Source organism: Hibiscus syriacus, unplaced genomic scaffold, assembly GCF_006381635.1.
Source record: "Hibiscus syriacus cultivar Baekdansim isolate YM2019G1 unplaced genomic scaffold, ASM638163v2 tig00110462_pilon, whole genome shotgun sequence".
Lineage (NCBI taxonomy): Eukaryota > Viridiplantae > Streptophyta > Magnoliopsida > Malvales > Malvaceae > Hibiscus > Hibiscus syriacus.
Window position 1 is genome coordinate 153,083 of NW_024062747.1, and position 72,089 is coordinate 225,171.

Below are 72,089 nucleotides of genomic sequence, written 5' to 3' on the forward strand. Positions count from 1 at the left end.
CGATCCATATAAAAAGTGTCGATCCCAAAATCATCGAACCCAAAAGTATAATGTAATATGTAATTTTTCAATGTAACCGGTACAATTATACCGGTTTATGAGAGAATATGTCTAAATAATGTGTCGACACTAATATAGTTTGTGTCGATATTTTTTTCCAGAATGAATTAAAACAAGGTGCACCCATAAAGTGTCGATCCATATATAAAAAGTGTCGATCCCAAAATCATCGAACCCAAAAGTATAATGTAATATGTAATTTTTCAATCTAACCGGTACAATTATACCGGTTTTATGAGAGAATATGTCTAAATAATGTGTCGACACTAATATAGTTTGTGTCGATATTTTTTCCCCAGAATGAATGGAAAACAAGGTGCACCCATAAAGTGTCGATCCATATATAAAAAGTGTCGATCCCAAAATCATCGAACCCAAAAGTATAATGTAATATGTAATTTTTCAATGTAACCGGTACAATTATACCGGTTTTATGAGAGGATATGTCTAAATAATGTGTCGACACTAATATTGTTTGTGTCGATATTTTTTTCCAGAATGAATGGAAAACAGGTGCACCCATAAAGTGTCGATCCATATATAAAAGTGTCGATCCCAAAATCATCGAACCCAAAAGTATAATGTAATATGTAATTTTTCAATGTAACCGGTACAATTATACCGGTTTTATGAGAGAATATGTCTAAATAATGTGTCGACACTAATATAGTTTGTGTCGATATTTTTTCCAGAATGAATTAAAACAAGGTGCACCCATAAAGTGTCGATCCATATAAAAAAGTGTCGATCCCAAAATCATCGAACCCAAAGTATAATGTAATATGTAATTTTTCAATCTAACCGGTACAATTATACCGGTTTTATGAGAGAATATGTCTAAATAATGTGTTGACACTAATATAGTTTGTGTCGATATTTTTTCCCCAGAATGAATGGAAAACAAGGTGCACCCATAAAGTGTCGATCCATATATAAAAGTGTCGATCCCAAATCATCGAACCCAAAAGTATAATGTAATATGTAATTTTTCAATCTAACCGGTACAATTATACCGGTTTTATGAGAGGATATGTCTAAATAATGTGTCGACACTAATATAGTTTGTGTCGATATTTTTTTCCAGAATGAATGGAAAACAGGGTGCACCCATAAAGTGTCGATCCATATATAAAAGTGTCGATCCCAAAATCATCGAACCCAAAAGTATAATGTAATATGTAATTTTTCAATCTAACCGTACAATTATACCGGTTTTATGAGAGAATATGTCTAAATAATGTGTCGACACTAATATAGTTTGTGTCGATACTAATTTAAATATCAAGTGTTTTCCACCGTTTATATAGTACTCTTAATCGAGAAACCCTAAACATAAATGCAAGCAGGCAGATCTTCCTCTTTCTTCCTTCTACCGTTATCATAAGTGACGATCAGATATTCAGGTAAATTTATCGATATTTTATGGGTTTGATTGATTTCTATATTGGAGTTTTTATCCTGAATGTGTTTGTGTTCCATTGTAATAGGGGTAGCATCCAACCAAAATGGCTCCAAAACGTCAGCGTCAGAAGCGAGGTCTTTCTCAAAGCTCTTCTCAACCCAGTTCTTCTCAACCACCTCCTTCTGTAACAAACGATTCTTCTGAGGAAATCAGGTCCTTCGAAACTCTGAACTTTAGATCCGACATGGAGAAACAAAGATGGCAGACGAGTTTTAAAGTAAGGAAGATTCGTCCCAAACGTGTCATTGACCTGGGTTTCTTGTTTGATGATAAATATGCATTTAGTTTTAAATCCACATTTACATCTTGGGGTTGGCTTGAATTCCTTGGTGTAGAACCAAGATATTATCCCAACCTAGTTAGAGTCTTCTACAACAATGCTTCCTTACAGCACGAGCCTAATAAGACTAATATAATAGGAATTAATACACATGTCATGGGGAAGGATATATATATCTCCAGAAACTATTGCGGAGGGTTTAGGTGTAGCGAATACAGGGGATTCAGATGAAAATGGTGTAGATTGGTCTACAATTAACGGGTTACTAGAAATAGCCCAATTCACCTCGATGTAGAGTCGAGAGTGTTTCACAAAATGCTCACATGGTATATCCGGCCTAGTGGGGGAAAACATTCAACGCTTCGAGACAGCGATTATTGGTGGATAGCAAAGTATAAATCCAAAACGGCTCCAAACATTGCAAAACTCATATTTAATACAATTGTATATATGGTCACAAAGGGAGCAACAATTTCAACTACACTACCATATGGATGTGTCATCACCCATCTGTTGAAGAAGAAGGAAGTTGATTTTTCGCATGACGCCCCTGTTCGATTAACCCGCAAGATTGACATGGTATTTATTAAAAAAGCGGGATATGATTTTGTTGAAAAACTCGGTTGGAAGCGTGTCAAGGAGGTCGGATTAGATCAAGAGAGGGAGGAAATGGACCCCGTTGGCCATGAAGAAGAGCAACCAAGTGGAGACGCAATGATGGAAGAAGCAACAGTTGCAGAGGATGTCACAATTAAGACCGTGATGGAATACATGGTCAATTTTCGGGAGCATATTGATTCCCTTGTGAGTGGAATGCGATCCGATATTTCATCATTGCAACGTGAAGTCTCCATGTTGCGTAACGAATTACGTCAACGACATCAAACGAGTTAGGTAATTCATTATCTATGTTTCTTAACATTTACACGTTCTGAACTTTATTTTATTTTCTTTTAACAGATGTGGACAACCAAGCGGTCGCAGAAGATGAAGCTGACGATGAAGATGACGATGATGATGATGATGACGATGAAGCTGGCGATGAAGATGATGACGATGATGATGATGATGATGAAGATGATGATCCAAACAAGTATATCGTGTCTGCAACGCCGCCTTCAAGAAAACTTTAATTTTTGATCTCAATGGTGTCCTTGCCTACATCCCAAGACTGCCGGCAGGTTTTAATTATTTTTGTATCCATTATTTTAACATATAAGCGTAGAACTTTAATCTCATTTTCTTCATGTTGTAGATGTTGTCCTCAGAAGAGGATTATTTGAATTTATGCAATTTTGTGTCGACAATTTTGTTGTTGCCCTTTGGTCTTCAAAGATGAGGTTAGAACATGTTTGAGGCAATTGAATTACTGTAGTCAAAATCGTTAATATACATTTGAATGTTAACATTCAAACTTGATTACAATCTCAGGCATAACGTCGACCGTGTACTTGAGAAACTGTATTTTCCGAGCATTTTCTATTCGTGTGGGTAAGATGAATGTCATTACAGTTTGCTGACTTTTCGTTGTCTATGATTCCTACATATTTATGTTCGACTGTTTGTGAACAGGATCAAAAAAAATGCAAAACATACGATTCTGTTACCTACTGTAAAGATCTCAATGATGTTTGGAACGCGTGTCCAGATTTTAACGAGCTAAATACACTTTTGGTCATTGATTCAGCGGAAAAAATGATTTATAATCCGGTAAGTTGCATTTATGCAATATGTTTCTGATCAGTTGAACAGGTGTTCAGACATTGATTATTTTAACAACTTATGTGTTTATATAGAAATACAATTACATATGTCCACATACCTTTGACGCTGCTTCCCATTCGAACGACAAAGCTCTAGGTATGACACAAATTTATTCATGCTTACGCGAATTTAATTTATTGTTAGTAAATTGCACCTCATTAGTTTGATAATTGAAATTTTTATGTATGTCCTCAGAAAAAGGCGGAAACATACGAGAGTATTTGGAAAATTTGTTGAAGGCCTCTAATGTTCCGGACTTCGTTAGAAACAACCCTTTTTCATCAGATTAATTTTGTTTGTCGGTACATTATTTGAACATTCTTGTGTATTTATATTTTGGTGTGATTATATTGTATGTATATTTTCATTAATTATTCCATATTTGCTTCTATGTGTACATATACATTTGAGTGTCTATACTTTTTTAATATATTGTAAAGTTTCTATCCTTTTTATAAAAGTGTCTATACTTTTTTCACTGTGGAAAACATTAATTTAAGGTTATCTTTTGAGTGAGTTTTAAGATATTAATTTAGTAATTATAGGCGTCTAATGATTAATTTTTTACGTTACGGTATATATTATTGTTAAATTAAAAATTCTTAATATTATTTTATAAAATATCAAAACAATCAACTAATTTTTTGTGCAAATGAAATTATTAATTAATATTGTAGGTGGAAAACATGAAACATACTTAAAAAATATTGAAACATAATTACATATCTTTAAAAAAAGTATCGATCCTTTTATAAAAAGTATGGACACTTTCAACATATTATAAAAATAGGTAAATTTGCAATATAACCGGTATAAATATACCGGTCTTATGCGCGAATAGGTCTACAACCTATATCGACACTTTTTAATATTGTGTCGGTACTTTATGTCCATATTGGAAGAAAAATGTGTCGATACGATTTAAAAAAGTGTCGACATTTTACACATCGGAACCCATAATTATAATGTAATAGATAATTTTGTAATATAACCGGTATAATATACCGGTTTATGAGCGAATAGGTCTACAACCTATAGCGACACTTTATAATATTGTGTCGGTACTTTATGTCCATATTGGAAGAAAAATATGTCGATACGATTTAAAAAAGTGTCGACATTTTACACATCGGAACCCATAATTATAATGTAATAGATAATTTTGTAATATAACCGGTATAAATATACCGGTTTTATGAGCGAATAGGTCTACAACCTATATCGACACTTTTTAATATTGTGTCGGAACTTTATGTCCATATTGGAAGAAAAATGTGTCGATACGATTTAAAAAAGTGTCGACATTTTTCACATCGGAACCCATAATTATAATGTAATAGATAATTTTGTAATATAACCGGTATAAATATACCGGTTTTATGAGCGAATAGGTCTACAACCTATATCGACACTTTATAATATTGTGTCGGTACTTTATGTCCATATTGGAATAAAAATGTGTCGATACCATTTAAAAAAGTGTCGGTAATTTGAAGTAACGCGGTTTTTCTTCCTTCATTCAAAATATTTATATGTACATACAATAGGAGTGATGTTGATACTTACGATATATTATATGGAGATCGTTGTCATTCCATTCCGTCTTCGAAAAAATCAGTTGATGTAGGCTGTGTGCTTGTACTCAAACTAAGCTTGACTTGAGGACATGTTAGTTTGTTATGCCCCTCACCGTTGCAGTACCCACATCGCCTAATTTTCTTCTCGACCTTGTTCTTCGGCACTTCTTTTCGCTTGCATTGTTTTCGTTGAGGGTCATGAACATTGTTTACTACAATGCTCTGGTTGACTGAATGATTCAAACCAAACGAGTTTTCTAATTCTTCTATTAGTTTTTTCATCTCATCTCTTGCGGTTTTGAAAGACTCGTCTGTCTTTGATGCAATGTAGCATAACCTACTTGACGTTGAAAGTAGAGCAGCGAACCTTGCCATTTGCATCACTTCTGGAGACACATTCAAATCAACATAGCTGGGTGCAGAAGCCTTCGCATCATTAGTCCACCTACTTTGAATCAAAGTCCCGGGCAAATATGTGTAGTCCAATTGCTTCAAAATGTGAAGTTGATGGCGACACGGAAGTCCAACGGTCTCGAATTTTTTGCAGGAGCAAATTAGAGTTTTCGTACGAGAATCAAAACTAATTTCAAATTTCCTATTTTTTTCTGCGTACTTTGACAAAATATAATGTTGACATTCATCTGATAAGGACTTAATCTCTGCCTCAATCCGGTACAATGTCTCCCGTATAAGTTCATCTTGGAACACACGAAAAGATTCGCGGGTAAAAATCGCAGCGGTATGGCTTTCAAGGTCGACCAGTTTTGTGATCTGGAAGGGCTTCGTATGGGAACTTAAGTAATCCGCTTTCAACTCGTTCATACGCATTCTACTAATTCCATCTTCAATTGCACGAACAACATCTAAATATGTCTTCTTGTGTTTCAGTGCAATAGCTAGTGAAGCATTCATAGACTCGCACCTTTGTGTTGAGCGAATATTGGCAAAGAAATGACCGGTTAGATATGCTTGTGCCCATAAGTGTCGTGTATTTCCCTTCTCAATCACCCATGGATGCTTTTGGACGTTGACTTCTGAAACAATCGAACGCCATTGAATATCAAATTCCTTGGTTGTCCACCAGGAAGCCATGCATTTTGAGAATGCTGCTGTAAACTTTGGGTCACCAATGTTAGCTTGTGCATTGCGAGAAAGATGCCAAGAACATAATCTGTGCTTAGCATAAGGGATAACAGATTTGATAGCCCTCTGCATTGCCCTATCCCCATCGGTTACAACAGAAATAGGTGATTTATTCATCATGGCTTCTAAAAAATTCTGTAGCACCCACTCGAAAGATTGAGACGTTTCGTCAGCGATTATGGCAGTGGCAAACACAATTGTGTTATGGTGATGATTGACACCAACAATAGGCATAATTGGTCGACCATACAAATTATCTTTGTACGTTGTGTCGAACGCAATTACATCACCGAAGCATGTGTAATCCGATCTCGATGTAGAATCCGACCAAATAAGATTATACAATGCCCCCGATTCGTCTACCGAGTATGTCATAAAAAATCCGGGATCATCATGTTTCTTATAATCAAAGTAGGCAATAAGCGCATTCACATCCCCATCGACGATTTCCTTTGCTTTACCTCTTTGAAGTGCATTGTAGAGGTCTTTATGTGTAAATCCAACATTATGATAGCCCCCTGCCTGCTGCGTTAAATAGTTCATTACTTGTGACGTGCCAACACCGACCTCTTTCAATGTTGTTGCCTCATCGATATCAGCCTTACTTACAGCTCGATTAGAACGCATAAATGGTGTCATAGCAGATGTGCACAATGCATGATTATGTTTCTGATCAGACTTACTTATAACCCACTGATCGTTTGTATTGTTGCTGTAACTACGACTCTAGCCTTACATCCTGTTCTTGTGACTGGCGTATGAGCACGTTGACGATCAACAGTATTGACTTTTGATACTCGAAACCCTTCTTTGGAACAACAAAATTCTTGTGTCTTCACATTCCCTTCCACGTCAAGCCGTGTTGTTCCCTTACGTGCACTAAACCCATGTTCCCGTGCGAATCCCTTGTAAAAGTGCCAAGCTTGATCACGTGAACAGAAGAGCTGACCAACCAATCTGTCAGATTCATCAACATTATGTACTTCATGGCATTCCTCGGTTGGCTTAACATTGTCTACATCAGTATTATCCATGGCAAAAATTTTGTTGTGCAAGTTCAGTGCTCCAGGAGTTGATGGATATGTAAACGAAGGTTCATTTTGAACATGTTTCTGTCGTGCTGCTTTCAATAGGATGTGGCATTGGTAGTGGTAGTTAAAGGGTGGGTACAATATTAAATTCGCAGTACATATTTAGGTATGTACAATAACTACAAGTATATTATCATTTTAAATTCGTAGTACACTGTTAAAAAAATTGAAACATAAATTACATAAGTTTTAAAAAAAGTATCGATCCTTTTTATAAAAAGTATGGACACTTTCAATATAATAGGTAAACAAATGATGTAATAGGTAGCCCTTATATAATGTAATAGGTATCGTTTATATGTAATAGGTAGTGGTTATATTGTAAAGTGTCTATCCTTTTTATAAAGTGTACATACTTTTTTCACTGTGGAAAACATTAATTTAAGGTTATCTTTTTGAGTGAGTTTTAAGATATTAATTTAGTAATTATAGGCGTCTAATGATTTATTTTTTACGTTACGGTATATATTATTATTAAATTAAAAATTCTAATAATATTTTATAAATAAAAAACAATCAAATAATTTTTGTGCAAATGAAATTATTAAATCAATATTGTAGGTGGAAAACATGAAACACTGTTAAAAAAATTGAAACATAAATTACATAAGTTTTAAAAAAAGTATCGATCTTTTTTATAAAAAGTATGGACACTTTCAATATATAGGTAAACAAATGATGTAATAGGTAGCCCTTATATATGTAATAGGTATCGTTTATATAATGTAATAGGTAGTGGTTATATTGTAAAGTGTCTATCCTTTTTATAAAAGTGTCCATACTTTTTTCACTGTGGAAAACATTAATTTAAGGTTATCTTTTGAGTGAGTTTTAAGATATTAATTTAGTAATTATAGGCGTCTAATGATTTAATTTTTACGTTACGGTATATATTATTATTAAATTAAAAATTCTAAATATATTTTATAAAATATAAAAACAATCAAATAATTTTTGTGCAAATGAAATTATTAAATCAATATTGTAGGTGGAAAACATGAAACACTGTTAAAAAAATTGAAACATAAATTACAAGTTTTAAAAAAAGTATCGATCCTTTTTATAAAAGTATGGACCTTTCAATATAATAGGTAAACATATGATGTAATAGGTAGCCCTTATATAATGTAAGGTATCGTTTATATAATGTAATAGGTAGTGGTTATATTGTAAAGTGTCTATCCTTTTTATAAAAGTGTCCATACTTTTTTCACTGTGGAAAACATTAATTTAAGGTTATCTTTTGAGTGAGTTTTAAGATATTAATTTAGTAATTATAGGCGTCTAATGATTTATTTTTACGTATATATTATTATTAAATTAAAAATTCTAAATAATATTTTATAAAATATAAAAACAATCAAATAATTTTTTGTGCAAATGAAATTATTAAATCAATATTGTAGGTGGAAAACATGAAACACTGTTAAAAAAATTGAAACATAAATTACATAAGTTTTAAAAAAGTATCGATCCTTTTTATAAAAGTATGGACACTTTCAATATAGGTAAACATATGATGTAATAGGTAGCCCTTATATAATGTAATAGGTATCGTTTATATAATGTAATAGGTAGTGGTTATATTGTAAAGTGTCTATCCTTTTTATAAAAGTGTCCATAATTTTTTCAATGTGGAAAACATTAATTTAAGGTTATCTTTTGAGTGAGTTTTAAGATATTAATTTAGTAATTATAGGCGTCTAATGATTTATTTTTTACGTTACGGTATATATTATTATTAAATTAAAAATTCTAAATAATATTTTATAAAATATAAAAACAATCAAATAATTTTTTGTGCAAATGAAATTATTAAATCAAATAATTCAAATTGAAAATTAAACAACAAATCAATTAAACATTGTTGTGGGTACATTAATTGAACATTGTTATGGGTACATTATTTGGATTAATTTCGTTGAGATGGGTTATGTATAACAAAACAATCTATCTCGCATGTGAGTACTTTATTCCAACCATGTGACAAGTGTGACAACTCCATCAACTCACAACTCAGCTTTGAACTCAATCAATATTGTCTTTTAGCTTAATGGTTCATAAAGCATGTTACTTGAACAGTATGAATCAATTATGCAATTTTCATGTTCAATTTAACACTGCATTTCAAATTCATTTCATATGTAATTGGAGTTTGAATTTAAATTTCAATTTGAGTTTGAATTTCAATATATTTCGGCTCCACTATAAATATTAGCCCAAGCCAATATGCATGTTATCATTGATTATTCCTAATTTCCATTGTTTTTTTTCAACGTATAAAACGCGAGGGAAATCCCGACCATTTTATTTTTTGGTCAACTTTAAAGCGTCAGAAACGTTTCGGGCGTATGATCTGGGTGGTATACAAGAAATGTAACAAATAGCAACTAAAATCATAAGTTGAGTACCACCCAAATCATAAGTCTGAAATACTTCCGATGCTCATCAAAATCCAAAGCTCATATGATGCCAAGCAAAAGGAAATCAAAATCCAAATATCATATGATGCCAAGCAAAAGGAAATCAAAATCTACAACTTGAGTTTGAACATTGATATGATATGTTCGGTTGTTATCATGTTGGGATTTTCTCTTTTTTGATTGCTTGGATAGTTGTTCTCTTGCTTCTTCAAGTGTTCTTAAGGTTATCCTTTGAGTGAGTTTTAAGATATTAATTTAGTAATTATAGGCGTCTAATGATTTATTTCTTACGTTACGATATATATTATTATTAAATTAAAAATTCTAAATATTATTTTATAAAATATCAAAACAATCAAATAATTTTTTGTGCAAATGAAATTATTAAATTAATATTGTAGGTGGAAAACATGAAACACTGTTAAAGTATCGATCCTTTTTATAAAAAGTATGGACACTTTCAATATAATATAATGTAATAGGTAAATTTACAATGCTATCGGTATAAATATACCGGTTTACTTATAAAATAGATAAATATAAGCGCTACCTATTACATTATATAAGCGCTACCTAGTATATTATTGTACTTTATAATATTTCCGGTTAAATAATATAACATAACCGGTCTAAATTTTAACCGGTCACTTGTTTAACCGGTCACGCCGTATATTAGCCGTTTTTTAGGCGCCGCACCGCAGAACCACCCGTTAACAGCTCTATCTTAGATGCACCATCAATACTGCCAACCATACCGATAACCTACAAGTACCATTACCGAAACCAAATTCAATAATTACCCACCCAAAAGCTTCTAATTCAAGTTTGCATGAGCTTGCACACGATCTAGTTTGTTTACAAAAGGTACAACAAAGAAAGAAATTCAAAAGGAACTACCGTAACGTTAATAAAGTAGTTTAACCAAATTACACACCACGATTTCATAGTTATATAGCTAATCCACACATTAAGACAAGAAGAAGAAGAAAAGCACACAAAAAAGGCAAAATCCAAAAAAGTTTGGTCCTTAATGATTAGCCTCATCTCCTGCAACGGGTGATCCTTGAACACCCTCTAGAGTAAGGGTGAACCGGTCCATGAGCCTGGAAACAGTTGTGCGTATAATAAGACCTGCCCGATCTCGGTGGACATGGGATTCTATTAGCCGAGAGCGCGCCGTACGAAATGTAATACTTCATCCTCTTCCAAAACAAAGATCTACGACCATATCCGTTTCCATCTTCACCCTCCATCTCCTCGTCGTCTTCGTCGTCGTTTAAGTCACTGTAAAGCAACATTGAAAGCGGCCATTCCAAAGCATCATCCATCAGCTTCAAGCTTCTCTCTTCAACTTGGGCTTCGACTTTCGATCTTGACAAGACAATGTAAGCGATGAAAAGGGGCAAAAGAAGCTTGCTGAGAAGTGAACATCGAGAAGCCATTGTCAGTAACGAGTTGCAGAGCTTTGTTGAAGAAGAGGAAGGGGATGGAGTAGTGTAGTGATAGTAGGTTTGTGGGGAGTTTGGTTTAAGGGGACAAATGGGGTCACGATGAGCAGAGAGGTGATTGGTTTACAGCTGTGATTTTCATCAATGCCATCCATTAAAGCGTGCTTTGGTTCCAGGACCAACACAAGGAGCTTGTCGTCTTCTGTATGTTAGGGTTAATGGTTTTAGATTGGTTTTAAGGCGTTAAATTTTTTATGTTTGGTGGGTCCATCATACTTGGCTCAATCAATGTCGTTGAAGTAGTGTTTAGTTGGAATGTGGCATATGATAGGGAGACATGGTGCACATGCGACGGATGGGATGATGGAGAAAGACTCTGCGGGACGCTTCAGAGGTGGTGGGATTAGATTGGACCGCTTGATTCCTTCGTTAATTTTTGGTATAAATCATATTTTAGTCCCTGAATTTTGAAACATTTCCATGTTAGTCCACAAAGTATTATTTTTATGTATCAAAGCAAAGCAAAGCATTTCAGTACTCAAATGGGGATTGTCCATGGAAAAAGAAAGAGGTTCACGCGCCTTAATTGAACAACTTCCTTTAATCCAATCCGTCCAATTTGTGGGCCTAAACGTGTAACCCATCTGTTGCTATGATGACTGAATACAGTTAGACCCACATTAAGGGCTAACATAAAATATTCCAAAATCATAAATGGGGCCCACTTTCTTATTAGCTTTTTAACTTTTGTGTCGAAACAAAATTTGTCGTAAGTCGCTGAATAAGGCTTTCTTCCTAAATAATTTGTATTTTTTTCGATATAGAAATATTTTTTTATTAATATAATATCATATATTTAACTATAATATATATTTATTCATGATTAACTAGAATATATTTATTAGCTCGTGAATCAAGTGATGTTTTGAATGAGATATAGAGCATGCTTTAACTCTAAATATTTTATCCTATAAACAAGTGTTGATGTTGGCTGTAGTATTAAATTATACTATATTATTTAATTCGAGTGAGAGTTAAGATTTTTTAAATATGAATCTACTTTAAACTTAAAACAAAAATTAAAATTCATCAATCGTATATAGTACATAATATACTTAAAACAAGTATATGAAAGTTATTAAACTCGTTAAACCACCTCTAAAATTCCTTTGAAGATAATTATTTTACTGTTATTCTTTCGCCTATTAAACATTGAAATGCATGGAATATATGATATCTTTTGAAATTTTTAGAAGCCTCCAAAATATTATATCTTGAGATGATTATTATGACCTTAGATCTGATATCAACATTAAGGATTATTATAAAATCCCTCAACTGAGGTTAAGAGAGGAATTTTATATTTTTTTCCCCTCTTCTTACATAAAGATAACGAACATTATTTATCATCTTCAACTTGCCATCACTAGTAAATTTATCGACCGTAACTTTTTATTCAAATAGAATAGGATGAACCGTCAATGACGGTTACAATTCAAATGTTACAATCAACGTAAATATATCAAAAATAAATTTTTTGGTTCATAAAATTTTAAATATTATAAATTAATCACTAAATTCTTCAACAATTATTGAACATTCATTAAATTTATATATTACTATAAGATACTTATTAAAGTTATCAAAATTTATCATTGTTTACAATGTATTGTTTAGAATAATTTAATATATTTAATAATTATTTTATAATATTTAAAAATTTGATAATAAAAATATCTTTTTAACATAGCCTAATAGTTTATGATATACTTTATCTGTATATTTATTTAGAATGGTATAGCCAGTTGCTGTAGGATATTGCAGCACTTTTAAATACACTTTTTCCCCTCTCCTTCTCTCTTTGCTCTTACATAGATCTGATAAAAACCCTAATTATTTTTAGCTCCTCTCTGCTCCCCCATCCCTCTGCCATTCATTATCTTCGTAAATCTATCATTTCAATCTTCCGCATCCTTCTCTCAACCAACGCACGCACGCTTAGAAAGAGTAATTCTTTTGAAAAACTGGGAATATTTAAAAGCTCGTGCGAGATTCAGTGGATGCTGATATAATGAAATCTTCAACAGAAGATCACATGGATATGATGAGAATGATGATGCAAATGGAAAAGGTTCCCTTTCAATTCTCCGAGCCTTCTTTCCAGAGCTTTTCCACGACGTTTCCAGCTGAAAATCACTTCTTTAATACGACATTGATGACCTCGCCCTCCACGTTATCATTTATTGGCAACGCCCCATCTCAAGAACCCGATCATATGGCCTCAAGCAACGAGTTCAACGATTCAGTCGATAAGGTAAACTCCATGGAAGAAACTAGGGAGATGATCTTTCGTATAGCAGCGATGCAGCCGATTCGTATAGACCCGGAATCCGTCAAGCCTCCGAAGAGAAGGAACGTTAAGATCTCTAAAGATCCTCAGAGTGTGGTCACTAGGCATAGAAGAGAAAGGATCAGGGAGCGGATAAGGATACTGCAAAGACTTGTTCCAGGAGGCACTAAGATGGACTCTGCATCGATGTTAGACGAAGCTATTCATTATGTCAAATTCTTGCAAAGACAGGTGCAATCTTCGGGACAAGCTGGCGTTAACAGACCAATGGACATTGTTGGATTTCAAAGTGCAGCAATGGCTAATGTGGGCTTAGATAAGAGATGCATGTTTTAGGTTTTGTTACTGAGAATTTCATTGTATGCGTTCTTTGTCGGATTATAAATTCTGAATATTGATTCTCCATATAATCTAGCTTGCCGCCCATATAAATGTTTAAGTTATATATTCATTAATTTAACCAAAAAAATAAGGTGCCATTGAAGCATTTATGTCAGCAAAACATGCACAAAATATCTTATAAATGGACGTAAAGTGAATATATTTGTCTAAATATCTTGTAAAAAACAGTAACGTAACCAGTATTTCTATTGTTTATGCACGGTACAGGGATAATATATAGAGAAAATAACCTCCGTGACCAAAAATCCCATATAATATATGATTTTAATCAAATTTTTTCGGATTTGCCAAAATGACCAACAAAATCGCAATGCGATCGCTAATTCGCAACGCAACGCGATCTCCATTATCGCAAATCAGTTTCCAGATTCGCAACGCGATTATGACTATCGCAATGCGATTTTCCAATTTCGCGTTGCGATTTTCCCAATTCGCAATGCGAATAAGTAAATCGCAATGCGAAGCTTACTATCGCAATGCGATTTACATAGCGCCATTCGTATTAACGCGTATTTTTTTTTCAAAATCCAAACACGAATTTTTTCTTAATAAATCAGAAACTGAACCGTCCACAGTAATCGCAACTCATAACCTCAAACCTAAAATCACAACACTCAGTCCCATCTCCATCTCTCACTCTCTACGGTGAAATCCGTCCCCATCTCCGAAGATTTCCGTCCCCATCGCCGGCGAAATCCCTCACAACCATTCACAGTCAAAAATCCTCACAATCATTCAGAAATGGAAAATCACCTCCGAGGGTTAGTTTTTTATTTTATTTTGAAATTTTTGCATTATTTTAGATTTTTCATATTGAGATTGATGATAAGTTTACTGGTAATTTCAATAATAGATTAACCATTTCACTTAGATTTCTTATTAAATTCATTCGATTGCTGCCAATACTGCTAAACTGTTTAGCCTGTGAAGTTAGTATTTGTCTTTGTTTTGTCTTTTGGTTGAAGTAATGCAGAAGAAGAATAGTTTCGAGAATGAAAATCGCAACGCGGAAATAACTATCGCAACGAGAGAATCGCAACGCGAAATAAAAATCACAACGCGAAACCAAAATCGCATTGCGATTTTCATTTCGCGTTGCGATTCTCTCGTTGCGATAGTCATTTCCGCGTTGCGATTCTCATTATCTCGTTGTGATTTTCATTTCAACCAAAAGACAAAACAGTGTTGCAAATTTTAGTTTCAAGAATAAACTACTATTTATGTTTATTGTTTTTTGTATATCTTGACAGTGTAGTTTTTGGTATATCTAACTTGGTATGTTTATTGTTTTTGTAGAAATTTTTACGGCTTCATTGACATTAAGGAATAAAGTTAGCCTAGCCACTACAATTGCTTCGAAGCTTTCACCTGCACAAAGAAAATTGTTTGAAGAAACCTGCTTCGGGCCATGGCTGAGAGTACAGCATCCGGGTGGAGATGCTAATTTGACCCATTTGTGGCTTCAGACCATGACTAGCGATCTACCCGACAGTATACAATGTGGTGAGGAAGAGATATGGTTTCATTTTCCACCGGCGTATACTTGTTTTGGGCGGAAGGAGTTCTGCTTAATCACTGGTCTACGATTCGGACACGATGATGTAGGCCGGTACACTCGTCATCACCCGCCCATCATAGTTATCCAGGGTTTTTCCTGATGAGTCAATAGAGAAGCCGAACTTACACGTCGATGACATGAAGAAATTGTTTAATAAGAAATATGATTTTACTCGGATGAATGACGTCGATGTTGTCCGAGTATGCCTTCTACTACTTTTATATGCCGGCTTTTTAGGCAGAGAGGCCAGACAACCTATTCCTCAGGAGCTAATATTATTGGTAGAGGACCTAAATGCATGGAATCTGTTTCCGTGGGGTTCGTATATGGAAAGCTACCTGGACTAAGTTGTCGTCTGCCTTTGATGACCGCAAAAGTTTGCGGGGCGATGGGTCGAAATACACTTTGTCAGGCTTTGTTTGGGCCTTTAAGGTAAGAATTTCTATATAATGTTTTCAAAATTATAATTAATTATTTAACAATTACTAATGTTTGTTATTATTGTTTGTAGATTTGGATATTCGAGGCCTTTCCCGCCATGAAGACATATGCAATAAAAACTTCAAATGATATTCCCAGGGCTATTTCCTGGAAGAGGAAACGTCTGTTGGATTGGGAAGACTTAATACCATATGCGACAATAAATAATGTAAGTTAACACAAATACTATCATATATAAACAAGTTATTAATAGTAGACGTTTAACTTTGTTTGAGTTTTTATATTTTTAGGAGGCCAACATTCCATTAATGAGACTGACACCCACGGAGGCTGAGCTTGCCACTGATTGGTGGTAAGCTAGTCAGCGTTTTCTTGATGGCACGAATGATGAGCAACCTCCACTTCCTCCACTTCGAGAGCCATCACCTCACCCAGAGCCATCACCTGATCGACCCGACTATACACCTCTACAACGAGAGCCATCACCTATCCCGTCACATCATCGAGCCTCTTCTCCACCATCACCTCATGATAGGCGACCGACAAAGATGCCACGACTTCTATCTCCCTGTTCTCCACCTCCACGGGATGAGTCAAGGGAGTTACGTGATGAGGTCAATGCCTTGCATGAGGAGATCGGTACTCTACGCGATAACGATGGTGCATGGCGTGTGGAGGTGTCTACTTTACGTGGTGAGGTTGCCGCTCTACGTGAGATGTTAGTATCGTTGCAGAATGAGGTTCATACTCTACGCAACGAGGTAAGTTTAAGATTTTCCATATTTAACTTGATGATAAATTTACTCGTAATTTCACTTAAATTAACCATTTCACTTAGATTGCTTAGTAAATTTATTCGGTTGCTGCCAATACTGCTAAACTGTTTATTAACATTGTGAAGTTAGTATTTGTCTTTTTGTTTTGTCTTTTGGTTGAAGTAAATTTATTCGGTTGCTGCCAATTCTGCTAAACTGTGTATTCTTTAACACTGTGAAGTTAATATTTGTCTTTATTTTGTCTTTTGGTTGAAAGTTTGAAATATATTTGTCTTTGTTTTCACTGTTTAAATATCATGTATGTTTATTTACTGATATTTGTATTTAATTATTTAGCGGACCGATAAGGTGGATGCTTTACGTCGGGTTTTTCTTGCACGACAGAGTTCACGCATCAGACGGCGTGCACGTGCTATTAAGTCTCCGTATACCCCAATAGTACGAAGACACCGCAAGAAGAAGCCCGACTCGCCTGTCATCCCTCAAGAGTCCACTCCTATCGTTGAAGAGGCCCCTATCATTCCTCGAGAGTCCCCTCCTACCGTTCAAGAGGCCACTATCATCGTTGAAGAGGTCCCTCCCACCATTCAAGAGCCCGATTCACATGGCGTCATATGTAGGATTCTTGAGAAACCCTCTGACGTGCCGGACATGATGGATTCAAGTTAGCTCTCGTATGAGTTACCGGCCAGTGCCATACCGGTATCTGAAGTGGAGAGGAAACAACTACCGGACACAATTCTGGATAACACCCTTTGGGCTAAGACCGCAGTTGATTTTTATCTACATGAGCGAAGCCATGGGTGTTTCACTGACATATGCAAGCTCAACGATGATATCTATTTGTTGCTTGATCGGTCTTGGTGGGGCGTATTATTAGGGGTCGAAGACAATGGCTATTTCGATAGAGGGGTAAGTCTTATATTTTTCTTATATTTTAATTTGATTATTTTTTTGTAAATTTATGTAAGTTACTAATATATGTCTTTTTTGTAAAACAACATATCGATACGTGGGTGTCACGTCTTCTAATAATTAGGAAACTTAAGGAAAATAAAAGAAATACACGATATACAATTATGCCGACGTCTTTTAACGCCGTTCACTTGAAGAATCAACGAGATAAATCATTTGCGTTGGGCATTGGACAAGCTAAACTTTATCCTGCATGGTGGGAGGTCGATAAGGTTAGTGTTTATTTTAGATTGAGTTTAAAGGTATTCATAAATAAGTGCGCAAATGAATGAATTATTACTTATGATTGCAGGTGTTTATCCCTGTTTTGGAACGTAACCATTGGCTTCTCGTCGAGCTTCAGATCCCATCCCTTAAGGCAATAGTATATGACAGCATGATAAATTACATATCATTGGCTGATTTAAGATATATTATTAAGGGATGGAGCTCTTATTTGGCTAAATTCTTGGATGCGATAAATTATTGGACTCGTTCTGGAAACAAGAAGCCAAAGAAGCTCAATATTACAGTTAGCAGAGACGAGACCGCACCACAACAAACGAAAGGACCCAGAGGGGATTGTGGTCCTCTCGTATGCTTGGCGTTGGACCGTTTGATCACAGGAAGTATAAAGTATCTACCTCCCACCGATATAGATAGAGCTGAAGTAGGCTTGTGGTTTCGACATTATATGGCTAGATCGATATATACGAGACGTTGCCTACCTGCATCTGCGTTATAAAAATGTCCATAAACAATGGTATGTTTATAGGCTTGTGGTTTGAAAATGTTTGGTTAAGTACCTAGAATTCAATAATTTGATGTTTGTAGGTTTTAGATGTGTAGAAAGTGTTGTTTGAGCAAATGTTTTTATGCAGGTTAATCTCAGAAGTGAGCTGCGTGAAAATGATGTATGGCTGCAAAAGTTGATTCAATAGTAGAAGTGTTATTTTCTCTAAGAATTATTGCTTATTTTTTGATTGTTTAATTGATTTGTAAAAGGTGATTTGTAAAAGTTGATTTGTTTAATTGATGTTAACATAATCCTTATTTGTGCTTGTTTAATTGATTGAAATGTAATGGTTGATTTTGTTGATTTCAATCTACATTATGTTGAAGGCAAAAAGTACTATCGCAATGCGAAATGAAAATCGCAACGAGAGAATCGCAACGCGAAATTAAATTCGCGTTGCGATTTTCATTTCGCATTGCGAAATTAGCGTTGCGATTTTCATTTCGCATTGCGATTCTCTCGTTGCGATTTTCATTTCGCATTGCGATAGTAATTTCCGCGTTGCGATAGACATTAAGATGATTGCCTATTAAGTGATAAAACTGAACAGATCATAGCAATTTTCAAACTCAAGTACTAATACATGCCTAACTGAAAATGTTAAGTTCACACATAAAATCTAATACAACGTTTGCATTTAAAAAATCACCTAAGTTAACAGTCCCAAAAGGTGAAGCCAGTTGTGATTGGGATTTTAAAGATGATTGCGATTTGATTGCCTTTTTCTTGACACCATATGAGCTTTGGATTTTGATGATGATCCTATTTTGGTAGAGGAAAAGATGATTGTGATGACACTGGTGATCCACATGTCAACCTTGTATGACCACTTTCCTTGCACCGACTACATGTCGATCTCTTCTTCTCTTCACCCTTAGACGGTATACGATCGTGACTTTTTGGTCGGCCAGGTAGCCTTCTGTCCATGGCTGGTGGCAAAACTGTTTGTAAGTCATCTGGTATGTCCCACTCAGAAGGATGTGGAATAGGGTAGACAATCTCGGCATAAGTCTGTCGATATACTTTTGTAGTGTAGCAATCCATAGCGTATGTGCGTGAATCATCTTGGTTTAGATGAAGAGCAACTTTTATAACATGGCCACACGGATAACCAGATGTTTGCCATTTCATACAACTACACGTCCTTGCATTTAGATCGACAAGCCCATTTAAGTTATTATCCAGTACTTCAAACAAAGTGTTTGAACATGGTTCAACTCTCCATGACGTTGACTTCACAACACGTTTCGTTATCTTTTTTTCAGTCCATGGTGTAACACGATGTTCCAATGTTCCTGTAAATTTAAATAAATATACTTAGTAAAATATATGATAAGTTACGAATTCAAAGAAATAATACCTGCATGGTTTCTTTTCTTGTAGTACCACTGTTGAATAGAGGCTCGAAAAAACTCCATTAACATAGTAATGGGTAATTTTCGGGAATAACGACTTAGAGCGTTGATTGATTCTGCACTATTAGACGTCATGAAACCATATCTTGCTCCAAGTTGATGTACTCTTGACCATCTTTCAAACCCGACATCTTCTAGTGTTTGAGCACACTGAGGCAAAACACGTCTTAAACAGTTTATATGCTTATTGAAATCCACTTCCCGACAAGCTTTTACAGCCTTCCAGTATGTCCATTTGTACTTTTTTATACCAGCATACCTTGATTTTAGATTTCTATACAAATGAACACCACAAAGTCCATGAAAAGCATCTGGGAAACACCTTCTAACAGCGTTGTCAATTGAGTTTGCCCTATCGGATATGATTGTCAGATTGCTAATAGGACCTATGCAATCCCTAAGATGCCCCATAAACCATGTCCATGAATCAGAGGTTTCAGATTTGCCAACCCCGTAAGCTATTGGCAATATCCCATTGTTAGCATCCATGGCTACTGCTAATAAGTTTACTCCAAGGTATCGACCTTTCAAATGTGCTCCGTCAACTATAATAACTGGGCGCATGCAAGTAATAAACGAACGAATCTACAAAATAATATACACAAGAAATATAATCATTTAAATGTGAAATGCATGTAACTAACAGAAATGAGTCAACAGAATTATATTGATTTACTAACTGCAGCACCAATGACGATAAACAACAACTCAAAGCGTCCATCTCTATCTGTTTTGATATGAGTTACCGACCTAGGATTTTTCAGCTTTAAATTGTGACAATAAGCCGGCAGTTGGGCAAACGATGCTTCTGGCGACCCCCTCAACAATTCCAAGGCATAACATTTGGCTCTCCAAGCTTGAGAATATGATATACTAATCTTGAACCGAGCATTCATATCAGTCATAATTTCATGTCCCCGATATACCCTGCCATTCAAAAACATTAACTCAGCCAGAAAACCACCCAACACCTTTTTCTTCTTTTTCTTCTTCAGGATTATATGAATTACAGAATGGATGTTCAACATGTTCATTCACAACCTCCACTTACTCCTCATTATCATCAACAACATCTTCCTCGGCAACAGTTGTTTCATCATCAAAATTCGAGTATTGACTAATATCAAAATCATTACACGCAGGGTCTGTTTCTTCTTCTGAAACATCATCAAAATCCGAGTATTGACCAATATCAAAGTCCGGGTATTGACCAAGATCAAATTTCGAATACTGACTAGTACTCACAATTTTTCTCTTGGCTCATCATCGTCTAATTGGTCAATACGAAAACCGGAATTTGGTGCTGAAAGTTTATTGGGATTTGGATTAGAGAAAGGTTGTGGGTTTTGAGAAAAACTTAGTTGATTACTACCCGCTACTGACCTAACAATACTACTTCTAGGTTCAACAACATACAATGTAACATCATCACTTGAAACACTAATGTAAGCAATGAATCGTTCAACATCTTCATTGTCGGTTAACAAATAAACTTTACCATTCCTCTGATAAGATAGCCTAAATCCACTTAGGGGCTCTAAATTCAATTTCTTTGAAACACGTAACATTAGAGTTTCATAAGTTAACTTTTTTAATGACAGTTTTAGTTGAAGATTCATGGGTAAAGGCATATATTGTAAAACACCATGAACATTCTCCCATGACCCTCCAAAACACAAATCTATCCAAACATGATCAACATTAGATGATTTCATGGTTGTAAATTAATTTACTAAACAAACGAGCTGCGAAACTAAGACCTATTGCCGGATGGGGAAGGATGTAGGAACGGATATAGGAACGAATGTCGTCGGAGAGAGTGATAGATGGAGATGGAATGAGTTGCGATTTAGGGATTTAGGTTATGAGTTGTTGCTTCTGCGTAGATATATACACAAAAAATTTGTGTTGCGAAACTAAAACCTATTGCGAACTTTGAAAATCGCATTGCGATTCTGTATTATCTCGTTGCGAAAGTAAGTATCGCGTTGCGATTTTCCTAATTCGCAATGCGAATAAGTAAATCGCAATGCGATACTGACTATCGCAACGAGATAATACAAAATCGCAACGAGATTCTGACTTTCATAATGAGATTCTGAAAATCGCAATCATCTTCAAAATCCCAATCACAACCGGCTTCACCTTTTGTGACTGTTAACTTAGGTGATTTTTAAATGCAAACGTTGTATTATGTGTATTTTATGTGTGCACTTTTAACATTTTCAGTTAGGTATGTATTAGTAACTTGAGTTTGAACATTGCTATGATCTGTTCAGTTGTTATCACTTATTAGACATTCATTTGACTATCGCAACGGGGAAATCGCAACGCGAAAATGGCTATAGCAATTCGAAATGAAAAATCGCAATGCGAAAATGGCTATCACAACTAGAAAATCGCAATGCGAAATGAAAATCGCATTGCGATTTTCTCGTTGCGATAGTCAATTTTGTGTTGCGATAGTCTGTTTTGCCTTCAACATAATGCAGATTGAAAATCAACAAATCAACTATTACATTTCAATCAATTAAACAAGCACAAATAAGAATTATGTACACACCAATTAAACAAATCAACATTTACAAATCATTTTTTACAAATCAATTAAACAATCAAATAATAATAATAATTCTTATTTCATCATCAATTATTGAATCAATGAATCAACTTTTGCACCCGTACATCCATTTCACGCAGCTCATTTAAGGATTAACCTGCAAAAACCAAACATTTGCTCAAACAAGACTTCCTACACATCTAAAACCTATAAACAACAAATTATTGAATTATAGGTACTTAACCAAACATTTTCAAACCAAAAGGAGTATATATGTTAACAAAACTTGCATTTGACTTACCAATTAACAATGGATACTTTCATAACGCGGATGCAGGTAGGCAGCGTCTAGAATATATCGCTCTAGCCATATAATGCCGAAACCACAAGCCTACTGCAGCTCTATCTCTATCGGTGGGAGGTAGAAACTCTGTGCTTCCCGTCGTCAAACGCGCCAAGCACATGCATACGAGAGGACCACAATCCCCTCTCTGATGTGACATTGACGGTCTCTCTCTGACAACTGTGACAGAACTTCTTTGGCTTCTTATGTCTAGAATGAGTAATAATTAATCATCCATGAATTTAGCCAAATGATCATCCCTTGATACTATTATCTTCAGGATGAGAGCTGAAGTTGGACGAGAAGCCAATGACGACGTTCCAAAACAGGGATAAACACCTGCAATCATAAGTAATAATTCATTTATTTGCGCACTTATTTATGAACACCTTTAAAAAATTTAAAAAATAAACACTAACCTTATCGACCTCCCACCATGCAGGATAAAGTTTAGCTTGTCTGTTGCCCAATGAAAATGATTCATCTCGTTGATTCTTCAAGTGAACTGCGTGAAAAGCCGCCGGCATTATTGTATATCGCAAATTTTTTTTATTTTTCCTAAGCTTCCTTATTATTAGAAGACGTGACACTCACGCATCGATATGCTGTTTTACAAAAAAAAAACATATATTAGTGAATTACATTAATTTTTAAAAAAATTAATCAAAATCATATATAAGTCAAATATAAGACTTACCTCCCCATCGAATAGCCACTGTCTTCACCCCTAATAGCACACCCCACCAAGACCGATCAAGCAACAAAAACATTCATCGTTGAGTTTGCTTATGTCAGTGTAACACCCTTGGCTCCGCTCATGTAGATAAAAATCAACTGCGGTCTTAGCCCAAAGGGTATTATCCACAATTGTTTCCGGTAGTTGTCTCCTCTCCACTTCAGATACCGGAAGGGTACTAGCCGGTAACTCATACGAGAGTCAATTCTCATCCATCATGTCCGGAACCGGTGGGGGTTTCTCAATACTTCGATATATTACCCCATGTGAATCGGGCTCTGGAATGGTGGGAGGGACCTCTTCAACGATGACAGTGGCCTCTTGAACGGTGGAGGGGACTCTTGAGGAAGGATAGGGGCCTCTTGAACGATTGGAGGGGACTCTTGAGGGATGACAGGTGAGTCGGGCTTCTTCTTGCGGAGTCTTCGCACCATTAGGGTTAACGGAGACGTAATAGCACGTCCACGCCGTCTGATGCGTGAACTCTATCGTGCAAGGAAAACCCGACGTAAAGCTTCCACCTTATCGGGCCGCTAAAAAAAATTAATACATAAATCAATAAATAAACAGACATGATATTAAACAAAGACAAATATGTTTCAAACTAGCATTGTATTCACCCAAGTCATTATTCTATCATAGTTCACGAAATGCTCAGATAACATTCCAGAAGTAAGCACTTATATAAACATTTAAAAGGACAACATATATAAACATTCCAGAAGAAGAATAGTTTACTTTCGCAACACGAAACTTAAAATCGCAACGCGAAAATGACTATCGCAACGCGGAAATGGCTATCGCAATGCGAAATGCAAATCGCAACGACAAAATTGCAATGCGAAATGAAAATCGCAACGACAAAATCGCAACGCGAAATGAAATCGCAACGCGAAACACAAATCGCATTGCGACTTTCATTTCGCATTGCGATTTTGTCGTTACGATTTTCATTTCGCATACGATAGCCATTTCCACGTTGCGATAGTCATTTTCATGTTGCGAAAGTAAACTATTCTTCTTCTGCAAATTGAAACTTGAATGGATTGCATTACTTCAACCAAAAGACAAAAACAAAACCAAAAACAAATACTAACAAAAACAGTTTAGCAGTATTGGCAGCAACCGAATGAATTACGAGTATGAAAAATCTTAAACTTACCTCGTTGTGTAGAGTATGAACCTCATTCTGTAACGATGCTACCATCTCACGTAGAGCGGCTACCTCACCGCGTAATGTAGACACCTCAACACGCCATGCACCATCGTCTTTGCGTAAAGTACCGACCTCCTCACGCAAGGCATTGACCTCATCACGTAACTCCCCTAACTCATCCCGTTGAGGTGGAGAACAGGGAGATAAACGTCGTGGCATCTTTTCCGGTCGCCTATCTTGCGGTGATGGTGGAGAAGAGGCTCGATGATGTGACATAATAGGTGATGGTTGTCGTTGTGGAGGTGTATAGTCGGGTCGATCAGATGATGGCTCTGGGTGAGGTGATGGCTCCCGAAGTGGAGGCTGCTCATCAACCGTTCCATCAAAAAAACGCTTACTAGCTTGCCACCAATCAGTGGCAAGCTCAGCTTCCGTGGGTGTCAGCCTCTGTAGAGGAGTGTTGGCCTCCTAACAATATAAAAGCTCAAACAAAGTTAAACGTGTACTAGTGATAACTTGTTTATAAACATATGGTAGTATTTATGTTAACTTACATTATTTATTGTCGTATACCGTAGTAAATCTTCCTATTGCAAGGTCCGTTTCCTCTTCCAGGAAATAGCCCTGGGAATATCATTTGAAGTTTTTATTGCATATGTCTTCATGGCGGGAAAGGCCTCAAATATCCAAATCTACAAACAATATAATAACAAACATTAGTAATTGTTAAATAATTACTTATAATTTTGGAAACATTATATAAAAATTCTTACCTTAAAGGCCCAAATAAAGCCTGTCAAAGTGTATTTGGAACCATTGCCATGCAAACTTTTTTGATCATCCAAGGCATACGATAACTTATTCCATGTAGCTTTCCATAAATACGAGCCCCACGGAAACAAGTTCCACGCATTTAGGTCTTCTACCAATTTGATTAGATCATTTGGAATAGGTTGTCTGGCCTCTCTGCCTAAAAATCCGGCATGCAAAAGAATTAGAAGGCATATTCGGACAACGTCGACGTCATCCATCCGAGTAAAACCATCTTTCTTATTCAACAATCTTGTCAGGTCTTCTACGTGTAGATTCGGCCTCTCCAGCTCAAGAAAAACCCGGGATAGCCATGATGGGCGGGTAATGTGTCTAGTGTACCGACCTACATCATCGTGTCCGAAGCGTAGACCGGTGATTAAGCAAAACTCCTCCCGCCCAAAACACGTATACGCCGGTGGAAAATCAAACCATATCTCTTCATCACGACGTTGTATAGTCTCTGGTAGATCGCTAGTCATGGTTTGAAGAAACAAGTGTGTCAACATCGCATCTCCACCGGGATGTTGTACTTTCAGCCATGGCCCGAAGCATGTATCCTCAAACATTTTTCTTTGTGCAGGTGAAAGCTTCGACGCAATTATTTTGGCCAGGCTGACTTTATTTCTTAAGATCAATTGAGCCGAATAAAAGTTCTACAAAAACAATAAACATACTAAGTTAGATATACCAAAAACTACACTGTGAAGATATACCAAAAACAATAATAAACATAAAGAGTAGTAGTTTATTCTTCAAACTTAAATTTGCAACACTGTGAATTTCGTATTTGTCTTTGTTTTTTGGTTGAAGTAATGCAATTCATTCAAGTTTCAATTTGCAGAAGAAGAATAGTTTCTGAAAATGAAAATCGCAACACGAAAATGACTATCGCAACGCGAATTTGACTATCGCAACGAGAGAATCGCAACGCGAAACTAAAATCGCGTTGCGATTTGCATTTCGCGTTGCGATTCTCGGTTGATTTAATAAGCAATCTAAGTGAAATGGTTAATCTATTATTGAAATTACCAGTAAACTTATCATCAATTTTAATATAAAAAACCTAATAATAATGCAAAAATTTCAAAAAGAAAATAATTAAAAAAACTAACCCTCGTTGGTTGATTTGGTTGATTTTCCATTTCTGATTGTGAGGGTGGCTCTGAGAGATGGAGATAGATGGATTTCGCCGGAGATGGGGACGGATTTCGTTGGAGATGGGTGAGAGAGTGAGAGATGGAGATGGGACTGAGTTGTGATTTTAGGTTTTAGGTTATGAGTTGCGATTACGGGATATACTGTGGACGGTTCAGTGTTCCAATATATTAATATTCATGTTTGGAATTTAAAAATAAAATACTTGGCCAGGATACTAATGGCGCTTTGAAAATCGCATTGCGATTATGTATTATCGCGTTGCGAAAGTCAGAATCGCGTTGCGAAAGTCAGTATCTCGTTGCGATTTTGTATTATCGCATTGCGATAGTAAGTATCGCATTGCGATAGTCAGTATCGCATTGCGATTTTCCCAATTCGCGTTGCGATTTACTTATTCGTATTGCGAATTGGAAAAATCGCAACGACACTGTAGACCATCGCAACGCGATTTTCAACTATCGCAACGCGAAATACAACGCGAATTTGCGATAATGGAGATCGCGTTGCGAATTAGCGATCGCATTACGATTTTGTTGGTCATTTTGGCAAATCCGAAAAAAATTGATTAAAATCATATATGTTATTTTCTCTAATATATATTATACAATATTCATTCCGTAAAGGTCTAGATTCATTCCACTTCATGAATTGATCCTTCTCTGACACATTCTATCTTTTCTTCTATCATTTTATCCATCTACCCTCTTTTCCTTTTAACATGAATTATCATCTTTATTACAGGAATATATATATATATCCATGGGATTTTATTCATTTTCCATGTTGTGTTAACGTACACAAATTAACAAGCATTCTTCTGAAAATATTGTTTCTTTTTCGTTTTAAAAAATATTTTAAAAAAATTTATATTTAATTTCTCAAAGCATCATTGGAATTTATTATAAGAAAAACTGGGTAAGTTATTTTTTTATGAAATTCATATGAAGAGGAAATATTAAATAATGGCTTGGAGAAGAGGCTCTTGGGAGGTGAGACTATAAATGAAGAAATGGTAGCAGAAACCTCCAGAAGATTTCAAATTAATATAAATTGGTATTTTATATAGTAAATGAATAGACTATTAATAGGTTGGTTGGATTTTTTTTTTTGGAGATGCAAGGTTAGAGGGTGTTGGTGAAGGATACATGCAGGCATGGATCATGCGGATGGATGGGAATTGTCACCCTCAAAATATTTTAATTTTTTTTATATTTTTAATTGAAAATTTATTTTCGTTTTTCTAAAGTTTTAAAATTTATCTTCCCTTATAATTTTATAAATTTATCTCTTAACATAAAATTCTGTGTCTATCCCTAGATACATGTGTTTACGTTATTCGGCATATATGCTTTTTCTACATTAATGCATTAATAATTAATTTAAAACAATTAAATCATTTAGAATGTGAATTGAATTAATAAAATATATGAATATTAAAGATTAAAACTGTTATTATATCAATAAAAATAGGACACAATAGTAATTCTATTAATTATTTTACTGCAAATGACCAAAATGATATCTTTTATAAAGTTAGTGACTAAATCAATTTTTATTATTATAGTGTCCTAAACAAAATAGGTTAAGAGTTGGAATACTGTCTAGACAGTTTACCATTTCAATTAATGGTATTTATTTATTCGTCTTTACACAACAAGCACACATATATGTCGCAATCCAATTTCGTTGAAGCTGGGCCCTTTTCTCGAGTTGGTTTAGCGGACTTCATCATAAGTGCAGGGGAGACATGGGACGGATTCAAAGCCTGCTCATGGTTGCCATAACCCACCAACTTTAGCCCAAGTTGGCAACAACTGGAAGCCAACGCGCAACGGGGCTTCACGGTTAACGACTCAAAGCGGCAGGAGCGGGCGAGGGAGGGAGAGGTAGGGGTGTATTCGGTTCGGTTCGATTTTTTACCAAAAATTGAATCGAATTGAAATAAACGGTTTTTCAATATTTAAACCGAAACCGAATAGTTAAAAAACCGAAAAAACCGAAATCGGTTTTTTCGGTTCGGTTCGAATTTTTTAACGGTTCAAATTTTTCGGTTCGGTTCGGTTCGGTTTTTCGATTTTTTAATGAAAAAATCACTTGAAACTATAAATTTTTTTACAAAAATTACCTATTCGGTTCAATATGAAACAAATGGGTTCCATATGAAAAATCTGAATCGAATCAAAAAATGAAGCCTTTAAACCGAACTAAAAACCGAACCGTTTAAAACTAAACCGAACCAAACCGTTTTATTCGATTCGTATCGATTTTTCGATTTTTTCGATTTCGTTGCTCACCTACGGAGAGGGATCTTCTTCTGCAAATTATAGGGTTTTGTTTGGATTGGTCAGGTCAGTGAGCGCCAGAAAGGAAAGTTGAAAATCGGAAGCTTTCTATAATTCTCTTCGATTACTGAACAATTGGTCAGCTGTTTTTTGAAGTAAAAATTTCCTTTAAAAAAGAATAAAAAATTAAATATATGAAGATGGTCAATTTGATTTCGTATTTGGTGATGATTTTGCTTGAGAAAGAGCGTGTGCCTATTATTTGCAGGAAGAGGAAGAGGAAGAGACAGGGTGTGTGAGAGATTTTTTTAAGAGAGGATCTTTGGGAGAGAGCTTTTGTTTTGAGCGTGTTAAAGATTTCAACGATTTTCATTTCTCAGCTCAAATTCTTCCATTTCTCCATGGACCGTAAGCTCGTGGTTAGTTTCCCGTCCTTGATTTTTTTTTTAAAGACTAAGTTTTTGTTATGGGTTTTCTTGCTGTTGTTGAATTAGATTAGATTTCTTTTCTAGGTTTTAGGAATCCCGTGGGAGGTGGATACTGAAGGTTTGAGGGAATATATGAGTAAATATGGTGATTTGGAGGATTGTATTGTCATGAAGGTTTGCACATTTTTATTCTCTCATTTATCTTCTGTATAGATTCAATGATTGTATTGTATTGGAGGATTGTGAAAACTCATAATTCCTTTGTATGTAGAAAAAAATTGTAATTTCAATCACTTAACTAGCATGGGTTCGTTGTTCTCCCAAAATTTGAATATTTTACCTTAGTGGCTTTGTTATTTTGAAGGTGTGTTGAAAAAAATGTAATTACTTTTCTTGTTTACTTATGTTGTTCATTGATATCAATGTTCTTTTTCCATTATATAGGAGCGATCCACAGGCCGATCTCGAGGTTTTGGTTATGTGACATTTGCATCGGCTGGTGATGCTAAGGTAATCAATGACCATCTCTCATTTTTTTTTTCTTTCCCTTAACTTTAAACCATGTGATAAAATAATTATTGTTTTCATTTTCTACAGAGCGTGTTATCCAGAGAGCATTTTCTTGGGGAGAGAATGCTGGAAGTTAAAATAGCTACGCCAAAGGTTTTAACATAAACTTCAGTAGATTCCTTTTTATTTGAAAATTCTTATATGTTAACTAGTTTTTTTATCGATAGCATCTTCATTGTCATATTGACAGGAGGAGATGAGAGCACCTGCAAAGAAAGTAACCAGGATATTTGTGGCCAGAATTCCACCCTCCGTGGATGAATTGACCTTTCGGAGGTAATTTAGTGCAATATATGATCATGGTTGTGCTGTCTTTTTTACTCTTTGCTCGTTATTCTCTGAACATGGTTTGTCAACCCTACTCAAGTAGCTCAACGAAACAATGACTTTGTTTGTTTGAGCTGTCTAATCATGTTCAGTGGGTAAAGAAAAAATAATGATCTGTTTTGTCAGCTATGTGAGGAATTGACATAACAACCAGTATATTCTTCTTTACAGACATTTTGAGGAGTATGGTGAGATAACAGATTTGTACATGCCAAAGGTACACTCTCTCTCTCGTATTTGTTCATGTGTCTATGTTATGCTTATGGTTGCATGTAAACGTAGTAGTTTTCTTGTTAAAACTTCCTTAGATTATTATTAAGCATTTGTTTCACAGGATCAAGTCTCAAAAGCTCACCGTGGAATTGGCTTTATCACCTTTGCTAGTCCAGGTCAGTTTGCCCTGTTCCTGGCGTAGCACTTTTGAGTTTATTGTCTGCATCAAACAGTTGCATGCTTGTGTTTGACCTTTGGGATATTTTATTTGGGGTCTTCAGGACTAAAGTTCTTTTTCTTATCAAAAAAAAAAAAACTAAAGTTCTTCAAGCCATATTGTTGTCTGTTTTTCCAATTGAAAATCCAAGTTGTGCAGTTAATAATCACCTGTTACTTCTTTGAACTTAGTTATATATACTGGTTCTTTTCCTCCTCTCTTGTTATGTCCGCCAGTGAGATACTTATTTTACTTGTACAGGTTCTGTGGAGAATCTCATGGCTGATACTCATGAATTAGGAGGTGTTACCGTCGTTGTTGATCGAGCAACACCCAAGGCAAGTTACATTGAAGCCAGTGCTTTTTGGTTTTTAACAATTTACCTGTTTGACCACCCTAAGGTTGAATGTTGACCTTTTTAGTGCGGGACAAAGCACAAATTTGTTTTCATATTCTATTCCCCTGGAAATTTCACATACATACTCAATATATGTAGGGATAATATCATAATTTTGATATTATGTTGCTAGGAAGATGATTTCAAGCCCACAGGCAGAATGTCACAGGGGAGATATGGTGCATACGATGCTTACATTTCTGCTGCAACTAGATATGCTGCAGTTGGTGCTCCTACCTTGTATGACCATCCTGGCCCAATGTATGGAAGTAAGTTCCTTTCCTACCGGCAACTTTGATTTGTGGAAATACTTTATACTTGTGCTGTAATTTTTTCCCTTTATGTTCAACTAGGAGGGGAGTACAGTCGTGGTATGGGAAAAAAGATTTTTGTTGGCAGGCTCCCTCAGGATGCTACTGTTGATGATCTGCGCCGGTATTTTGGTAGATGTGGTCAAATAGTAGATGTTTATATTCCTAAGGTAAAAGTGATGAAATGTTATGTAGAAAGGAGAGATGAATTGAAGCCATCTGATGAAGGTTTGGATGCTCTTATAATGTAGGACCCCAAGAGATCTGGCCACAGAGGTTTTGGTTTTGTAACTTTTGCTGAAGGAGGAGTTGCAGACAGAGTATCTCGTAGGTCTCATGAGATTTGTGGACAACAGGTACATGGGAAAAAGCTTCTATTTTCTTGCCTCATACTTTATTGCCACGTTACATCTGAGGCCTGGTTCGTGATACCCTTCCATTTTTATTCGTGATCATAAGAATTTATGCATGATAGCAGGTTAAACAGGCCAAGTGCTTTGATGATATGTTAAATTTATCCTGCCATAATATCCATTTTTCGGGTTCTGAAACTATGTTCCGAAATTAACTCTTGCAATGACTGCAAGATAGTTAAATAGGCAAGCAGGCCTAGTCCACTACAGTAATGCCCCTTTGTTTTAGTTATTTCTACCTTCTATTCTCCGTGACATGCAATCAGAATGTCACAACTTATGTTTTAAACTCTGATCATTTTACATCTAAACTTGCTTTTCAGGTGGCAATAGATTCAGCAACTCCTGTTGATGACGTTGGCCCTAGTTTCATGATGAATCCTTTTGGACCATTTAGAGGTTTCGGTGGTCCAATGCGCCCCTTTGGTAGGATGTATGGAGGCATGCATTTTGACGATGTGAGTATAAAAATACATACATACACACACATACTGGAAACAACTTGGGAAATGTAAATAATTTTTACACAGAAACAGGGTTACTTTTACCTTTTCTGGTATGGAAAACAAACTTCCTTTAGCCGTTTACTTATTATGCATTTCATATTTAGCAGTGGGGTTATGCCTTTGGGAGTACAAGGCCATCGAGAGCAGACTGGCGGTACCGGCCCTACTAAGCAGCCATGGAATTGCTGTGAAGATCTTTATCGAATATCAACATTTGAACAATCTCGATTATTACCTTGATATGATTGTCAGTAATTCTGATTACGTCATGCGAGCCATACTTTTAACAGTGTGGTACCAACCCTTTCACCTGGAACTTCCTGTCAGTGTTATGTTGTCAAGTTTCAATTGTTAAGCATATATGCAAATGTTTTACTGTTTACCTATGAAGCTTGTCTCCTTCTGTTTAATACTCAGAGCACAATGGGCATTTCACCAACTTATGAAACAGTAAAGCAATATACAGGACCAACGTATTCTGGTTAGTGGACATTGACGACCATAAAGATGTTATTTACTTTATAAAAAAAAGGAAAAAATATCATATCCACCAAGAACATGAGCTCGAGATCAGCATTCTCTGGACCATTGAATCTATGATACTCTACATGAAAGAGTAGGGAAGGCGAGAAATCTGCAGGCTTTTAACAACAAAGGAAACAAAAGACTCCATCGCTAAGATAATACCTGGTGGAAAAGATTTGAGCCCATGGAGATCATATCAAATTTACAGAAAAACTAGAAACCATGGCAGGAGAAACAACTGCTGAAATAACGCATGCGGGTATGAAAAACTTTGCTTAAGTCTTTGGAGCCTGTTCATCCTCTTTGCCTGACATCGAATTTCTTATTTCTTGAGCTTTAATCCAAGACGTTCTCAGCTTTCTCAAGATCTTATCCATTGATGCTGATCTCTTCTTTTCTAATTTCATCTGATAGTATGATACAGAAAATGTAATTTTAAGAGAGCTTAAACAACTGGATATAGAGAGAAAAACTGCCAAAAAACAGAGTTCCTGTGTGCATGTGAACCTCTAGTTTTCGTATGGCTGCCTCGGCTTTTGCTCTCTGCAGATTCTCCCATGCACTGATCTTTGCTTCCTCTCTTTGCAGTCTGCAAAATAAAGTTAAAAAGATTTTTTTAAAGAAAAAGATCCTTTATATTTCTGAAACTTTTATTTCACTCTACTTCCCTAGTTTCTTTTGGATAGTAATATTAATGCACCCATGAAATCATGCAGTTCCATCTAGGAACTCAATGTGGCTCGGAACAGTAAAGACTAGCATTGAATGAAAGAATTTAGACTAATTCCATCTAAGTTTGGATTCCAGGGATGTTGTTGGAAATTTCTGCGGTCCCAACTATAGGAATTTCTTGGAACTCTAATCTTGTATGAAAAAAGTAGTGATCTTGGTCCCTAATGAAGCTAGTTAAAATTACATTCTACACTATTAAGCAAAGAAGAACATGTATTTTGGAAACTTCCAGTTCTAATTGGATGATGCAGGACTGAAATTAAGGAAGAATGCTATAGAAACATACTTTGAAAGGCTTGGTGAAGCCTCTGAGATATCCATGGATAAAGCAGGAGCTGGGGCATTGTTTTGGTAGAAGTCTTCGAAGTCTGGTTTGCCTTTCTTAATTCTTCACGATCTAGTAATGGTGGCTCGCTTGTCTATCTGCACTTCCCTGATGTCCAGTTTAGAAGGATGATCAATGTTGTCCACGGTAGGAAGAGGAAGAATAGGAGGTGAATGGCCAAATGAAGACCTCTCTCTCGGAGATGAGTGTTTGCTACTCTCGTCTGGGCTCATTTGTGTCGCCATATCCCTCCGTGAAACTGCATGATTGATCATCATTCCGGCATCCTTGATCTCATCGAGTTTTTCATCTGGAAATTTGCTCCAACATCAGTAGTTCCAAGCCACAGACATGCAATTTCAAGCTAACATTTTATACGAGGTTCGAGCAACTCTACGGCTCTATGTTTCTCGAACTCGGATAATTAAAAGAGAAATGAAGAGCGGAGCAACATAACTAAAACTAGCATCTGATTCTTCTGCACTCTGGATTCAAAGTTCCCCTATCATATGCATATTTAAGAACATCATTCACAATTAGTCATTACAGATAACATATTTAACATAACTGGGATTGATTGTTAAATATCTTACTTGCAATTTGAAGTTCATCTTAAAATTGGGTTGCTTTGGGGTTAGATTATCCTAATTAATGTTCTTTAGCTTCCATAATCAGATCAGAAGATAAAATTCCATGAAACATTAGCAGCCCAAGTTGAAATTGGAAGCAAATGATACCTTGAGAGCTTGGCAATGATGGCTCACTAACCAAATCTGACCATCCAGGCATAATAGCGGGTCCAACCCCATTACTATCACCCTGCAACATATAATACCGTTCGCCGACACCATATCCGCCGGGTGCAGCGGCGGAGACGGCAGCTCTACAACCAACATAATGAACGGAAACCCCATCAGCCATCAAAACCCCAGTTGAAAAAGGAGAACCCGCCATCAAATTCCGAACAGACCCGCTTTCTCCACCATCAAGTAAGTTCATGGAAGGCGAACAATTAGAGTAGAAATCAATCCCCGGAGGCACAATCGGCCCGCTTTTAGACTTTGGCCGCCTCTGCCGCTGATAGTTTACATTCTTGCTAACACCATAACCCAAAACGGGGCTACAAATCGATCTCTCCGCGTCTTCCCATTTCGAAGGCAACGTCCTCCCACTGTAAAAAGGTGTCAAAGATGAAGCACTGATATGTCTTCTGCTACCGCCATTACCATTAACCGAAGAACGCGGAACTCGCTCCGAACTCCAACCTTTTTGACTCACCAACACTCCATTATCGCGGTAATCTGAAGCTCCTGGGCTTGGAAAAGTACCCAGATGGCTCAAAGAAACTGACCCTTTCTTCATCCACTCTCTCAAATCACCAGAAACAAACCCAAGAGTCTTACCCTTTCAGCTTAGCTTCACACAGTCCCACAAAGAGCTGAACTTTGAACAAAATAAGATTGGTTTTTTTGGTTTGCTGGCAAGGATGTCCAAAAGGGTCATTGAGAAAATGAAAGAAATTGTTTGAAAGCTGACATTATTTACTGTTCTTTGTAGCTAAATTATACAGCTTTTTTTCCCTTCATTTTATCTTTTTTTGGCGGTTAATTTATCCTTTTGGGAAAGCTACCCATTTTCTAGGGTACAAAGATTTGTTTGCATCCAAGACAAGCCTCATGAAGGGTGTTGGTTCCTTGAGATTGAAAAATGCCAAAACACTGCATCAAATCATTGCATACAAAAGCTAAGAATGTTGACGAACTTTGCATTAAACGTTTTTTAACAGTCTTAAAAGCTGTATCTATCAAAGACAATGATATTTCATCGTTTTCTACGTATTCATTCTTTCCTACTACTCAATGAAATCCCAGATATTCAAATAAATCCACACGAATAAGACAACAAAAAATCCACCTGGAAAGAGTAAAAAATAAGAAAAAAGAGCGTTGCTGAATATATCCATAGATGGTTGATCAATGATCAATAAGAACAAGGAGGCTTTATATACAGATTTAAGGCTGTAACATATAACATATTGTTCATACTTTGGCATTTTCTTATGTTTATTCCTTTTTCAATACAAGGAATTGAAATGTTTTGCATTTAATCTCAGTTTATCTTGCTCATTTTCACAATATTAGTTTATGTTTATAGGATTGACTATTTGTGGATCCCAGCCTTCAATAATCAATAACTGAACTATGTAATTGCCAAAATAATAATAATAATAATTGAACTAATTTTATAATACATGATTTACATTTCTTAATTAAAACAAAACCTTGGAAGCATATCCAAAACAGGGCAGATCCAAGGTTTGGTCCCTATCGGTTATATATACACAATTCAAACATAAATTGAAGTTTTCGTTTTTTTACCGGCTTTAATAGAGTTGGCAAAAAGTAGGTTATTACATCTCTAGCACTGAAATGATCAACGACAAAAAACGCTAATAAAAATCTTATGTTAAATCTTTTTATTTTCTAAATTTAAAGGTTACATTAAATAAAAAATAGTTCAAAACTCACATTAATTTCTTTTGAAAAATATAAGGAATTTAGGTACCTTTTGCCTAATATATAATATGAAAGTGTGGTCCATTGAGTAAATTTTGCAGCAGCTGATCCATTGCTGATGGTCGGGCAGTGGATTCACCCCTACATATGTGAAGGATGTAGACATCAAATGCATTATTGTTTCTATATTATTAATATAAAAGAGAGATATACTTCCCATTCCAACTCATATTATTGCACCGCTTCCTATTTTCTCTCTTTTTGTATTCACCATTTACTTTAGCTGATACCTGTACCCCATATGCTTATTTATAGTGTTATTCCTTCCAATTCAATGTTAAATAAGATCATGTTGATACATAATTGTTTTTGTTTATAGTGTTGTCTATGGGTGAAAAAAGATAATAATTGTGGATGATAATTGGAAGGTTATCAATACGAGTCTAATTCTTTTTTAGAAGTGTATATATATATATTTATTTATTTATTTTTTGTTATATGATTATTTATAATATTTTAAATAAGTGTCGATCAAGAATTATAGTAACATTTATATTGATTGGACGTCTTGGAAAATGATGGTTTTAAAATCACGTATATCAGCACATGTTTGTTGGTGATAATACGTAGAATATATTCAAGACATAGCAGGTGATCGACATGTAGTAACTTTTAGTTATTCATGAGATACATTTTGTAAGTCTACATATCTAGAGATTCACATGGGTCTTATATTTACATACTTGAAGATTCGTATAAGTCATATGTTTGTATACTCAAAAGATTCGTAGAATTGAAAGTTCGCATGTAGTAATAAAAGTTATTCCTCCGTATTCAATGATAAATAAGATTATATTTATATATCATTGTGTTTATTTATGGTGTTACTGTGTTAGTCCTTCAAATTCAATGATAAATAAGATTATGTTTATATAATTATGTTTGTTTGTAGTGTTATTTCTCCAAATTCAATGATAAACAAGATTAATATTAATATATTAATTATGGTTATATGTATTGTTATTCTTTTAAATTCAATGATAAATATGATTATTAATATGTAATTTTCTTTAGTTAGTGTTATTCCTTCAAATTTAGTGATAATCTATGGTGATAGAATTATGTATAGCGTTTGACATTTAAAGTACAGAACGCACTTGGAACTTTACTTATGAAGTGGAAAAATAATTTAATAAAATGGTGAGTTTAAATATACCAATAAAACTACTAAACCCACCAACATTATTATTTTTTTATTAAAGTTTTATTTGTTTAATAAGTAATGAGTTTTTAGTGGGTTTTTATTTAATAGATAGTGAATTTTCAGTGGATGATTATTTAATAGGTATTGAGTCTTTAATTTAGGTAATAATTAATAATATTATTATTATTATTAATAAAAATAATATTTAATAATTTTTTTTTATCCGAACAAAAGTAAGTATCTATAACTGTCATTCTTTGCATATTTTTATATTAACAAGGATGAGGACAAAAAAAATTATCTAATAAATAAAATATGTTACATAAACAAATATTCTTATGTTAGCAAGATATGACAAATACAAAAAAAAAATTAACGGCACTCTAAAATTAACTCACCAACACAGAAACCCGACGTGAATGTCGAGAAGAGAATCACCAGCCTAGGGTTAGTCTAAATATTTTAATGGTTGACCTGGTATGTTTAGTAGTGCCTTAAAAAAAATAACACATGAGCACCACATAAGCGTGAACATGTGTCAAGATATCTCATCCCCGGGTAGTGCTGTGGGAGTTTTAGATTCTGCCACATGGTTTTTGGTAAACCCATTAGCGGTGCATGTCCCATCACTGTTGTTCAGGTTCAGATCGAGTGGGTTGAATCATTTTTCCTTCTCTCTCCCTCGGAGCACTTGTCCAGTTTTCCGGTTTGGAAATCTGTTCATTTTGCCTTCTTTCTAACCATCCCAATCCAGAAATTGTTTTCTTTTTATAGTAAGGAAAACCAAATTTTGTTGCTTTCTGATTATTTAAACCAACAGGGCCTTGTTTCAGAAAGGAAAAACAATGGCTGCAGCTTTGTTTCAGAAACCTTCATCAATTGTTTTCGCAGGAACCCAATTTCCAGTTTCCATCTCTAAGTATGTTTCAATAGAATCCTCGCCTTGTTTACACTGCAATCACCATTTCAGAAGCAAAACAAATAAGCGAAACAAGGGACTTTTACAAGTCAAAGCTACAGTAGCAGATGGTACCCAAGGTGTCTCAAAGTTCACTGAGAAGAAGGAATTTGATGGGAATCAAGCGGAGAAGAAGAAAAAGCTGAGGATATTGGTTGCTGGGGGTGGTATTGGGGGGTTGGTTTTTGCATTGGCTGCAAAAAGGAAAGGTTTTGGTGTGATGGTGTTTGAGAAGGATTTGAGTGCTATAAGAGGAGAGGGACAATACAGGGGTCCAATTCAGATTCAAAGCAATGCATTGGCTGCTTTAGAGGCCATTGATATGGAAGTTGCAGAGGAAGTTATGGAGGCTGGTTGCATCACTGGAGATAGAATTAATGGATTGGTTGATGGGGTTTCCGGAACTTGGTGAGTTCTTTTTTCTTAATGATTCTTGCTCTAAGTTTTTCCATTTCCTGCAACTGTTAAAACTATTCAAAGTTTAGAACCCAGAAAGTAGAAACTTTCGTGGATCATATAGAGTTGAGGTTCATGTGGTAAACTACTAGGAGAAACGCTGTTTAAAAAACCTCCATACTATGGAAATTTTAGTGAAACCCTGTTGTTTTTTGGCTGCCTGAATGCAATCACACTTAATGGTACATTGTTTAAACAGGTACATCAAGTTTGATACATTCACCCCTGCTGTGGAAAGGGGGCTTCCAGTTACAAGAGTTATTAGTAGGATGACTTTGCAAGAGACCCTGGCTCGCGCGGTCGGTGAAGACATAATTTGAATGAGAGTAATGTTGTTGATTTTGAAGATGATGGGAATAAGGTAATATGAATTGCTCATAGCTAAAGCCTTAACGATCAATTGTAGCTGAAGGAAAGAATGAAATGGTATATTTATTGTTTTCTTTTAGTGTTAAGCTAACTGGTTTTACTGCTAATTCTTTTTTGTTGACTTATTTTTTTGTATCTATGTGATTTAAAAGTTCAGGTCACTGTTGTTCTGGAAAATGAAAAGCAATATGAAGGTGATCTTCTGGTTGGAGCTGATGGAATATGGTCGAAAGTATGATTTTATTTAATCTATTTATACATGCGAAAGAAAACCTGGTCTTAAGCTTGATTTGTCTACTTGTCTCTGACAATTGATTATCGACTTTTTCCACTAAACTATTTCAAAGATGAAGCAAATGCTGAAACAATCACTAAAATTGAATCGTGTTATGGAAACTCAGTTATGGGGGAACATGAGCTGACTGCAACACGAATGGACTTTTTGGCCCCTTGGTACCAACAGAAAACAAAATTAGAAACTTATACTTAACTCTAGAATCTAAACTTCGGTCAACCACATGCATTCTTTTCATTCAGTTTGCCGTAAATGAACCAAATATAGATTTAAATACAACATGAAGTTTTCACTAGTAGCGACACTGGTTGTTTGTGACTAGTTGTTTAAACCTTGAAATGTTGAAGTGATATCTTAGTTTGTGAATTTTCTTTTTCAGGTGAGGACCAACTTATTTGGGCCAACGGATGCTGTATACTCAGGCTACACTTGCTATACTGGTATTGCAGACTTTGTTCCTGCTGATATTGAATCTGTTGGGTATGTTCCATTTTGTTTTTCATAATATGATCGACTTAAGGACTTTACATTTTGTTTTCCATAATACGATTAGATTGCATTGGGATCTTGATACCTGCAGTGGCTTATGTTGAAACTTCACCTGTGAAGGTACCGAGTATTTTTGGGACACAAGCAATACTTTGTTTCCTCAGACGTTGGAGCTGGAAAGATGCAGTGGTATGCATTTCACAAGGAACCACCTGGTGGTGTGGACACCCATGGTAGATAGCCTTATATGTTTTATTTGTTAGAATTCAGTATGTAAGCCAACAACGACTTCGAAAGAGGCTTCAGTTGCGATGGAAGTTTTTTTGGGTTTTCGTCTCAAATGTGTACATCTTTTGGATTTTTAACTGATGAGTGTTCTTACAGGATTTGATTGTTGATTCCAAAACTGATTTGTATTGTTTTTAGCTTCCCCCTTTCATCCTTTTGCAGGTAAAAAGGAAAGGCTACTTAAAATATTCGAGGGTTGGTGCGATAATGTGATAGATTTGTTGCTTGCTACTGCTGAAGATGCAATTCTTCGCCGTGACATATATGACCGAACACCCTCGCTAACATGGGGAAGGGGGCGTGTAACCTTGCTTGGGGATTCTATCCATGCAATGCAGCCAAATATGGGTCAAGGAGGATGTATGGCCATTGAGGTATGACTTGAAAACCCATTGTGTTCTGTCATAAACCCATTTTGTTTGCAGTCCAAACTTGAGCATTGCCAAAGAGAGCATGATGTTCTTAGTACCTTGATAGTGTAGTTTAATGCTATCTATTATGTTTTTGGAACAATAAGAAGGATTTCAGCATATCCTAGAGAATCCAATGCCAAATGAACACTTCCCTTTTTTCCCTTCATCTTTGCAGGATAGTTACCAATTAGCCTTGGAACTTGACAAGGCTTGGAATCAAAGTGTCGAGTCAGGAAAAGCTGTTGAAGTTGTATCTTCTTTGAGGAGGTGTGATATGCGTTTTCCTTTATTTCCTAAATAGTGGAAAGGGTCAGATATTAGAAGAGTGAGGTCAAAACTTATTGTATAACCAATGGAAATTTTGTCTTTCTTCAATCCAAAGCTGACTCATTGAATTCTCAGCTATGAGAGAGCTAGAAGACTCAGAGTTGCGGCTATCCATGGAATGGCAAGAATGCTTGCAATCATGGCTTCAACTTATAAGGCTTTTCTAGGTGTAGGACTAGGTCCGTTGTCGGTAAGAATCCATCTTTAGTGAGTAATGATCTGAAGTTAATAATAATGCAAAAACTGCATGCAAAATCACCATGGCATCTAACATTGTTTGCAGTTCTTGACAAAATTCTGGATCCCGCACCCAGGAAGAGTCGGTGGCAGATTTTTTATTGAGTTGGCAATGTCCTTAATGCTCAACTGGGTTTTAGGTGGTAACAGGTTAGACCTGTGAAATGAATGTTTTCCTCTGCTTATATCTTTACCTTGACTTTCAAGCTTTTTCAATTATGGAACATCATTAGAAAAGTTAACTTTTTCAACTATGAAAACATTAAATTGAGGAAAGAACTAATCCGGCTTTAGTAAACTGTCTAAACGAATTATCTAAGATCTTAGGACAAGGTTTCCGATTTTCCTTCTAAAAATGAATCGAAGTGTTTGCAGCTCAAAACTTGAAGGAAGGTCCTTAAGTTGCAGACTCTCAGACAAGGTATGTCGCTTTCATTCTACCGCTTCTCCAAAAATGGCTCTGGGAATTGTTTGAAACATCTGTGAAGTCATTTTTCAGGCAAGTGACCAATTGCGGATATGGTTTAAAGATAATGATGCATTGGAGCGGACTATTAATGGAGAGTGCGTATCGTAGTTTTATATTTGTGAATTCCATCATACTGTCTGACGATTTATTGAACAGTATAGGCTCGTATATTTCTTATCTTGTCTGTTTTGCAGCTGGTTCTTGTTCCCAGTTGGAAACGAAGCAATTGCCTCACAACCTACTTGTTTATGTAGGGATGGGAACAAAACTTTCATGATTGGGTATGTATTTGCTCAGAATATGTTTGATGAATATGACTTTGTTCCTTTAAAACCGACTTTTTGTTCACTTTTACGGAAACAGTGTTGGAAATCGGGGTAAAAGTCTAACCGACGGCTTTTCTAATAGAAATCTGTGCCTGTCGATGCATGGTCTTTGCAGGAGTGAAAGGAGCAATAAATTTCCAGAAACATCATTAGTGATACCTTCAAAGCAGGTGATTTTTTACTGTTTAAGAACAGAGTTTCCTTGTGGAACAATTCATGTTGATTTTCTTTTTCCTAAATATATATATCTCAGGTATCCAAAACGCATGCTCAAATCACCTATAAAGATGGTGCGTTCTTCATAGTTGATTTGCAGAGCGAGCATGGGACCTTTATCGAGTAAGTCAATGAGCAGCAAGGAAAATATGTATATATTTATTTATGCGTGTTAAATTTCCTGGAATTTGACTAATACAAACTCTGAATGAGCAGCCATGGAGGAAGAAGATCTAGGGTACCCCCAAATGTTTCCACTCGTCTTCGTCCTTCTGATGTCATTGAGTTTGGTTCCGATAAGAAGGTAATAAATAACATCTATGGATCTTACATCCTACCACATTTTTCTTTTCCAACGTGAACCTCGTCTTACATTCTGAGCAACGTACAGGCAGCGCTCCGGGTAAAGGTGATGAGATCACATCCAAAGATGGCTGAGAAGGAAGAAGCTGGTGGAATTCTTCGGGGAGTCTGAAAATTCATAAGCCCGTCATTTGTCGACATCATAACATTGTACAGCATTTATTTACAGTGGAGTGATTGAAATCAACTATATGTGAACATTTAATGGTAGAGTTTAGACACGATCAAAACGACATGAAAAAACTCTGGAGATAGATTACTGATGTGGGTCCCAATTCCATTACAAACTTAGTGAACACTGAACAGCACCCATGCCAGGCACATGCAATGATGAGATGTAACTTGTCCCTGGTATGGACTGAAGTGGTTGGAGGTAGTCGTAATTATATTTTGGATTTTTTATTTTAAATTATTAATTTATTTTTGTTCTCATAAATTTATAAATTTTTGTTATTTTTTTTAGAATTTTGTTTTTTTAATATAAAATTATGTGTTCATTCCTTTTTGTCTTATTACCTGCCATTTCCATGTAGCATTATCTTCATATCCTTCAACGAATGGCTAAAGAGCTCATTTCTCATTGATAGTTTCCCCAGGTAGACGTGTCCCAGTTCTGGAGAATGGGCTTCTTCTCTTTTCATTGTCATATAATATTATGATCAGATCAAGCATGTGCATGAACTGTGCACGTGTTGTCGTTTCCATGGTGGCAAAAATAAAGGGTCCAGCACGTGAAAGGCTGAAAGCGGTGAATGGCGGTGGTGGGTCAATGGCATGTGGCCGTACTAACGGTCGGTTCAGGTGGTGGATAGGGGCGGTGGCAGTGACCGTTGGAACATTAGATGATGTGTTATGTTTTCACTACATTGACTTGGGATAATATTAATCATTTTTACAACATTGGGCTCTGTTTCATTTTTGTAATAATAAATGTGTTTTTCGGATTTAATTATTACTTCCATGAAATTGTAATGCACATGGGGATGGCATATTCAAAGATTAACGGACCTCTGCTGTAATATTCTGTGTTTTTTTGTTCTGGTCAGTATGCTCTGCCTATGTTATGGTTCGGTGTAAAATTATTTTACAACCTTGTCTCAGGTTTTGGGTTTTATGCATAAAATAAAATTTAAGCATCGATTATTATTGGAAATATTAATAATTAGATTATTATTGGAAATATTAATAATTAGTTAGTCTGATGAGATGTGATATTAAATTTTTTAAATAAGACTAAATTCTAATCTCCTAAATGTAACAAATTGGATTAAAGAAATGTAAAAATGAATCTCTGTAGTATCTCAAAGCTGAGAAACTTTTCGTACTTCAATCCAAAATCCAATTTTCCTCCGTGCTTTACTCCGCTTTGCCTTTTCGCATGTGACCTGTCTCATGTTTTTTTCTCTCTTTTCTAACAATGGTAACTAAATTTTATTTATAAAATTATAATTATAATGTCAAATATAGAGAAAAAATAGACATAATAGTCATTGAAAAACTCGTATGCTACATAAAATGAAAATATTAAAATCCAAATATATGAAGAAAAATGAAATTTTCCATTAAGAATGACGTTCAACATCAAAAGAATACAATAACTTTCACAAAACTCCTTGTCTATATCGAATAAAAAACTTTACGAAATGATAAAAGAACGGTAAACGAATTGAATTATTTGACATACTATTTCGATACTCAATTCTAATTATAAAATATGTTAGATATATAACTATAAACACCATCCCTCCTTCAATTTGGAATGACAAAAATAATATATATAGCATTCAAAATCATACATCAAATATTTAGGATAAGTTTAATGTTATTTATAAAATTGATTTTGAAAAGTGTTATAAGTTAATATTCTAAAAAAATACTTTTAAACTGTGTAATTTAATTGTTTGAGATTACTATTAGAAAATGATTTTTGAAAAATAAAATGTTCATTTTAGACATTATATTGTAAATTTAAAATATGATATTTGAGGATAAAAAATATAATTTTACCCCGAAAATGATTTACCACAACAAAAATTAGAAATTTGAGCTTTTTGAAATTATGTTGAAAACCATTTTTTCAATCATGGTTTTAAATCATTTTTAAATGTTCAACATTTTTATGAGTTATGAAATCACTTTTTTATTATTAGAAATAGCTTTTTGAATTTATGTTGAAAATCATTTTTTCATTCATGATTTTAAATCAATTTTTAAATGTTCCTCTTGAATTATTCACTAATGCTGGTTTGAGTTACATTGCTAGCGCCATAGGGTTTCTTTTGTCAATGGATTCTGTCACAGCCACTAAAACTAGATTGGAATTTGCCAAAGTCTGCGTTGAAATAGGGGCGTCTGATGTGATTCCCAAATTTATTGATGTTGTGCTTAACAATGGCCAAGAAACTTCTATTTTAGTAGAAATCCCTTGGCTTCCCCTTGTTGCAAGCCATGTAATACTTTGGTCACAGTTCCAAAAACGGTAAAAACAATCCAAACTCCTCCCATACAACTCAAGTATGGAGGAAAAAGGATCCTTTAACCTCTGATTCTTCAGGAAATAATTCCTTAGCTTCTGCAAATGAGGTGAACCCAGATTATGTTAAGGAAAATGTTGTTGGAAGCTCAATCCCACCTCCTCTTCCTTTTTCTTCCTCTTACTCTATTGATCCAGTAGAGGACTCTCTTCCAGTTGAAGACTCTCACCCATATACCTTGCCAACTAGTCTGGAAATTGAAAATGAACCTGCTTGTGTCACAACTGTTGAAACTGATTCAAATAAAGGTTCTAAATCTCCTGTTAAAAAGGGTAGAGGAAGGCCACCTAAAGGCAAATTGGCCAAATCTCTAGCTGGCTCTAGTAACCGATTTGAGTTCCTTAACTCGGTTGAAGAGGCTACCCAAGCCTCAGAAACAATGGAGAAAAAACCAAGAGTGGCTGCATCAGGCGTAGCAGAATTGATAAAAGATCTTAAATCTAAAAAGAAATCTCACCTTGATAAGGTTAAAAGTTCGTCAATGGTTAGTAAAAAGGGGATACTTCCTCCACAACCCCTGAGAAATGAATGTAGCTTTTTGGAATGTTAGGGGATTGAACAACCCCGTAAAACATAATAGTGTCCTCAGAAGGGCAACTCAAAACAATGTAGATATCTTTTGTTTACTGGAAACCAGAGTGAAGGCTAAAAAATCTGCTGATATTTTTGCTTCCAAATTTAAAAAATGGAATGTCTTTTGTAACTATGATTTTGCTGTGAATGAAAGAATTTGGGTAATGTGGAAGAAAGGTTTAGACATCTCCCTATGCTATGTTTCAGCTCAAATTATTACTATTGAATGCTCTTTCAACAATTCCAAGTTTCTGCTCACTGGGATTTATGGTCATAATGATGGAGTAGCTAGAAGAAGTCTTTGGCAGGATATTAGAGTCATTGAATCAAGATATCCTAATTATCCTTGGATCTTGGGAGTGGACTTTAATGTCACCATGTACCCTCATGAAAGCTCTAATCATGAACAGATGGGTTTGTTTTCTTCCCCATAAATGATTGAGTTTCAAGAAGTTTCTCATGAAATCCATCTACAAGACCATCCTTACTTTGGTCCAACTTTTTCTTGGAGCAACAAGCAAACTGATAACTTCCTTGCACGGAAACTTGATTGTGTGCTCATTAACCCATTATGGTTTGAAAATTTTAACCATTCTTTTGTTGAATTCCTAGCTCCTGGGTCTTCTGACCATTGTCTGGCTTTGGTGAATCTGAACAAAGTGATACAATTCAATAAACATAAGCCTTTTAAAATTTTCAATTGTTGGACTCTTCATCATAACTTCTTGAATATTAAAAGACTTAAATCCAATCTTAAGCAACTCAACAAGGAATCTTTCAGTGATATTTCTGTTAGGGTTAGGGAAAAACATGAAGAGATTGAAAAGCATCAATTGCTTTCTTTAAGAGGTTTAGAGCCTATTGAAAAGGAACTCAGGTTGCAAAGGGAACTAAAAACTTTAGAAGAAGCTGAGGCCATGTTCTTAAAGCAAAAAACAAAAACTCATTGGCTCAAAGAGGGGGACAAAAATTCAAAGTTCTTCTATGCTGTAATTGATACTAAGAATAAAAAAGACACCGTAAGAGCTCTTATTGATGATCAAGGAAGGAGATTAAACACCTTCGAAGACATGTCCGCTGAGTTTATAAATTTTTTCAAAAACCTCATTGGCTCAACCGATCCGAAAGTCACCAACTGTTCTGTTAATTTGCTCAAAGATCTTCTCAATCCTATTCCTTGAAGTGAAAACTATCAAGGAATCACAAATGAAGTCACTTCTCAAGAGATTTATGAAGCTATTTATGGCCAAGGTAATAATAAGGCACCAGGTCCTGATGGTTACACACCTCTTTTCTTCAAGAAAGCTTGGCCTGTGATTGGTGAAGAAGTGATTGAAGCCATTAAGTTCTTCTTCCAAGAGTTTATAATTTATCTCGCTTTCAATGCAACTTCCATTGCCTTAGTTCCCAAAATTTCTAACCCTTGCAAAGTTTCAGATTATTGTCCTATCTCTTGATGCTCTGTCATCTACAAGGCTATCACTAAGATTATTGTCAAGAGTATCAAGTTTTTGCTCCCTCAGATTATCTCCCCTAATCAATCTGCCTTTGTTAAAGGGATAAGTATTGTTGATAATTCTCTTCTTGCTCAAGATATTGTGAAAGGGTATGGGAGGAAAAACATTTCTCCTAGGTGTATAATCAAGATAGGCCTCCAAAAGGCCTTTGATTCTGTTCACTGAGGTATCATTCCTATTATCCTTAAGGCTCTTGATCTTCCTATTTCCCTTATTAATTGGATTGTTGCTTGCTACTCTAATGCTTCTTATTCCATTGCTTTTAATAAAAGTCTGATTGGATTTTTCAAGGGTGCTAAAGGCCTTAGAAAAGGGGACCCTTTATCCCCTCTTTTGTTTGTGTTGGTTATGAATATTCTATCAAAAATGCTCAATACTGCTGCTGCCAAAGGGATTTTCAATTTTCACCCTAAGTAGAAGAAAATTGGTCTTACGCACTTAACTTTTGCAGATGACCTTCTTATATTCTGCAAAGGTAATCTTGAGTCTGTCTTGGGAATCATTACTGTTCTAAATTCTTTTTATGAACTTATTGGTCTTAAACTCAATGTCCTCAAGAGTGAAATCTTTACTGCTGGAATTTATGCTCAAGTTATTGAAAAAATTATTTATTTTTCGGGATTCAAGCATGGTTTTCTGCCAGTTAGATATTTAGGAATCCCTCTGGTAACCAGGAAGCTTTCACCCAAAGACTGTCAACCTCTCATTGACAAGATTTATTCTAAACTTAATCAATGGTCAAGGATAAAGCTTAGTTATGCATGTCGTATTGAACTAGTCAAGACTGTCATTCTCTCGGTTGCAAATTACTGGTGTTGGCAACTGATTTTACCCCAATCTGTCATTCATAAGATTGAACAAATATGCTCCAGATATTTATGGAAAGGATTTGATATCCTTGCCTCTGGAGCTAGAGTGAGTTGGGAGCGAATCTGCATGCCAAAGTCTGAAGGAGGATTAAGAATTAAGGACATTAAGTCCTGGAACAAAGTTTGCACGATTATTCATATTAAAAATTTGTTGGCTGGTGAGGGTTCCTTATGGGTTGCTTGGACTCATAAATATATTATAAAGCAGCAAAACTTCTGGTCCATGGACATTCCTTCAACTTCTAGCTGGACTCTTAGAAGAATAATGAAGCTTAGACAGCTTGTCTACCCTATTCTGTCTGCAGGATTTAAATGCTCTAAAAGTTTATGGGAAGAGGTTAGAGTGAAGAGCAACAAAGTTTCTTGGTAGAAACTGATCTGTTATCCTTTGCATATTCCCAAGCACAACATCATCACTTGGATGATAATTCTGGATCGTTTGCCAACAAAGGACAGGCTGCAGAGATTTGGTATTCTTACAAACACTCAGTGCATCTTATGTTCTGAAGCTTCGGAAACTAGGAATCATCTTTTTGCTGATTGTAAAATGTCAGCCTCTATCTGGAGCTCTATTCTTCTTCTTTCAGGTATTCAAAAATCCCAGCTATCATGGTCTAACTTCCTTATTTGGGCGAATGCATCTTGGAAAGGTAAATCCCTTATCACTTGCATCCTTAAGCTCTCTTGGTGTGCTTTCAACTACACAATTGGGAGGAAAGAAATCATAGAATATTCAGAGATGCCCATAGAACCGAGGGGGAAGTACTCCAAGCTATCAAGCAAACTGTTAGTACTCACTTAAGTAACAGAAACATTAAAAGACTAGATAGCTCTAACATTGATATATGTAACAATTGGGGTATACTATATTTTTGTTTGTAAATAGGTTACCCTTGTTTCTGTTCCATTGATTGGATTGGTTCTATTGTAGCAACTTTGCTTACTTTGGATAATAAAAGCTTATTTATCAAAAAAAATATTCTCAAACTGACGTTAAATCAAAATTTAAATAAAAAAACCATTCTTAGTTATATTAATTTAACTAATAATAAAAAATAATTAAATAAATAATATTTAACAAGAATAAAGATTTATATGTCACTATGAAAATAGATTATTATGATCTGATCTTGACGTTTGGATACAATATAAAACACTGAACATATAAAAATCCAAACCATCCCACTCACATCTTATGTACGGACCATGTTGGACCCCACATCACGTGGCCCCTTTTCTCACATATACTTTCACATTTCCTCAAATTTCAACCGAGCAGACAATAAAATAAACTTATTATTATTACTTTGAAAAAAATACTTATAATTGTTTAAATCAAGATACTAATATTATTAACTATATTAGTAATCTAAATACTTATGAACTGAAATGAATTAAAATAGTTTTTGTTAATGAAATGACATTTATTTTTATAAAGTTAAATTTCATAAAATACCACGTTAATTATTTGACTCTAATCGGGTTAACATTGGAACTCAACTTCATTTGTCAACTTTTTACTTGCGGCGGTGGCGTCATTTGATATAAAAGCGGTGAAGTTTTACCTGACTTAACATATGAAATGGATGTGGTGCCATCTGATACGGTTGCGGTGTCATCTGAAACGATTGCAGAATGTACAGCGGTGTAGACGGTGGCTGTTGTGATAGTTTTGGTGTTGCAGATAAAGACGATTCGGAAGCACCTGTTCTTTGTTCACGAATTGGGAGACTATGATACTATGACGGTGGACGTCTTTGTCGTCCCGCCTCGTAATAATCATCCGCAACCGAGTAATGATCCACATAAATGGGTTTTGTACGTGGAATGCACCTACGTCGATCCTCCCATATCATTAACTCACTCAATGTTCTTCAGCAGCCAGTCGGGTTCTTTTTTGTCCCGTTTATCGATGATATGCAAATCGTCGAGATTCTTAGGCTATATATCAGGTCGAGTGAAAACTTGTTTTGGTCGAGTCTCGGGTAGAGGACTCCTTGTTCTTGGGTCGGGTGGACCAAAAACCCAACCCAACTCATATCCATCCCTAGCTGCAACCACATTCAACTAATTTTGTTGCGCAATTTGTAGGGCATCATGAGCCCACCTATGAGTTGTAGTATGCAAGCCGTGCATACATTTTAACATGCTCCTCAAAGGCGTCGCCATTCAAATGTTTGAATGTTGTATCCAACGAATTTAACGGAATTCGACCACCGTTAAAATTAGGCGGGGCACCTCTAAGATATTCCTCGCACAAGAAATGCCAGTCACTATGTACCACCCCATAAATCACATCCCCATCTACCGGAAGTCCCAAATGAATTGAAACATCCTCCAGCGTAATTGTGCACTCCCCACACGAAAGATGGAATGGGTGTGTCTCTGGTCTCCACCGCTCAATCAATGCAAAAACAAGGTTGGATTCAATGTTATAGTGCCTTCATATTTTGCTACGTAACTGAATCGAGCATTGACTAAATACGTCCATACACTAGTAGATATCTCTAACTTAAGGTTTCGAATGAATGGATCTAATATATAATCTTTCTCCTAATTTATTAAATATTATAGAAATTAAAATATAAACTAATACTAAAAAATAAATAAATAAAACATTAACAATAATTAAAATTACAATATAATTTAAAATTGTTACCGTATCAGTAAAATGTCTCGAGATATGATGTCCATCTAAACGTAGCAAACCACATTCTATTTTATAACTGCAAAAAATTAATAAAAAGTTAATATAATAAAATTTAATAAAATAATAAATTATTAATTTATTATAATACTATAAAAATATTTTATCTTATTAATAGAAAGATTAATACACAGAAAAATAAGAGAATTTGAGATTCAAGTGTGATTTAGAGGTTGTGTTTGGTTGTATTTGAAGAAAGAGGGAGAGGGGTAGACGAGTTTCTCATAAATGTGGGAGGTAGACAATTAGAGTAATAAAGGGAAGACTCGTGTTAAAATCTCCTAAAGATGTGAATGGCGATATGCGTTTGTCTTGACGTGGCACCAACTCAGATAAGACACGAATGATAATTCTCGCCTTTCATAATGTGACGTCAACTTAGATAGAATCTCATCATAAAAAATACTAGATCAATAAAATTTAAAAAAAATATTTGACATATAATTATTATATATACCAGTGATATTTTGAGAAAAAAAAATCACCATAAACGGTGGGAGAGTTTTGATGTCAGATTTAATAATTAAACGTATCGCTTTACTGGTATCTTAAAAGAAGAGATCTTTGTCCGAAGTCCAAATGTCTACAGTACGAAAAATAATGTCATATTGCCCTTTTTCATTTTTCAGTTCCAAAAATGTGAAAATGGCAGAATGCACTTTGAAAGCAACAGTTAAAACGACGGTGTTTGAGAGTTTAACACTTCAAATCTTATAAGCTTTAAATTTCATTTTAATTAATTTGTTATTTGTCCAAATTAATAAGAAAATAAGCACACGTGCACTGATGCCGATCTAAAACGCTGACGTAGAACCAGCTCTAGGAATGGCAACCGGTCGGTTTGAGGGCGGATTTTGTTTGTCCCGTCTTCGAATTCGAATTGAATCTTCGACCCCGACCTGATTTCTAACCTAAATTTAAAAATATTTTATATACAATTAATATATAAAACATAAAATATTATATATATAATTAATATAAAATATATAAAATATTATATATATATATAATCGGGGCGGAGATATCTTGCCCCGAACCCGACACAAAAAAATCTCCGATACCCTACTTGACATTATTCAACCCGTTTCGATCCAAACTTGACCGAATTTCGAATTTTCCCGTCGAGTTCGGGTCATACTTCCATCCCTACCAAGCTCACTAACAAAATAATATATATTATTTGCATGAACATATATTATAAATTTCTAAGATGAACATATATATGTGTGGGTATACTTTAAAATAAAAAAACTTTAAATCTATTAATTTACAATAGAAATACAAAATGAAAATAACTATGTTTTTGATTAATTTATTTATATTATGAACAACAATGTCCTTTTTATCCTCTTCGTTTCATAGTACATATATTTTACTAATTCATTTCTTAACCAAAAAGAAGAATACAAACCCCGATACCCTAAAGTTTTTTTTTTTCAAAATAAAAATTAGAGAATAAATATATTTTTTCCTTTCATTAAGCAGTGACCGTTTCGGCAAGTTTTCCGATTTTTTCAACGAGCTCCGGGGATAATTTCTTCGCAGGTTTCCTTACCTTTCCCGGTCGAAAATCAAACCCTAACGCATCGGAAACTTCTTCGGAGCTCCACCCGGCTTTTCGAAGTGTGTCTGAGAACCGATCCGCTTTTAAAAGGAGCGCATCGAGAACCGCTTGATTATCCAATAGAACCATCTCTCCCTCAAAGAACCCGGATGCTGACACGTGTATGATCTCCGTTATGTCGGATTCGCCCCACCCGCCTTCTCGAAGAACTGATCCCATTTGCCCAATGTATTCGTCGACCCATTTGGGAGTTTTGGTTCTCGGCATTTCCAAGTATCTATCAGGCGACGAAATCGACGATGATGAAGACGAGTTCCGGCGCCGATCAAATGCCGCATCACTCCAGAACTCGACCCATCTAGGTGTCCTCTTACCGGTTACCAAACCCGTATCCAAACTCCGCCTCGAGAAATTAGTAGACAACCCAATTGATTTGTCACTAACAGATCTCTGTTTTTTCAACACTTCCGGGTTGGATTCAGAGCTCTTAAAGAAAGTTTCCCGCTCAAAAAAATCAGATATATCGAAACCGCAACAGAAAACACGATTCTCGTCAATGAAGAAAATCGGGTTACCCGCTAAAGACGGGTTACAAGGAATATAGCAGTGGTTGAAAATGGGGATCAAAAGAGGAGCTCTTTTAAGCGCATTCCTTGCGACTCGTAAAGCTTTTCCCGGGTCGGATGGTCTCGGGCCCCAAGATTTTGACCATAAAGTGTTACGCGCGATCTGGAAGGAAATTGCAGCGACGGGAAGATCAAGCGAAGCCCGGAGATGGAGCCGTGTCCCGGCAGATCGCCAATCGGGAAAACCAGGACCCACGGGTAACCCGGCTGATAATATGGCTCGGAGGTCAGGCGTGAAAACGAAACCAAACTCAGCTTCCGCTCGGGCGAACTCGGCGTCTGATAAACCCGGCAGGACTTGAAAGCCGGAATCCCGTAAATGGTTTATAACTTTATCAGCTAAAGAAGAGAAAGACTGAAGACCGTTTCGAACAGGGAGAGAAGACGGAGTTGAAGGAGCGGAAGCCCGAGCAGAGAGACGGCGTAAGCCAGCTACATGACCCGGATTCAGACCGGACATCCTCCGGTCCACATCGACCATTGTTGCTCTAATTAAGAACGTCGTCTTCTTTTAATTCCCTGTGGGAATAGAAAAAATACTCCGTCGGAGAAAAAGGTTTCCGACGACTTTTGTTTGTTTAAGCAGAGAGAACAGAAGTGACGAGAAGACGGTGGGTATAGCTTGAGTCTTGGGGGGAGAGAACTTTAATATCAGGAAACGGTGCATATTTATAGCTGTTTTGTGTTGTTGCTAATATTTTATTTATTTATTTTGTAGAGCTTTTATTTTCCCTAATTATTTGATTTTTTTGGAATAAATTATAAATTTAATAATTTAGTTTTACTCTTTTTCTTACTCAGGTTATTAAAGTTTAAGTATTTTCAGTTTTAATTATTAAACTTTTTAAATTATATATATTTTGGTCACTCTACTATTTATATCTCTAATTTTATGGGTATTTTTCTCGAAAAATCATCGATGACCGATATATTTACCGATCTAACATTGATCATATTATATTTTCTGATCTAACACCCTTAGAAGTAAAGCGCGCCCCCTGCACTGCCCTATATGCTGATTTGGCGTCACGTGGGGTAAGGCGCGCCTCTTTAAGCGCGCCTTATGCTGACATAGATACATGTGGATAAAGCGCGGAGTAGGTGTGTAATTACACCTAAGGATCAGGGCAGGAGCCGCGTCTTCCCTGTGAATCTGACACGCGTCAGGAAGGCTCCCCCTGCGGCGCGCCTTAGGTATAATTACACAACTACCCCGACTTCAATACCCTCAAACCTCCCTATAAATACATCTATCCTCAATCACTTTCATCACACCAAATTCTCTCAACTTCTCTCAAATACTCTTATAATCTCTTCTAATGTATATTTTATTATATTTTTAATATTTTGTATTTAATTTATTTAAGTATTTAATTTATTTAATTTTTTTACAGATATAAAATGACAGACGATCTACTTCGCTTGGATGCAAATCATATATCTCGACACTTTGCTGATACGGTAACATTTTAACGTTTTAATTTAATTTAAATTATTTGTAATAATTTGTTGATTTATTTAATTCATGATTATTAGATTAAGAATTAATTTTTGTAATTATTTAATTTTAGGAGAAGGACCGTGTATTAGATCTTTTTATTAGGAATCTTAAGTTAGTGATACCTAGCCGTGTCTTGTCGTATTTAGTAGAGGTTGGATTCGATTACATAGGTAGATATCAGGGTCACTGTAAGATAGAGCCAGACATGATTTTTGCCTTAGTAGAGCGGTGGAGGCCGGAGGCCCACACATTCCATCTTCCTTGCGGAGAGTGCACGATTACACTTGAGGATGTTTCTATGCACCTGGGGCTTTCGGTGGATAGAGATGTGATATCGGGGATCGAGCATGGTTCCTGGACTGCTTTGTGTCGGGATAATCTAGGACGTGTCCCGGAAAATTTTAACGATGGTCGGATACCGTTAAATTGGTTAGATGCCAATTTTCGTGATTTGAGCAAGGACGCGTCTGAGGATGAAGTTAAAATGTATACACGGGCATGCATACTGCAGCTGATAGGAGGGTTGTTGATGTCGGACAAATCGTGCAACCAAAGTCACTGCATGTGGTTGCGACACCTTTGCGACTTTCATCTGGCCGGATCACTCAGTTGGGGCTCGACAGTTTTGGCTTTCCTGTACAGAGAGATGTGTCGAGCCATTGACTACTGGCGTAATACTATCGGCGGATGTCTCCTGCTGCAGTCTTGGGTATGGTATCGATTGCCCTTTTTATGTCCCGTTATCTATAACTCATTCGTATTTCCGCTACTACTGAGGTAATTGTAAAACTGATCTTATATATTAATAATTTTATACAGTGAATAAGAAATTATTTTTCTTGAATAGGTGGTCTACTGATAGGAAAAATCATCAGGAGCTACCTGATGATTTAGAAAAAATTAGGGTGTTAATCAATCAGAAGGTTGGCCCACATGTATGAATTTTAATGTTTAAAAATTGATTTTAGATTATAGTTATATAATTAGATTATTATTTTGATAAAAATTATATATATTTGTTTTAGTTTGAATGGGTGACATATTCTACTGATGATGTGAGGGCGGTGATCCCACCTGAGTTGAGGGGCCCATCAGATGTGTGGATGGCGACGATCCCCTTGATCTGTTATGCGACCGTCGAGTGGCACTCCACTGATCGCGTGCTCCCGCAATTTGGTTGTTTTCAACCAATTCCGGAAGCACCTTGCAATATAGACGAGTTGCATAGCACAGATAGACGCGGCAAGACAAATACAGATTGGCTGGTGAGGCATCATGTGTGGGTCGTATTGTGGGAGGATGGACATCGGTGCCTTCCCCGTAGATAGCCCATTTTACTTGATATCTTGATGGTTGCTGACGGTTATTACGAGTAGTTCAACAGTAACGGATATTATAATTTTTTATAGTCATCACCGCTTCTTATTTTGCTTGAAAACTCAATGCTTAAAGATAATTCTGTAACATCCCAAAATACGGGTTAGTGATTAACTTATAAAACTTCAGAGTTTGGTGATCGAAGTAGGATATTTGAATAGTTTAATGATTTGTTCAGAAATATTTCCTGAAAGTTATTAGTAATTATCCAAAGAATTAAAGGGCAAAATGGTCATTTAGCATGAAAGATATTTTTCCCCAATAATATGAATGAATCAAGTGGAGGTGGGGGAAAGAGTTATCTGAAAACTCTTTCTTCTTCCTTTCTTCTTCTCCCAACCGTGGAAGCTAGGCAAAGGTAAGGGTTTTCTGAGTTGTTGATTATTTGTTAAATTAAAGGTTAGGTTTTGATCACTAGATGATAATTAAGCTTAAGGAAAACTTAATTCGTTCTAAAACAACAAGATGAAAGGTATAGGAGAGATTAAAGATTTTGAGTTTTGAATGAAATTTTGAAATAGAGTTGATGAGTTGAATTTTAAGTTGAATTTGACTTGCCATCTATGAGAATAAGAAGATAGAAGTGTTGGAATTAAGTTTGGATAATGTGGAAAATTTAGTATAATTCTTGAATTACATATGAGGGATAGAATTTTTAAGTTATAGATGATTTTCATGGATATAAGTTGATTTAAGTAATGGTAGTTGAGTTTAATGATATGATATGAGTTTAAAATAGAAGAATTAAGTGAATAATTGATGATTTTCGGGCTTAAAGTACAATTTCTGGGTAGAGGGAACCGATACCTATGAAGGGGAATCAATTCCCCTTCTTGAACGAAAAAAATTCCAGTATGTTCAGGGGGTATCGATTCCCCCTAAAGGAAAAATGAAATTTGGTTCAATAATCTGGCTTAAGATGTTAACATCAAGTTTAAGGTTTAGGCTTCTGATAGTTGTTTTGAAATGTTATATTTATGTAGATATTGAGCCTAAACAAGCTCTGGAATAATCAAGGGATTATAATTGATTCAAATCAAACAAGGCTAAGGTGAGTGCAATTTTAATTGTACTTATATTATTGAACGAACATTGGCTTGCGATGAGTCAGTGATGGAGCTACTATAGTAAGAAGTGACTCCTAAAATGTTATTTGATTGGTGATTCTTATATGTGCATGAATACATGAAATGAGTATAGGTTATTATATATGTTACATAATATGCATATGTGATATATGCTATGAGACATGACCAATGTGAAATGAGATAAGCTATGTGAATATATGAAATTATATATGAATATGCAATACGTGATACATGTGATATGATATGAAATGACATATGAATATGTGATACGTGATACATGTGATATGATATGAAATACATGGTTACACATATATGTGGTATGTGATAAAAGAGAAAGAACAAGTGATGAGAAATGTATTCATAATAAATGCCCATAGTATATGATACGAGAGTTATAGGTATAGTTGGCATGCCAAGAGTCGACAGTTACATATGTCCTATAAGACATATGATAGGTCCTACGGGACACAGATGACATCCTTCGGGATGATAGGTCCTTCGGGATTTTATACGAGCTGTGGTGACAGCATATGTGTGCACAACCTCAGTGTACTCGCATACCTCTATTCTCAATAATATACATGGGTAATACAATTACAATATAAATTAAAGTGAAAGTGATACAAGAAGGTAAGTTTCACATGTGCATGACATGATTTATATATATGTCATATTGAAATATATACATGCATATTGAAATGTTATGAGTAAATAGTAATAATGCATATTCATGAAATTATTGTTACATGTTTATTTATTGCCTCACTAAGTCTATGACTTAGTGTGTAAGTGATTTACACGTAGGTACCAAGAAACGAGAATAGCAAGACTAGAAGTGGCAAGGGCAGTATTATTACTAGAAGATCAGATCAGAAGTAATCGACAAAGTATGTATTTTGGTGTGTATATAGTGTTGGCATGTAATAAGTCGTTAATTATGAGTACTCTGATGGAGTTTGTATTTTGTGGTCATTTTATGTAAATTAACGTATTTTGCTTTAAACAAAGTTTTAAATTTCTATGTTTTTCAAAAGAGTCAAAGTTTGAAAAGTTAATGTAATACCTCGGACTTGTATTCGGGTCAGGTACGGGTTGGGGTGTTACAGTTAATGGCATCAGAGCTAAGGTTTAGTCGATTCTCGGCATAAACCGGAGTCTAGAGTGTTTTATAAGGTATACATGCCAACAAAACAGTGAAAACTTCTGATATGATGGAATAGTAAGTATATTGTTGTGCTAATAGAACTATATGATTGTATTTTTATAGATGTCCGGACAAGGTAGTTCTAGAAATGAAGTGAGAGATGATATACCCGCTGAAAGCAATAATTCACCTTCCCTGGCCAAGCAGAGTGAAGAACAGACACCCTCTGGAGTTCCTGTGAATGATCAAGATGTATTATTTAGAACTTTAGACGCGGTATTGACGCGTTTTCAACCTCCTATTACTTCAACTCCAAAAATGAATGTTGCGAAAGAGTTGAAGGGATTAGGAGCTCCAGAGTTTAGAGGGGAAGCCTATGAAGGTCCTGTTACTGCGGACCTTTGGCTTAATGACGTGAAGGTCATGCTTACGGGACTTCATTGTTCCGATGCTGAGAAGCTAGATGGGGTAATTTCCTTGTTGAGAGGACAAGCAAGAATCTAGTGGACCAATGTTACATTGAGGATGACTAACACCCAAGTAACTTGGTCATTGTTTTTAGAAGAATTCAAACATAAGTACATCAGAGATCAATTTGTTCGTCAAATGAAGCAAAGAGTTCATAAATCTAAAGCAATGGAATCATACTGTATATGAGTACCAGTGTGAATTCAATAAGTTGAGTCGCTTTGCTGCCGAGCTTGTTCCTACTGAGAAGGATGCTTGTGAGTGGTTCGTAGAGGGGTTACGTCCTCGGTTGAAGGAGATGTTGATTGTATTGAATCTATCCTCGTTTCAAGAGGTAGTCAATCGTGCCAAAGCTTTAGAAAGAGCTCATAATGAGAGATTTGAAAATTCAAAGACTCAAACAATCAAGAGAATGGGTGCTTCTTCGAGTTCCGCACCGTCAAAAAGAGGCAGAGATACTGGTTCTTGACCTCAAGCTAGATCGGAGTCAGTGGTATCCTCAGCTAGAGGATCAAATCCGATGAGAGGCAGACAAACTCAATCAGCAGGATCTGGAGCTGGGAGATTTAACCAGAGTCAAGACAGACAATGTCAGACTTGTGGAAGATATCATAGTGGTATATGTAGAGTAAGAGTCGGAGCTTGTTTCCGATGTAGAGAAACGAGACATTTCATGAGAGATTGTCCAGTGAGGTCCGTAGAGCCTTCACAGTCGGAGCGATCTGTTTCGATGTCTCAAAGAGGAATGGGTAGAGGTAGAGGAAGAAGTCAGCTTGAATCTTCTACTCAACAAGAGGTGCGCTCTGTTGCTCGGGTGTATAACCTCAAGACCAATAAAGAACGTGATGATCCTGAGATAATTGCAGGTACCTTTCAACTGTATGATAAATGTGTTATGATATTGATTGATCCGGGGTCAACATATTAATATATTTGTAGTAAAATTGGTGAGTGAACTGGGAATTCAATTAGAATCCATTAGTAATGATGTGATATTAACAAATCCATTAAGGCATAGTGCTCGGGTAAATAGAATGTGTCATAGGTGTCCCATAATGATTCAAGGAATCGAATTCCCTGCTAATCTGATAGAATTACCCTTTGATGAATTCGAAGTAATACTGGGAATGGACTGGCTATATCGCTATTATGTTAATGTTGACTGTAAACTGAAGAGGGTAACATTTATCAGTCCTGACGGAGTGGGTGTTATAGTGTTCAGTGAAGGATGGAATCCATTGGAAAATGTAATTTCAGTAATGTCGGCAAAGAAGTTATTGCTACAAGGATGTCAAGGGTTCATTGCTAATGTGCGGGATATTAGAACCGAGGAAAAAGGGATTGAAGAAATTCCTATTGTCAAAGATTTTTCTGACATATTTTCTGCAGGGTTACCAGGTCTGCCTCCAGACAGAGAAGTGGAATTCCAAATTGAAATAATGCTGGAACTGCATCTATTGCCATGTCACCATACAGAATGGCTCCAAAAGAGTTGCAAGAATTAAAGATTCAATTACAAGAATTACTGGACAAAGGTTTTATTAAACCAAGTGTATCACCTTGGGGAGCTCCAGTTTTGTTTGTTAAGAAAAAGGACGGTTCAATGCGTCTCTGCATTGACTATAGACATCTCAATAAAGTGACTATCAAGAATAAATATCCACTTCCTCGAATTGATGATTTATTTGATCAATTAAAGGGAGCTTCAGTGTTCTCAAAAATCGATCTACGTTCGGGTTATCATCAATTCAAGATTCAAGAGAAAGATGTTCCAAAGACGGCGTTTAGAACAAGATATGGTCACTCTGAGTTTATAGTGATGCCGTTTGGAGTTACGAATACACCAGCTGCTTTCATGGATCTAATGAACATAATTTTTCAACCCTATTTGGATCAGTTCGTGGTGGTTTTCATTGATGATATTTTAATATATTCAAAGTCAGAGGAAGAACATAGTTCTCATTTGAGGATTGTCTTGCAGAATTTATGAGACAAGAAGCTTTATGCTAAATTCTCTAAATGTGAATTTTGGTTGAATAAAGTGACGTTCCTTGGACATGTAATTTCTGCAGAAGGAGTTAGAGTGGATCCTCAAAAGATTAAAGATATTATGGAGTGAGAAGTTCCAAAGAATATGTCAGAAGTTTGAAGTTTTCTGGGGTTAGCTGGTAATTATCGAATGTTCGTTAAAAACTTTTCGATTATAGCATTACCCCTAACTATACTGTTGAAAAAGGAAGTAAAATTTGTTTGGACTCAAGAATGTCAAGAGAGCTTTGAAAAGTTAAAGAAGATTCTTACAGAAGCTCCAGTGTTAGTTCAACCTGAGTCTGGCAAGGATTTTGTAGTGTATAGTGATGCGTCTCATAATGGCTTGGGATGTGTGTTAATGCAAGAAGGCAAGGTGGTGGCCTATGCTTCTAGACAATTAAATCCGCATGAAAAGAATTATCCGACACACGATCTGGAGATGGCTGCAGTAGTGTTTGCTCTTAAGATATGGCGTCACTACTTGTATGGTGAAAAATGCTACTTGGATACAGATCACAAGAGTTTAAAGTACTTGATGACCCAGAAAGAGTTGAATTTAATACAGAGAAGATGGGTGGAATTTCTCAAAGATTATGATGTTGTGATTGATTTCCATCCCGGAAAGGCAAACGTGGTAACGGATGCCTTAAGCCGAAAGACGTTTGCAACCTTACGAGCTATGGATGCTAAACTATCATTAGGCGGAGATGGTGCGATTTGTGCGGAATAGACTATCAAACCATTATGGTTAGATCGAATTAAAGAATTGCAAGCTAAGGATTAAAAGTGTTCAATGAAGTTGCAGCAAATAAAGAATGGAGAGTGTACAGATTGTGAGATGAAAACTGATGGGAACCTATATTATCAAGGGAGGCTAGTGATTCCAGATGATAATGAATTAAATAATGATTTATTAATGGAAGCTTACTGTAGTCCATTAACGATGCACCCAGGAGGAAACAAAATGTATATGGATCTCAAGAGTCGATATTGGTGGCTGGGAATGAAGAAAGACATTACAAATTTGTATCAAAATGTTTGATTTGTTAGCAAGTTAAGGCTGAGCATCAGGTTCCGTCGGGACTGTTACAATCAATTTCAATTCCTCAATGGAAATGGGAGAATGCAACAATGGATTTTGTGACGGGGTTGCCTTTAACTCCGAACAAAAGAGATTCAATATGGGTGATTGTAGACAGGTTGACTAAGTCAGCTCATTTTATTCCGGTACAAACTGATTTCTCTATGGATAAATATATTGAGTTGTATATCAGAGAGATTATACGGTTACATGGTGTACATGTTTCCATAGTTTCTGATCGGGATCCTAGATTCACGTCACGATTTTGAAAGTCTTTACATGGATCATTGAGCACAAGACTGAATTTTAGCACATCATTTCATCCTCAGACAGATGGTCAGTCTGAACGAACTATCCAAATTCTGGATTATATGTTAAGAGCTTGTGTTATCGAATTTAAGGAATCGTGGGAAAAATATTTGCCACTTGCTGAATTTGCATACAACAATAGTTATCAGTCAAGCATCAAAATGGCTCCCTGTGAAGCTTTATATGGGAGAAGATGTCGTACACTCTTGAATTGATATGAACTTAAGGATCGAGAAGTTATTGGTCCTGAGTTGATTCAGGAAATGGAAGAGAAAGTCCAAGTAATTCAGAATAATCTGAAAGCTGCAGCTGATAGACAGAAATCATATGTTGATTTAAAAAGGAAAGAAATTGAGTTTCAAATCGGAGATAAAGTATTCTTGAAAGTGTATCCTTGGAAGAAAGTATTGAGATTTGGACGTAAAGGAAAATTGAATCCTCGGTTTATTGGACCATATGAAATTGTTAAGAGAGTGGGACCAGTGGCATATCAATTAGATTTGCCACCTGGAATGGAGAAAATTCATAACGTCTTTCATGTCTCAATGCTTAGGAAATATCGATCCGATCCATCTCATATTGTGACTACCGAAAAGATCGAGGTTCAACCAGATTTGACTTATGAGGAAGAAACTGTTCAAATATTGGCTCACGAAGTCAAGCAATTAAGGAACAAGACTATTCCATTAGTTAAAGTATTGTGGAGAAATCACAAGGTGGAAGAAGCGACGTGGGAACGTGAAGAGGACATGAAGATTCAATATCCACATCTCTTTATATAATGAAAATTCGAGGACGAATTTTTTTTGGGGGGGGAGAGATTTGTAACATCCCAAAATACGGGTTAGTGATTAATTTATAAAACTTTAGAGTTTGGTGATCGAAGTAGGATATTTAAATAGTTTAATGATTTGGTCAGAAATATTTCCTAAAAGTTATTAGTAATTATCCAAAGAATTAAAGGGAAAAATGGTCATTTAGTATGAAAGATATTTTCCCCCAATAATATGAATGAATCAAGTGGAGTTGGGGGAAAGAGTTATCTGAAAACTCTTTCTTCTTCCTTTCTTCTTCTCCCAACCGTGGAAGCTAGGCAAAGGTAAGGGTTTTCTGAGTTGTTGATTATTTGTTAAATTAAAGGTTAGGTTTTGATCACTAGATGATAATTAAGCTTAAGGAAAGCTTAATTCGTTCTAAAACAACAAGATGAAAGGTATATGAGAGATTAAAGATTTTGAGTTTTGAATGAAATTTTGAAATAGAGTTGATGAGTTGAATTTTAAGTTGAATTTGACTTGTCATCTATGAGAATAAGAAGATAGAAGTGTTGGAATTAAGTTTGGATAATATGGAAAATTTAGTATAATTCTTGAATTACATATGAGGGATAGAATTTTTAAGTTATAGATAATTTTCATGGATATAAGTTGGTTTAAGTAATGGTAGTTGAGTTTTATGATATGATAGGGGTTTAAAATAGAAGAATTAAGTGAAGAATTGATGATTTTCGGGCTTAAAGTATAATTTCTGGGCAGAGGGAACCGATACCTATGAAGGGGAATCGATTCCCCTTCTTGAACGAAAAAAATTCCAGTATGTTCAGGGGGTATCGATTCCCCCTGGGGGGAATCTATTCCCCCCTAAAGGAAAAATGAAATTTGGTTCAATAATCTGGCTTAAGATGTTAACATCAAGTTTAAGGTTTAGGCTTCTGATAGTTGTTTTGAAATGTTATATTTATGTAGATATTGAGCCTAAAAAAGCTCTGGAATAATCAAGGGATTATAATTGATTCAAATCAAACAAGGCTAAGGTAAGTGCAATTTTAATTGTACTTATATTATTGAACGAACAATGGCTTGCAATGAGTCAGTGATGGAGTTACTATGGTAAGAAGTGACTTCTAAAATGTTATTTGATTGGTGATTCTTATATGTGCATGAATACATGAAATGAGTATAGGTTATTATATATTTTACATAATATGCATATGTGATATATGCTATGAGACATGACCAATGTGAAATGAGATAAGCTATGTGAATATATGAAATGATATATGAATATGCAATACGTGATACATGTGATATGATATTAAATGACATATGAATATGTAATACGTGATACATGTGATATGATATGAAATACATGGTTACACATACATGTGGTATGTGATAGAAGAGAAAGAACAAGTGATGAGAAATGTATTTATAATAAATGCCCATAGTATATGATACGAGAGTTATAGGTATAGTTGGCATGCCAAGAGTCGAGGGTTACATATGTCCTATAAGATATATGATAGGTCCTACAGGACACAGATTACATCCTTCGGGATGACAGGTCCTTCGGGACACAGATGACATCCTTCGGGATGATAGGTCCTTCGGGACATTTATACGAGCTGTGGTGACAACATATGTGTGCACAACCTCAGTGTACTCGCATACCTCTATTCTCAATAATATACATGGGCAATACAATTGCAATATAAATTAAAGTGAAAGTCATACAAGAAGGTAAGTTTCACATATGCATGACATGATTTATATATATGTCATATTGAAATATATACATGCATATTGAAATGTTATGATTAAATGGTAAGAATGCATATTCATGAAATTATTGTTACATGTTTATTTATTGCCTCACTAAGTCTTTGACTTAGCGTGTAAGTGATTTAAACGTAGGTACCAAGAAACGAGAATAGCAAGACTAGAAGTGGCAAGGACAATATTATTACTAGAAGATCATATCAGAAGTAATCGACAAAGTATGTATTTTGGTGTGTATAGAGTGTTGGCATGTAATAAGTCGTTAATTATGAGTATTCTGATGGAGTTTGTATTTTGTGGTCTTTTTTATGTAAATTAACGTATTTTGCTTTAAACAAAGTTTTAAATTTCTCTGTTTTTCAAAAGAGTCAAAGTTTGAAAAGTCAATGTGACACCTCGGACTTGTATTCGGGTCGGGTACGGGTTGGGGTGTTATAAATTCACCATTATTTATTGATGAGTAATATCCATAGTCACCGAGATGAGGCATATCCGCAAATTCTGGCCCGTACATTGCACCATAATCAGCTTCATACATGTATGCAGGAGGGTCAGTTTGTGCCACATTTTCTGGAACTTCATCATCATCGGAGTTGAATTGCGGTGATTATGGGTGAATGCATAGTCCAGTCTCAGCACCATCCACACCAAGCTCACGAAACGGTTCTTCTGGTGGAGATGATGGTTCCTTAATGCGCTCCACATTTAGGTCGAAAAACCTACTACTTGCACACCTTCCCCTTGAACTAGAAAACATATCGCATTGAGATCAAAAAAGCTCGCAGTCGAATGCCTACCGCTAGAGCTTGAAGCCATCGTGTCAAATGGAAACTGCACAGATGGTTGCATCGATGGCATCTCCATATTAAGGTCAAACGAATTTGCAAATGAATTCCTTCCCCTTGAACTGGACGCGATGTTGCCATACGGATTGTTCGTCGACCCACATCGATATATATCGTAAGGAGTTGCGGATGAATGTCTCCCCATTATGACATTAAAATCATTACACATTACTGTCGTCGGGATGTCAACTTGTTCAGCCAGCCCATAGTGGAGCTTAATGATAGACCCCGAATGGCACACACCAGAATAAAATTTGCATACATCTCAATATCGGCGTCTGAATAATTACTTTGAGCTTCAACCATCATTTCAACATCATCATTGTTCAAAAGTTCGAACGCTGTATAAGTTAATGGCAACAATGATGTTGGAAATCTGTACTGCAACGACGATATTCTTCTACTACTTCCAACATGAATCTTCCACGAAATCTTCGTTATCAGCTCCAAGAGTTATGTTTCTCTTCAATGATATTTTAACACGCTCATTTGATATTAAAACAATGTCGGTTTCATCTTCTCGAATTTCACCATCATAATAAACAATAGCTGAAAGTCGCGCTATTCTTTGAATTTAAAAGTGTGGCATTATTATATTTGAAAAAAACAACTAAAACAATGCTGATTAAATAAATAATATATGAACGAAAATATAACAGAATAAATTTTTTACACATAAACGTAAATAATTTAAATAATATAATTTTATATTATTACATGTACCGTAAAACTATTTCGACGTATATTCTCGCTTTCTAATTTTACAAACACAGAAATTAATTGACAACAATTAGTATAATATTTTTTTCAAATAATCATAATAAACAATAAATATAATAAAAAATATCACAAAATTACCTTATAACGAAAAATCGAACAAACTTCTAAATAAAATATGAGAAAATTTTCAGAATTATTGATTCGTTGACGGAATTGTTGTATTAATTTATAAGTTGAGAGGAGAGTATTGACTCGTTGACAGAATTGTTGTATTAATTTATAAGTTGAGAGGAGAGATGTGAAGAACTTAATCGGGGAGAAGGGTATTTATAGCAGAGAAAAGTTACAAGGCGCGGTACCTGCACCGCGCCTTATATAATTATATCAGTTAAATGTATGACGCGACCCCTACCCCGCGCTATGTATAAATCATAATTAAAGGTAAGGCGCGGCCCCTGCCCTGCGTTATATCCTTACGTGGCGTAAGGCGCGCCCCAGGGGGCGCCTTACCCCACGTGACGCCAAATCAACATATAGCGCGGTGCAGGGGGTGCGCTTTACTGCTAAGGGTGTTAGATTGGGAAATATAGTTTGACCGGTGTTAGATCAGTAAATATACCGGTCACCAATGATTTTTCGAGAAAAATGCCAATTTTATGTTAAATTTATTTTTTATTGATTTTTAAGTCACGTAAGTGTCAACTTAAATTTTAATCGTTGCTCATCGTAATCGATCACAATATTGATCATAGTTATGGGTGAGAAAATCTATTTTTGATGCGGAAAAATGACTTTTTTTTAGTTTTAAGAAATTCATGTCAAATTGCTCGAGTAAAATCAATTTTTCATTTTATATTTTAGAGTAAACTATACGTTTAGTACCTAAACTATAAGTTTTATTTCGTTTCAGTAAATAAACTTTCATGTGTCTTGAAATCATACCTAACATTTACTTTTTGTTTCGTTTTGGTACATCGTTCTTAAAATCTTAGCGGAACTGTTACAATTTGACACTTTTTTATGGATAAATTACATCAGTGATCACTCAACTATCTTCATATTCCTATTTTGATTACTAAAGTTTAAATTTTTTTAATTTAATTACTTAACTTTCAAATTACTCATAATTTAATCACTCTAACTTTCAAATTTATTTATTTTTTATTTTAATTATATTTTAATAAAATAACAAAAAAAATTCATGTCACAAAAATTATTAAAAAAATAAATTAGAGTGATTAAAACATGAGCAATTTGAAAGTTGAGTAGTTAAATTGAAATTTTTTAAACTTTAGTGACCAAAATAGGAGTGAAGGGATAGTTAAGTGATGAATGATGTAATTTACCCATAAAAATGCCACTCAATTCCATGAAATTTTTAACAAGTACTAAAATGAAACAAAAAACAAACATTAAGTATGGTATTGAAACAAAGAAAAATTTAGGTATTAAATCGAAATAAAACTAATAGTTTAGGTACTAAATGTGTAATACATAAATAGTTAAGATTATATCTTTTAAAGGAATACACTAGTCATTGGTTAAGATGAGAGTATAAGTGAGAAATCCCAAAATCCACGCCTAACAAGGTTATGTTTCACATTCATTAGCCCTATCAAAATTTAAAGAAAAAGGGAAAATGGCTTCTTTTTTAATGAAATTAATTCGCGATTTCATTCCCTAAAACAATTATTATTATTATTATTATTATTATTATTATTATTATTATTATTATTATATTATCATGAAAACATTGTTATTGATACATATTGTAATCGAAACCGTGTCTTTAAAGTCCTTATAAATAAAAATCTTACATATTTTTAAAAACTTGATAGAAATCACGAACCAATAATGTGGTTGAGAAGCAACAAAAATTGTGGCACCGATTCTGAGTTAATGGCAAAATTAACCCACCGTTTTCCAGAATATTGAAAACACATAATTAGATTGGGGTGGCATCAATAAATTAACCCTCGCTTACTTTTAGGTAAATTATTATAATCAAGTCCCTCCTTTTACCATACAAATCATAGCTCCAACATAAATAAATAAAGATATTTATTTAGATATAAATCAAAAGAAAAACAAATAAATAAATAAGAACAAAAGAAACAACAATACTTAGACTTTTGCATATGACAACACTTTTAAAAAATAATTTAATAAATATCTTAGAGCGTAAGTTAGAATATTAAGATAAATAATAATTCCCCGTAAAATCAAACAAAAATAAATTTAAATTGAAAATTAACCAAGATATAAAGCCAGCTAACATGAGACGGGTGGAGGGCTTTATTATTATTAATTTTTTTAATAATTCATATTTAGGAGAGAAAGAGAAGAAAATATTTTACTTATAATCAGTGTTGAATTTACAGTCTACAATAAGTATATGGATTAAAAACTTTTAACAAGTTAAGAGAGAGGTACGATTGCTACCTTTATTTTTTCAGGCTAAAGTTTAATTATTACCAAAAGATGTGAACGGTTAGCGTCTGATATATATATGTATAGCTAGGGTTTAGGGTAAATATTTTTACAAGCTTAATTTGATATTTTCATCTCACTCACACATGATCCCTCGATCAGATCACCTTATTAATTGCAAATGTCAACTTGCAAAAGCTATGTTTTTGGAAATGACTTCGAAAATACTCAAATGGAAGCTTTGTGGGGGGTACTGTCAACTGTCCCATGTAAAATTTATTAATAAATCACTTAGTTATTAGGATAGTTTGCCACCCTAAAAAACCAACCATCACTCTTTTTTTAGACTTGGTTTCTTTAATTGTTTTATGGTTTATCTGGTTGAAACTTATTTTCTTATTCTTCCCCTTTTTTTTCTTCAGATTAAAACTCGTCAAGAAACCTTTTAATCTCCTCAAATTTTAATCGAAACTAAAATTTAAAATTCTTTGATTTGTCAAAATTAATTATCAAATCAACTTAAAATAAATTATATTAATTTTCCATACAACGGAAATCCCAAATTAGGAAGACTATAAAAAATATAACATTTCTTCAAAATCATTTTCTCTCATAATTCTAAAGGCTAAAACACATTCTCTCACAATTTCATCAATAAAATATAAAAAATGAATATTGAATATTTTTAAGGATATTTTTTATTTACTTGCATTTTTTAAAATAAATTATGCTTGAAATTCCAAACATATCTCAAGCAGGAAATATCCTGTCCGGAGACCCATATCTCATTGCCATCGTTTTCCAATTTGATTTCAAATATTTGTTAAGCATGAGGATATGATGGCATAGATTGGATTTCGTATCACATTTGACTTGAAAATGAGAGAATGGTAATAAATTGATTCCAAAATTATCATATTCAACTGAAAATAATATTATTAGATATACTAATAATGATTTTTTTAAAATTTCATAAATTAGATTAAAAATAGCAGCATGTCTAATAGTAAAACCAATCCAAAAGCATGCATTAGATTTTTATTGGAGCTTATATAACCCAATATTTGATAACAATCTTTTAAAAAATATAACACAGGTGGTGACTATGACCATAATAATGCTGGGTAATTATTGTAATATGAAAAATATGCATGTCTTGTAGATTATTTATCAGTTTGCTGACAACTTAGCTTAATCAAAAGCAAAGACCAAACCTTCCCATGTGCTTCCTCTGTGATTACTAATTAAAAAAAATTAATTAAGAGCGGATTTGGTAGTTATATGTGGATGCTTTCTAGGAAGAAATTGACATGTAAAAGCGTAGCAATTAACAAAGAAATAGATTGGGATTCAATTGTTTCGTTGTATAATTAAATCTTAAAAAATAAATATTAATCTATCAACTCAAAAAAGTTTCCTCTTGATGATCAAGGCTCCTCGCAATATTAAATAATTATTTAGGAAGTTCATTTTTAGGGAAAGCTTTCGGTTAAAAGTCATCTTAAAATAAAACAAAGAAATGTCTAAAGTTTACCGTAGGCTTACCCTAATGTTTCCCTAAACCAATGATAAAATTCAAAACGAAGCCTAAATTCTTAGGTATATGTATATTTTATGAATGCGTATTTGGGATTAAAGCAAAGAATCCCTCGTGTGGTGGTGGGATTATTATTTGATCAGTCTGAAATAATGGAGAGGGCAGGCTTTGTGGGCATCTGCTTCTGATAAGGGTGGAATAAAGGTAGATTTGAACAGTAAGTCTCCGAATGATAGCTTTGCTTTAATGGATTAAAAAATAAATAAAAGAAAGAAGAGGAGGAGGAATTTAACTTTGGACGATGACAGGAAAGATCAAATCCGAGATTTGCACGGGAAATATGCTAAAAAGGGCAGCTCACAGGCAACTAAAACGATTGGTATCCAAGGGGCGATTTTTCCCACTTTTGCTAGCTTTGATGATGACCTCAATTTATTGAATACAGCTTTTCAGCTGGTAGTTTCTCCTCACCTTTTACGGCATGTTGGTTAATCTGAATCACTGTATTTGTTCCAGAGTTTTAATTAAGTTAAAAATGACATGAATCAAGGAATTGATTAAAGAAAGATTAGAACTTGAACAAGTATATGTTTGAACAATAGTTGTAAATTAGGTAAATAGTGCAAGAAGATTAAATTTGTGAATTTCAATATCGACACCTTCGAGTAGTGTAACAATACCAAACATTGATAAGAAATATTTCTAAGCTTGGCCTTTTTTGGTGTTGATATCCATATAAAAATATTGATACCATCTTAACAATATTGATATTCGTATAAAATTATCAATACCATGCACTTATAACATTTTTCAAGGATTTCAAATATTAAATTGGCATCGATATCTCGTAGTGGTATTGTTATCTACATACCTTATTTGTTGTGATTATATGATTTCTCAAGCTTTAAGTTTTCTTTTGTTTCATTTACTCATAATACTCCTTATTAACAACAACAACAACAACAAAACCCTATTCCCATATGCAATGGGGTAAGGGGGAGGTAGGGTAGTAGGTTGTCCCCCAACGCCAGGTTGAGAGCAGCTTCCGTGGAAGACCTCCGGCCAGTCAAAAAAATTAATAATAAAGATAAAATGTAATGCATGCTTAAATAAATAAATAAAATACGTAGTTGAACAATCTTCATATGCAGTCCTCATATGCACGTCTGTAATGGGAAGCAATCCCTGCAAATAAACCCCTGTATAAAAATATCTGCATATAGACATAAATGTAAGACCCGACCAAAAATATAAAGATGAAACATGATGAGCAGTATACACAGAATTCAACAATAGCAGGCTTCGAGAAGGAATAAAGTCATATGGGTTAGAACCTAAACTAAGGGAACACTACTCTGCTACCTTAGTTCTAGGCCTTCATAAATTCCAATGACAGAAACGTATAAAAAAGTACAATTAATGAAATTACTACAAAGGCATTAAAAGAAGACTAAGATGATACACCCAATGGATGTGACTCGCCCTACTTGGCTACCCTGGTCTTAAGTCGCCATAATTTCCTATCAGAGGTCATGTCCTCAGTAAGGGCTAAATCCTTCAAATCAGATCTCAAGCAGTCTTCCCATTTCCGCCTTGGTCGACCTCTCCTTCTGATACCGTCGACTGTAATCGACTCTACCCTCCTAACCGCATCCGATGGTTGTCGTCTTTGGACATGCCCAAACCACCGTAGTCTTCCCTCTCTCAATTTTTCGGATACAGGCACCACCCC

At 35.2% G+C, this 72,089-nt stretch overlaps 4 protein-coding genes and 2 pseudogenes across 5 annotated transcripts; 3 read left to right on the plus strand and 3 right to left on the minus strand.

Moving 5' to 3' along the window:
• Positions 1-10,687: 10,687 nt before the first annotated feature.
• LOC120126841 (protein RALF-like 34) lies at positions 10,688-11,303 on the minus strand. Its single transcript, XM_039144910.1, has one exon. The coding sequence runs from the start codon at positions 11,240-11,242 to the stop codon at positions 10,841-10,843; it is 402 nt and encodes a 133-aa protein (XP_039000841.1). The 5' UTR covers positions 11,243-11,303; the 3' UTR covers positions 10,688-10,840.
• Positions 11,304-11,563: 260 nt separating this feature from the next.
• On the plus strand, positions 11,564-13,934 carry LOC120126786 (transcription factor HEC2-like). The gene is made up of 2 exons (XM_039144881.1): positions 11,564-11,687; positions 13,306-13,934. The coding sequence occupies exons 1-2, from the start codon at positions 11,564-11,566 to the stop codon at positions 13,932-13,934; spliced, it is 753 nt and encodes a 250-aa protein (XP_039000812.1).
• A 14,581-nt stretch (positions 13,935-28,515) lies between these two features.
• Positions 28,516-32,890, plus strand: LOC120127174 (DAZ-associated protein 1-like). 2 transcript variants are annotated; one of them, XM_039145159.1, is made up of 15 exons: positions 28,563-28,592; positions 29,011-29,054; positions 29,263-29,407; positions 29,501-29,590; positions 29,861-29,926; positions 30,014-30,079; positions 30,177-30,262; positions 30,485-30,530; positions 30,648-30,702; positions 31,005-31,081; positions 31,274-31,409; positions 31,494-31,621; positions 31,703-31,807; positions 32,188-32,322; positions 32,475-32,890. In XM_039145159.1, exons 3-15 carry the CDS (start codon positions 29,390-29,392, stop codon positions 32,538-32,540), a joined length of 1,074 nt encoding a protein of 357 aa, XP_039001090.1. In that variant the 5' UTR covers positions 28,563-28,592; positions 29,011-29,054; positions 29,263-29,389; the 3' UTR covers positions 32,541-32,890. The 2 variants fall into 2 exon arrangements, with proteins under 2 accessions (XP_039001091.1, XP_039001090.1); XM_039145160.1 differs by having other exon boundaries at positions 28,516-28,592; positions 29,011-29,407; positions 32,478-32,890.
• Positions 32,891-33,006: 116 nt separating this feature from the next.
• LOC120127173 lies at positions 33,007-35,540 on the minus strand (annotated as a pseudogene).
• Positions 35,541-38,497: 2,957 nt separating this feature from the next.
• On the plus strand, positions 38,498-43,236 carry LOC120126897 (annotated as a pseudogene).
• A 9,233-nt stretch (positions 43,237-52,469) lies between these two features.
• On the minus strand, positions 52,470-53,886 carry LOC120126976. The gene has a single exon (XM_039145000.1). It carries the CDS (start codon positions 53,747-53,749, stop codon positions 52,556-52,558), a length of 1,194 nt encoding a protein of 397 aa, XP_039000931.1. The 5' UTR covers positions 53,750-53,886; the 3' UTR covers positions 52,470-52,555.
• Between the last annotated feature and the right edge of the window lie 18,203 nt (positions 53,887-72,089).

Bases quoted from the DNA above. Each gene is read 5' to 3' on its own strand.
- LOC120126841 (XM_039144910.1), bottom strand. From the start codon at position 11,242: ATGGCTTCTCGATGTTCACTTCTCAGCAAGCTTCTTTTGCCCCTTTTC.
- LOC120126786 (XM_039144881.1), top strand. From the start codon at position 11,564: ATGTGGCATATGATAGGGAGACATGGTGCACATGCGACGGATGGGATG. The intron at 11,688-13,305 runs GTATAAATCATA...TGCGAGATTCAG, and splicing joins GATTCCTTCGTTAATTTTTG to TGGATGCTGATATAATGAAA.
- LOC120127174 (XM_039145159.1), top strand. The intron at 31,082-31,273 runs GCAAGTTACATT...TTATGTTGCTAG, and splicing joins TTGATCGAGCAACACCCAAG to GAAGATGATTTCAAGCCCAC. The intron at 32,323-32,474 runs GTGAGTATAAAA...TTTCATATTTAG, and splicing joins GAGGCATGCATTTTGACGAT to CAGTGGGGTTATGCCTTTGG.
- LOC120126976 (XM_039145000.1), bottom strand. From the start codon at position 53,749: ATGGTCGATGTGGACCGGAGGATGTCCGGTCTGAATCCGGGTCATGTA.